This window comes from Oncorhynchus mykiss, chromosome 20 (assembly GCF_013265735.2).
Source record: "Oncorhynchus mykiss isolate Arlee chromosome 20, USDA_OmykA_1.1, whole genome shotgun sequence".
Taxonomy (NCBI): Eukaryota; Metazoa; Chordata; class Actinopteri; order Salmoniformes; family Salmonidae; genus Oncorhynchus; species Oncorhynchus mykiss.
This window is the reverse complement of record NC_048584.1, coordinates 14612357-14683927: the sequence shown is the minus strand read 5'-3', so window position 1 is coordinate 14683927 and position 71571 is coordinate 14612357. Positions and strand designations below refer to the sequence as shown.

Here is a 71571-nt window from a genome sequence, read left to right as displayed (position 1 = left end):
CTCACAGCTGTAATCGCTGCCGAAGGTGATTCTAACACAGATTCTAACATCATCTGTATCTATTATTTGTTATTTGAAAACCATGAGATGAGCAGCAACAGTACAGAACCATCCCTAGACCAACACATTATTAAGTGATAATGCCCAAGAAGCCGGTGTTTGGAGGATATATTGGCCTGGGTGTTGTTCACTTTTATACAACGGGTTACCAACAAATTCAAATAGTGGTTGATATAATTGTATACAAAATGTTATTTTGATGAGTTTCTTCATACTATTTCATCCTTCCACAACATAGATTTTCGATACAAATCTAGGGTTGCTACCCAAGCCGGCTTGCCGTTTGTTCTATCGGTTTGGTTGCTAGAGCATGATCCAGTTGTTCAGTCTTTTTGTTCTGTATCTATGGACACGACCCCGATGTTCGTTCTAAATGTTCCATTGCCATACTGGCTGGCAACGTTGTTATCCCTTGCTTTCTAGCTAGCCAACTACGGCTAACTTAAAGTCACATCAAAAAGTGTAGCCAGAATAACAGCAAAGTCGCTGCATTTGCATTTGTTTAAGCTGTTTTCTCATGACATTTATTGGATACATCCAGAACAATTAGCTAATGAGGCGCGATTCTCGCTAGACGTTCAATTCAAGGGCCAGATAAGAAATTAAAATGGGAAGTACACTCGAAAATCGAAATGTGTTTGCTTTTTTCAAGCCCCCCCCCCAAAAAACTGAAAATACATAATTTTGTAAAATATGAAACATAATTTGGGGAAAGAAATCACAGATTTTATAGGGCCCCCCTTGGAGTTGTTTATTAATCATTATTTTACCAGGTACTGTACAGTGCCTTCAGGAAAGTATTCAGACCCCTTGACTTTTTACAAATTATGAAGCAAAAACAGTTTTCTATAAATATTTGCACATTTATTACAAATAAAAAAGTATTCAGAGCCTTTGCTATGAGACTCAAAATTGAGCTCAGGTACATCTGGTTTCCAGTGATCATCCTTGAGATGTTTCTACAACTTGATTGGAGTCCACCTGTGGTAAATTCAATTCACTGGACATGATTTGGAAAGGCACACACCTGTCTATATAAGGTCCCACAGTTGACAGTGCATGTCACAGCAACAACCAAACCATGAGGTTGAAGGAATTGTCTGTAGATCTTCGAGACAGGATTGTGTCGAGGAACAGATCTGGGGAAGGGTACCAAAACATTTCTGCAGCATTGAAGGTCCCTAAGAACACAATGGCCTCCATCTTTCTTAAACGGAAGAAGTTTGGATCCACCAAGACTCTTCCTAAGAGTTAAGATAAAGATAAACTGTGCAATCGGGGGAGAAGGGCCTTGGTCAGGGAGGTGACCAAGAACCAGATAGACTGAGAGATCTCCAGAGTTGTTCTGTGGAGATGGGAGAACCTTCCAGATAGACAACCATCTCTGCAGCACTCAACCAATCAGGCCTTTATGGTAGAGTGGACAGACAGCCACTCCTCAGTAAAAGACACATGACAGCCACTTGGAGTTTGCCAAAAGGGACCTAAAGGACTCTCAGACCACGAGAAACCAGATTCTCTGGTCTGATGTAACCAAGATTGAACACTATGGCCTGAATGCCAAGCAGCACGTCAGGAGGAAACCATCATCCCTACGGTGAAGCATGGTGGTGGCAGCATCACGCATTGGGGATGTTTGTCAGCGGCAGAGACTGGGAGACTAGTCAGGATCGAGGTAAAGACGAGCGGAGCAAAGTACAGAGAGATCCTTGATGAAAACCTGCTCCAGAGCCCTCAGGAACTCAGACTGGGGCAAAGGTTCACCTTCCAACAGGACAACGGCCCCAAGCACACAGCCAAGGCAATGCAGGAGTTGCTTCGGGCCAAGTCTCTGAATATCCTTGAGTTGCCCAGCCAGAGCCCGGACTTGAACCTGATCGAACATCTCTGGAGAGACCTGAAAATAGCTGTGCAGCAACGCTTCCCATCTAACCTGACCGAGCTTGAGAGGATCTGCATAGAAGAATGGAAGAAACTCCCCAAATACAGGTGTGCCAAGCTTGTAGCATCATACTCAATAATTCTGTAATCTCTGCCAAAGGTGTTTCAACAAAGTACTGAGTAAACTTACATGAATGTGATATTTCTTTATTTTACATTTTTTGCTTTGTCATTATGGGGAATTTTGTGTAGATTGAAGAGGGGGGAAAAACAATTAAATTAATTTTATAATAAGGCTGTAAAGTATCAAAATGTGGAAAAGGTCAAGGTTTCTGTATACTTTCCAAATGCACTGGATATTTCTCTTGTACTCTTAGAACCCCGTGAAGAGTTGCAGGGGAGAGGAGAAAAGAAGAATGTGCCTATTTGAAGAATGTGTAATCTTTCAGATTTCACTATGCCAGAGGTTGGCCCATGTAGCTAGCCTTCCCTCTGGGAGAGTTATTTGTTCAGCTACCAGTTGCTCGTAAAAAATAAGGTTGATAAAACAATTCTCATTATTTGATGTTAATCAAGTGCAGGTTTCAATTCGAGAGTTTTTTTATTTTTTTATTCTATGAATTGCAGCTCATTTCATTTGGCTTGGTTTCACTTGTCATTGATGTTGAGTGTTCACTGAAATGCAGGTCTAGAGCCAGAAACGTTTTCCTTTTTTAAGAACTACGTATACAAGCACACACGTTCAAGCGCACATGCACAGCTAACATAAACAAGCACACATTGAGGTCTTATTTTACAACCCATGAGTTTGCTTAGGCTTTATCCAGACATCTATAAAATCTTTGGAAACCACCCGATGAAGGAAGGCTAATAAGCTATGGTGTGTGTTGTTGAGTTGATTTGAACACCCCACCGGGCACACAATGGTTGAATCAAGGTTGTTTCCACATCATTTGCATGAAATTACATTCAACCAACGTGGAATAGACGTCGAATTGACATCTTTGCCCAGTGGGACCTTTCAGACTGAATTGAGAATGCTCACATTTACACTAACAGAACAAGATAAGTTTGATGTCCAAATAAAATGTTGCCCTAATGGAACAATAACACCCTGCCTCGTTCCCGAGAAAACACTTTCAATTCACATGTTGTTGATTTTATGTTAGGGCCTTTGCAATGATGGCATGCTGACACAATGTAAGGCAGCCATGTTTTATTTGATCTTGAGTTGCATGACATACAGTACCTCAGTAATAGGTCGATTGTCTGATGTGCCAGAAAAGTCCTATTTCCTCCTTCTGGCAATGGCAGTTTGGTTCTAAGAAAACCATAGCCGTCTGCTCTCTCTGAAGTGGAGTGTGAACTAATGTGATCCTGGGTCTATTGTCCAATCTGTTGGACTACTCGATAAACCCATAGCACCTACTGTCTCTCTCTTTTTCTCTGTCTATATACTCTGTCTCTCTCTCTCTCTCTCTCTCTCTCTCTCTCTCTCTCTCTCTCTCTCTCTCTCACACACACACACACACACACACACACACACACACACACACACACACACACACACACACACACACACACACACACACACACAACACATAAATATACAGTAATTGTACACTACACAGACAGGGTCAGAGTTCAGACAGGGAACACATGTCAGTGATGCATTTAGACATATTAATGTCAGACCAAATGATGACAAATGTGGTGCCTCTCAGATTGCTCATGGTATCAAGTCAAGGCCTGGTTTCATGTACGCACAGTTACAGTAATAGCCTGTAATAGTGCTCAGGTGACTTTCAGGACGTTCAGGACCAGTTAACAAGTCACATGGAGTCATCAACACCATGTCAGATGTGCCTGCATGATGTATTCACTCCCAACCCTAAACGGCCTGGTTTCTGTGTCTTCGCCTGCTTCTAATATCTTAGCCTTTACAGCCTCAAATGGGCCTGTTGCCACAGAGACAAACATAAAGCAGCTCAACACAGCAAGTCTTAGAAAAACATTGTCTTTATCAACACCGAAGGCTGGAATTTTTCATTTAATTTTAGAAGCTGAGAGAATAGGCAGGAATGCCTTTCTTTTGAAGCGTACCATTTTCTCTGCCTCTCTCGTTCTCCTTCTCTCTTTCTCCCTCTCTCTCTGACCAGTTCATCTGTGCTTAGATTTAGATTCAGAGGGGGAATTTCAGATGTAGTAACTGCTAGACAAAGGTTTAACTATGCTTCACTGTTATTTGTGCAATTGGATACACAGAAATATACTGTTAGACATACAGTACCAGTCAAAAGTTAGGACACACCTATTAATTCAAGGGTTTGTCTTGATTTGTTACTGTTTTCTACATTGTTTGATAATAGGGAATATATTTAAAAAACTATGAAATAACACATATGGAATCATGTAGTAACCAAAAAAGTGTTCAACATATCTAAATATATTTAATATATAGATTCTTCAAAGTAGCCACCCTTTGCCTTGATAACAGCTTTGCACACTCTTGGTATTCTCTCAACCAGCTTCATGACGAATGTTCTTCCAACAGTCTTGAAGGAGTTCCCACATATGCTGAGCACTTGTTGGCTGCTTTTCCTTCACTCTGCAGTCCAACTCATCCCAAACCATCTAAATTGGGTTGAGGTCAGGTGATTGTGGAGGCCAGGTCATCTGATGCAGCACTCCATCACTCTCCTTCTTGGTCAAATAGCCCTTACACAGCTTGGAAGTGTGCTGGGTCATTGTCCTGTTGAAAAACAAATGATAGTCCCACTAAGCACGAACCAGATGGGATGGTGTATCGCTGCAGAATGCTGTGGTAGCCATGCTGGTTAAGTGTGCCTTGAACTCAAAATAAATCACAGACAGTGTCACCAGCAAAGCTCCCCCACACCATCACATCTCCTCCTCCTTGCTTCACAGTGGGAACCACACATAAGGAGATAATCCGTTCACCTACTCTGCGTCTCACAAAGACACAGCGGTTGGAACCAAAAATCTCAAATTTGGGCTCAAACGCATTAAGAAGGAAAGAAATTCCACGAATGATGGCACACCTGTTATTTGAAATGCATTCCAGGAGACTACCTCATGAAGCTGGTTGAGAGAATGCCAAGAGTGTGTAAAGCTGTCATCGAGAGGCAAAGGGTGGCTACTTTGAAGAATCTCAAACATAAAATATATTTAGATCTGTTGACCACTTGTTTTGTTACTACATGAGTCCATATGTGTTATTTCATAGTTTTGATGTCTTCACTAATTGTACAATGTAGAAAATAGTACAAATAAATACAAACCCTTGAATGAGTGGGTGTCCAAACTTTTGACCGGTACTGTATGTAATGACATCTTTCAAGAAAGTAATTCCGGCTTGATTTCCAATCTACAAAGCCATGCCAGATGATCACACAAAATACACCCAGGACATCAGATAGCAATGTGAAAGAAATACCCTTTTACCACAGGCTTCCTTAAAGCAGGGGCTGCCAAGTCGCAAATGAACGTTGATTTAGTAACAACAGAAGCCTTTTGTTTAGCTTTTTTTTCCTACATTGAGCACTTGGGTTTCCAGCGTGTTATTTTTCCATGCATAAAAATTTCATGATGAAATAAAGCAGTGCATGATCCGTTCTGGGGACGGAGATTTGTTCGGCTTGGCCCGTATCATCTATTAACTTGATCGCATGGTGCAATTAGGACACACACTAATCTCAGTGATAAAACTAGGTTACTCAATTAATCCATTCTTTTTTTGGGGTGGGGGGGGGGGTGCAGGTGGGTTCCCCTGCTGTTCCTCGAAATAACTAAAAACGTCAAAAGCACAAGAATATAAATATCACATATCAACATTAAATCAACCGACAGAAAAAGAAAATCAACCATGTGGAAACAGTCCAGAGATACTTCATCATAACTCAAGCAGTTTGAATTACAAACACTGACATTGCGAACTCGAACCCCGTCGTCTGGGTTTATCCCCCTGGTAGTGATAATCTAACATATCTGTTGAGGGTTGAAGCTCCATTTATCCTGTTGAGGACTGTATTTTACTGACCCAATGAATCTGGATCTGAATATCCGGAGGCTGCAGAGTTCAACCGCCAGATCCCCCCCCAACCTCCCCTTCATTCCCCTCTCCCTTCTCCCCAACATGGCTGTGTGTGTGTGTGTGTGCTTTTATTGGCTCCCGGATTCAAAAGGCCTCATTGAAGTGCAGGCAGGTAGAAGGAGAATGTGTTGAATGTGTCTAGACGCTGGAGGTGAACGCTGGTGAGAGATGTGCCGTGGAGACACACAGTGTGTGTCATGGGTCAGCCTACTGATGTATTTCAGTCTGTGTAATCGCTTCCACTACTACCGAGCTCTGAGGCTGGGCTTTGAATTAAAGCAGGAACAGATTGTCTCTACGGTACCAGGTACAGTACAGTTTCTAATAACATCAATTATCGAGTAATAATTGCAACGTGCTTGAAAACAAAATGCAGTACTACATATTGTAGGTGTCCACATGTTTGTTTTTTTGTATGCCTGAAACTTTTTTACATTTGTTATACTGAGTTACTTAACTTCGACATACTTCTAGTAAACACCTTCCTCTCTTTTCAGATCTGCTGCTCTCTTTAGTAACCCCCAACCACTTGTATGAGAGTCTTTTGGTGCCAACAAAACATGGTATGGATGAATAGACAAAATGACCACAAGTACATACTGTAAGTTTATTCAACGGATTCGTAACAAAATCTCCTATTTTCTTTTGTCCGTGCCTGGACTAAAGGAACGACCCACAGTGAATGATGTCACACCAGAAGTATACAGTGTGACATGGGTGGGAGGAGGCCACGCAATGAAGGCTTATTGTCTCACATGGGACTTCCTCCAACCATATTTGTTCTAGGTTCCCTTTTTTTTTTTACGTTCTCAACAACGTTTTAAATCCAGGCAATGCTTCCCCTGCTGAGTCGCAGAGCCAATGGGATTACTGCCGTCCATTACAATCTATAGCCCCACCCCTAATACCCAACCACCCGCCCCAATGCTGTCAAAGCACTATGCGCTTTTGTGAGGTGCTTTTCACACCAAGAGGGTTAGATTTGATGGTTGATCTGAAAAACACATTCTTTAGTTACAGCGAGGCCCCCGCATTGGAAGAAGTAAACATATGTTGATGCTTAAATCATATACAGTAGAAGTCCAGTTAAATGTTGTTAAATGGAAGCCACCATTTCACAAACTTTTTTGGTTTCCTGCTCGTGACATGAAAGACATTGAAGTTAATTGAAATTACACATTGCAATTGAGTCCCCTACCTCCCAAAGGCAATTTCATGAAGTGGAATTGAATATCTGAGTGAACAGTGTTTGGCTCTGTCTTTCTGACTGACTTCACTCAACATAGACCAAAAGAGAGACAGGGAACTTAAAACAAAGTGGTTTGTGAGGTGTGGGATTTTTCTGTTGAATGCCGCAATCAACCTTGCTCATTATGTGTTCAAGATATTCGATGTCAAAGGTTCATATTGGGGCTAGATGATCATTCCTGGCAATGTAGCGAGAGCATGCTCTGCGGAGGCTGTAATTGGAGAAATAAGTCAGACGAAACCTGAAATTAGCCCCAGTACAGTAAATGTTGGCCGGTTGACAAGAGTTTTGTTGTGTGTACATATGTGAGTTTTTGGTTGAGTCACTGAGACTGAGAGTTAATTGGTTCCCTTAGAAGTAAAGCCACCAGTTGGTTCCAATGGATGGCTACCTTGCCATAACAAATGCAAAACGTAAGCTTTTCAGTCCATCTTTCACCAAATGATGCTACTGTACCTTGACACTCAACTCACTCAAGTGTGCACCCAAATGTGAGTGTTCCCAACACACAGTCAGACCTTCATCACACATTCAAGGAACATGTTCCAAAGAGTCACTAAGTAAGACATATCTGCTTGGGACACAGTTAAAAACTACATGACCAATGACCAATGGACTCAATACTCAAATCACATGAACAATGTGGTATTAACAATAATAGACTTGCAGCAGTAGCCGAATCTACAGAATGCTACAGAATGCTCAGTGTGTGGAGAGTTGGGGCAGTGGGAGAGAGGGAGAGAGACTGTCTCCATCCTGAAGGGTAACTAACGTTGAGTGACAGAGAGGCAGAGATCAAAGCTGCCCTGGTGCAGGGGGCCCAGCACTCACAGCTGTCAGAGGGGAAATCATGTCAGTAACAGGCACACAGAGCAGAGCAGGGCTGCAGCTGGCTGGCTGGCCAACTAGCTCTCACAGTCTCACGTCAGAATTAGACGTTCATCCATGTTTCTCAAACATCACATTTTGAAGTTGCTCCAAACGTCAAATTTCAAAGCGTTTAAGGTCAAGTTTAGGCATTAACTCTGAATTTTTAAAGTGTGGGTTAAGTTTAGGCATCAACCCCCGAAATCGTAAGGTTAAGCATTAACTCCGAAAGGTTAAGGTAAAGATTAAGGTTTGGGGTAGGATGAAAACAAAAATCTCAAAAACAACTTTCTATCACTGGATTCGAATGTGCAACCTTTGGCACCAGAGGCAGATGCTTACCTACTTGAAGGTAACAGCACTTACTCTTAACTCTAGTAGCCGGTTTCCATGTCATTTCCAGACGTCCTCAGACATGGATAGACGTTGAATACTGACTTGTATCAAAGGTGACCTGGCTGGCTGGGCTGGGCTGGCTGGCTGGGCTGGGTTGGGTTGGCTGGGCTGGCTGGGCTGGGCTGGCTGGCTGGCTGGGCTGGGCTGGGCTGGCTGGCTGGGCTGGGTTGGCTGGGCTGGGCTGGCTGGCTGGGCTGGGCTGGGCTGGGCTGGCTGGGCTGGCTGGCTGGCTGGCTGGCTGGGCTGGGTTGGCTGGGCTGGGCTGGCTGGCTGGCTGGCTGGCTGGCTGGCTGGCTGGCTGGCTGGCTGGCTGGCTGGGCTGGGCTGGCTGGGCTGGCTGGCTGGGCTGGGCTGGCTGGCTGGTTAGTTGGTGTGGGTGTTCTCTCTCATTCTTTCCCTCGGATTCGTTCCATATTATGTTTACTGTGTCTCTCTTCAACTTTCTTTTTCTTTCCATTTATTGCTCTCTTTTGTCTTTATTTCTTTCATTCCCTCTCTCTCCCTCTCTGAAGAACAGGATATCTACACTAAGCTAACATTTCTCATCTCCCCTGTAGGTCACCAGACCTCAGCTAAATGTTACTTTCTCCAGAGCTTTGGAGGTGCATCTCTGAACAATTTGGCAAATACCATAATAATCGTTCAAAGTGAAGCACTATGAGAATACGGGTAGCAAATCCGGGCCCCTAACAGAGTTCAGTATCCTCTTAAATCCAGGCTAAAATCAAGCATTCCCGTTTGGATCCACGAAAATAATCCATTTATAGACATGAAAAGGACCATAATAGCAGACTTACTGTGTGAGGCCAAAGAAAACAATATCCTTGGCCAGAAAAGTACGTCTGAAATACACCAAGATAATTCCATTCTCTCTCATGAAAAAAAAGGGGGTGGAGGGGAGAGGAGGGAGGCACAATTTTTAATCTGGCTGGTAAATTACACACTATATCCAAATCGCGTGTGTCTGAGCACTGACCTACTGTATCATGAAAAAGGGGCTTAAGGGCAAATCGCATCATAATTGCGCAGGGCCAAAATCACGGCATTATGGAGTGATTTATATACAGTCGAACGAAAGGGTGCGGACGGGAGGCGAGAGAGCGGTGCCAGTCGTCAGTCCGTTTGGTGCAGTAACGTGGATTGTAACGGTCTCACCAACTGAATGATGATGGGAAAATGGCCTTCATGTTTGGGAGCCCTTGAAGTGATTGATAACCATGCGGATGGAATACAGCGCTCTGTAACCAATCGTGCTTTCGTCGACTCGTCGCAGGCATAAACAAGAGGGACCAGGCAGCTGTTTCTTAGCCAAACTCAACGTGTCTTCCAAACAGAAGCTTCCAAATGTGAATAATGGTTGTAACTCAATATCATGGTCCATTTTTCAAAAGTGCCCAAACACATCAGGCTTGCTTGTTTTCAGATAGGCATCTCACATGAGGAATCACTAACAAGTCAATTAAAACAGGCTTTAAGTAATCAAAGCAATGAGTTCATGTTCAGGAAAGTGATCATCCCTTGATAATAACTTGGCGTATCGTCATCAGAAAAAGAGAATGACACATCTCAAGTGATTGTGTGTACAGTATGACGTTGCAATGATACGAGTTCATGGGGTCAATTGTTTTAGCGTTCGTGTTTTGTTTTACTAGTTGTGTTTTGGCAAATATACTGCAGTGCAGACTGTATGTCAAGGCATAAAGATAACTTGGGGACTAGAAAAATGAGATTTAGAAATAAAAACCACCTAATGAGTGGATGTAATCTTGATTCAAAGAGTATGGTTTCTTTCTCTGCCTTTGTGCTTAGGGATTTCCCCCCATCTACAGTCAATTATTCCTGAGAAGAATGAAGGCAAAGATAACTTTGAGGCAAAGATAACTTTGCTAACATTCCTAAGTGGACAGAGAACAAGTCTAATTTTGTATCTTGGAGAAAAATATATATATATTTATTTTTTTGCAGAAATAACACAGGGCTGCTCGCACTGCTGAGAGTTGTTACTCAACCCAAATGTCTGAACTCCAATGATAAATGACTCACTTTTCATGCTGAGCTCTAACAGGTCATGGAACTGGGTCAGGCCTCTATTCAGAACTAAGATTTCTGAGAGGACTGGCTGGATGAGACAAGGCCTGCAGAAATACACCCTGATGTGATGATTCTGTCAGCTAACAGCCCAGGTGGAGAGTGGGGAGGATAAACTACGCCAACCCCACTCGGATGTCACATCTACCCGTAAATCCAGAAATTTGCTGGGATTTGGGCCATAAATTTGTCATAACATTTCCTTTCCAGGAGACATTCCATCTTCTGTTGGCGTTGATGGCTATGTACACTGTTATGCAAATGCAGGAGATGTTCCCGGATATCTCTCTGGAAGAGGGAGGCTGTCTGTCTTCCTGTCTGTTTTTCGCAGAAGGAGGACATTGATGTAAACTCTTCTCTCTCTGTGTCTCAATGAGGGAGGTATGGCAGAGGACCCAGTCTGGTGAGGGGCTGTGTGATCACACATGAACATCTTGGCAGGGATCAGATGGGTAATGGAGGGGTTTTCATGGCCCTCGGACATCCATGACCAAATCAGTCAGAGTGGTCATTTAGTCCAAGCCAGCAGTAAGAAAACAAGTCAAGGGGAGATTGGTGTCTGGCCAAAAGCAACATGGTGGACTCGCTGTCTTTTACTCCTTGATGAGCGCCCCAGGCAGATATTCTGAGAATGAGAGCATATTCTTCTCTCCCCCTATTTCATCTCTCTACCAGAGGTGATTCATGCATGCATGATGTCATATAGGATGGCATTTCTTAAATGGTCTTATGTGTGAGGGTCATTGGCCTTGTTGTGCTGATTTAAAAATGCTCTGCCTCTGTTGATAGGCTATGTCTGAAATGATGACCAGCTAAGGAATACAAGAGCTTAGAGTGAGACAACAATAATCAATTGATATTGGGACTCTGACTCATATAAAATAATTATGGGTGGCTCTCTGGTAATGGGAAGGGTCTACCATGATTTCCTCACATCATGACGGCTGAGGCTGATAGGATCTTGCTTCGGCTATGTACTGATAAGCTTAAGACAATCATGGCTTTAGTAAGGGCTTCAGGAGCAGGGGCCTTTAGTGCTGTTGCAGGACATGTAAAGCGTGGTGTGAAAGGCCCCAGTGATTCCCGTCGGGCCAGTAGAAGGTATTTTAATGGCTCACTGACCCCAGTAGCCAAGCTGTCACCACCTCTCTCACAGGGTCCGCATTGTCTTGCTGTTAACTAGACATCAAGACCTCAGGAACCCAGGAGGCTCCAGCAGGCCCCTCTGACCAAGGGGCCATGAAAGAATGACATGGAAGAAAAACAAGAGCACCTCTAAAAATGTCTTAAAATCACATGGTTGGCTGGAGAGACCAGGAACAGAGACATATTTTGACATATCAGCCAACCACCGAAACATCAATTCTTCATGCAACTCTGGACTACAAAGGGAGTGTACCCTAGTCATTATGTGATTGTCATGCTTAGGGTTATCTAAAAGGGAAGGAAATGGACCGTTTACACGGTCAAAGTTAGGTTTAGACTAGAGTGTAACAAATGCTTTATATTTGCCCCATGATGTATGGAAACCTTTTCAATGAAAGAAAAAGAGATGCCCCCAAAAAAATCGACATGCAAAAAACCCAACAATTTAATCAGAATTGCTGTTGTCATACTTGCAATGTTCTGGACTCTAAAGCACTTTAAACTCCAGGCATAGGCGGAGTTGGCCTTTAATGCAGGGCTGACAGACACGTTCCTTACTGTCTAGCCATGTGTTTAAAGGTCCAATGCATCCGTTTTTACCTCAATCGCAAATCATTTCTGGGTAACAATGAATAACCTTTCTGTGATTGTTTTCAATTCAAATGATGACAAAAATAGCTTCTTTAGCAAACAGCAATTTCTCAAGCAAGAAGCTTGAAGGTAAAAACTAAATCCCACCAAAACAGGCTGAAATTGCAGGTGATTTTAAAATAGCTCTTATACTAAAAGGGCATTATCATAATTTTCACAATTTCACATTATTATCCCAACCTCATAGTGTGGGACTATATATAAAACACATGAAAACACGTTTTTTGACTGTACCGGGACTTTAACCATGCAGATTACCTTTATATCTAATAAGCTATGTTAGAGTTTGCACATCCTCTTCCAATCATAATGTGAGGAGATCAAAATAATAAAAAACTGTATACCAAATCTACTCATTTTAAAATGTTGATTAGTTCTCTTTGACATTATCATTCACCTGATGATAAGACAAGACATGTGAAAAACTCTTTTTTTTTTGCTAACGTTTTGCTAACGTTTGGTTTGCCTTGGTACCTGAGAAAGAAAAGGTTGAAGACCCCTGACATATACTATGCTATTATATTCGGTTCTGTTATGTAGACTATTATCATTATGGGATCTTGCAGACATTGATGTAGCTTTGGTCTAACTTTATGAAACGAGCACCATTTGTCTGAGTAGCCTGTTCTCTACGCGTAAAGTAGATTCTGATTCTACAATGGGGAAGATTTGTGGGCTTGACTCTCGTTGGCTGAGCGCTCCAAAGCGTCACCGTCTGTCACTGCTAAAGCCGTAGGCTTTCCCCTGGTCTCTCTAGTAGTATTAAACAAGTGTGGAGCTATAATCTGTGAAGTGTGCCTGTCATACGATTTACCTTTTTTAAACCCTTAACGCCAATCTACATGTGAGTAAAAGGATAACACCAATCAAGCGCATCCTGGAATTGCACTGCAGATCAAACTGTGGACGGCTTTTCTCACATTTTGTCACATTCAAATACTAAAGAAAGACCTAACTTGATGGAATAACGCGTTTTGAATAGAAAATATGGCAAAGATATTATTACATCTGGTGCATTTGTTATTATTTTTAAATTCCAGTATCGGGGAAGTTTCATCCGTGGAGCCATCCGACATGACGCAGCACGACAGCAATATCGAACAGGCTACGGATGACTCTTCCGCGCGCGAAACCGCATCGCGGGACATGGTCTCAATCAATATGTTCAAACTCTATGAAAAGTACAGTAAGGAGCCTCACCGTTATCGAGACGGAAATACCGTGAGAAGTTTTAAAGCTATTCCAAGTGAGTGTTCTCCTACATGTTCATATTTTACTGCATGATACCAGAATATCACACTTAATATGAACGTGGTGGGCTGCTGACAGCTGTAGGCAGGGTACTTTGAACGCAGCAGCTAGAGTAGCCTTGGAACCATACAAAGTGACATAAACATAATTTTGCAATAGCAAAAAGTTTATAATAATTAAGTTGGGCTATTGTATGTGTTTTATATAAGCACCAACCATGCCCTGTCACCGTTTTGGTATAGGCTCACTGTGATCAGAGAGTGTGGGCTACTGTTACTATTCATGAGATGTTAGACAAGAGCCTATTATGACACTCACTCAGACACTATTAAAGGCACACAGAAAACTATATTCCGTGCTCTCCTAAGCATTTCCATATGGCTGAGACCTATTCAGGGGCAATTTTTATTTTTCAAACATTAGTGGGAGTCAAGGGATGACATTAAGAATATTGTTTATGGTAGTCAAAATAGTGTGTATCGCAATCAGTGTAATCATGGCATAATGATTGCACTGTAGCCTATTGTATGTGATGATATTTCACACACAGATAATAATTTGTGGCTTTTATGACATTGTGGTTGCAGAAAAGCTGTGGAAAGTAGGCTACATGTTGAAAAAGAATGTGTAGAATTAAAAATGCTGTCGACACACATGATCATGTCTTTCTTTTCTTTGCAGGAGTCTCCGCGAACAGCGTGTGGTTCCATTTCAACCTGTCGACCATCCAGGAGTCGGAGGTCATCCTGTCCGCCACATTCCACTTCCTGGACCAGCGTCCCCGCCACCGGCCCTGGATCTGCCGGCGCTCCCGAAACGCTTCCTGTCGCCTCCAGCAGCTTCCCCCGTCCCAGCTCCTCTTCCGAGGAACGTCCCCGAACTCTGCCTTTGCCTCCCCGCTGGGCAACGTCACCCTGCCCCCTCCCAGGAGAGGGTCCTGGCAGACAAGAGAAGTCTCCGGTGTAGTCAAAGAGGCCCACGTCCTGGGAGAGCTCCTCATCTCTGCAGAGTTTGACTTTGGGGTGAGGCCCCAGAGGAACCAGGAGCGCCTCTCTCCAGCCAGCCTACCATACGTCCTGGTGTATGCCAACGACATGTCCATATCTGAGCCCAACAGCGTGGCCATGACCTTGCAGAGGTACGGGCCTTTCCCTTCAGGCGAGGAGCCCACCCGGTCCCCCAATGCATCTCCTCCAGCCTCCAGGCTGAAAAGAGAAGCAGTGTCCCCCCTGGACCAAATACAGAACAATGACCTGCCTGAAGTCCAGTTTCACACCCTGAAGAACCATGAACTATGGGAGAGCACTTATTTTGCTCCCAAGATTAAGCCCTCAATGAAACATGGGCGAAAGCAAGGCCAGGACAGCAGTGACGGCTTGAATAAGCCCCAGGTGCTGAGCTTTGATGAGAGGACCATGAAAAAGGCACGCAGGAGACAGTGGAGTGAGCCCAGGGTCTGCGCCCGACGCTACCTGAGAGTGGACTTTGCAGACATCGGCTGGAGCGAGTGGGTGTTAGCCCCGAAAGCCTATGATGCCTACTACTGTGCAGGCACCTGCAGATTTCCTATTCCAAAGGTAAATTTGTGTAGTGTTTTACTTCAGTGTTTCGTGTAGTATTTATTTCGTCAATAAAATGTTCCATTGTCTTGAAAATATGCTTGAAAGTTATTTAATTCATCCGATGATACTGCATACAGGGTATGCTGTATTAAATACATGCCTGACAAATGTGATGTCATCCTCATATTTCCTTGTGAAAGAGAATCCCTCTCAACTCCAGCTTCTTTCCCTCTCTGGCTCCCAGGTTCTCCGGCCCTCGAACCACGCCACCATCCAGAGCATTGTGAGGGCGGTGGGAATCGTTCCCGGCATTCCGGAGCCCTGCTGTGTTCCGGACAGGATGAGCTCTCTGAGTGTTCTCTTCCTGGACCCCAGCCGGAACATGGTGCTGAAGGTTTACCCCAACATGTCTGTGGAGACCTGTGGCTGCCGGTAGAACCACCCGGGAAAGAGCCTCAATGCATAAATGCATAAAAAAGATGACAATGAATCAGACAGAGTGGAGCAGGAGAGACATTCAGTCAATAGAGTACAAAAAGAAATACATATTTGGATGAGACTACAATGGATGAACTCACCATGGAGGGAGATATGGATTATAGATAAGGGTTTTACGGGTGGTGGGATGCAGAGAACGCTATGTCTGACCCTCCGATGAGTGTGATTCACACAGGATTTCCTCTGTCATTCAGCAGCTCGACTGTAGGTGAATTGGGGACTGTTTGACTAACTGTCAGTTCCAAGCCTTCAGCCATCCAGAGCTGGCTCTTGATCTATACCCAGACTCCAGAGTAACTCAAATACTGGACCCTATTGCCATATACTGCACTTAGACTATTGGACTCAAGTCTTCCTACGGCACCAGACTCAAAAGCTCAACCTCTGTAAATAATCTTGTAACTAATACAACTAAATGGGACTTTTTTTGTAAATAATTGATGGAATCCTAAACTATGCTTTGCCTGTCGTTTATGTAGTGTTCACTAGGTGTTTGAAATAATCTGCTAAAATAAATGGTTAATGCATGAGAGATTGTACTATTTTAATAAATAATTCTATATTGTTTTCTGACTGTATGCATACTGTGGTCATCTTATAGGGTACTCACTGTGGAATATCAAATGTAATCGTTGCATTAGTTTGAATTCGGGATCCGCTGTCATCATTTTCAAAGAAAAGGGAGATACGCAGCACATTGCTGCCACCTGCTGTTTTGAAATATAAATAGTTACAAAATTGCCATTTTTTAAGATGTGGACCTGAGATTTATTGTTTTGATGTTACTGATGAAACAATACACCACTAGTGCACAATTATTACATCCGACATTTTCAACATCATACTGTATGTACAGTTGATTCATGTAAAACTACCACAAAGGTGTTGAGAATAATTGTGCTATGTAACTTCTATTTCCCCATTACAGTTTTTCTCAATCGCTTTGGCTCATTTTCTGAAACCGTCTGAACATTCTCTAAACTGTAAGTGCAATTGTCACAACTGTTTTATGGGACATCACAACTCTATTGCATGTCTGCAAAAATGTAGTAACTCACCCAAAACATTTAATTCATGCTTCAAAACCTAATTACTGTGTCAGTGAATTGGCCAATGCCACCAAAGTGAGAAAAAAATGTTGTCATCGTGTGAGCCGTACTGGTCAAAATGTTTAGATGTTTTTTCACCATGACAGTCAACTCTGGAAATGTTTGTTATTCACACATTTCAGTTTTGTTCTACTTTTTTGTAGACACTGACTGCTTAATATCATATACAATAATGTCAGTTTTGTCTAGCTGAATGCTATTGTGTATCACACTGAGCTTTTTAGATACCGACTTCAACAGTAGATAAAAGTTTACGGGGAAAATTCAATACTGTACATTTGTATGTATACAGTACTTTTTTTTTGTAGCAATGAGTTACATGTCAACAGAAAATTCACATTTGCATGTCCGTCTGTAAAAAAACAATCAATTGTACCTCCTCACAGTACGTAACACTACAAGTTCCCACCTTCTTGGTGGACATCCTGTCACTCTTGTTGGCCTGGCAGGTCATTTTCCAATTTAGCAGACGTCACAAACATTCCATGTCATAGATATTTATGGAATATACATGTATGTCTGACAGATTTTGATAATTCTAATAGATCATTTGGCATGTGATGGCTCACACGATGAAAGAATGCTTAGAAGTTGTGAAGAGTATGACAGTTTCACTGAGAATCAACTCGTCAGTTTTGGTCAGCCATGTACATGTAGTTATTGTGCAAATTGTAGACAATTGTACTTACTCTTTTGCACACGTGCCAAAACACGTGCAATTTGCTTAAATGAAAAGGAAATTCAAATCTGGTGTGAACAAGAAAGTAATTGTTCAGAGATTTGTTTTGAAAAAAATAATTCTCGTTCGAGAATTGAGCCAAAGCGATTGAGAGAAACTGTAATTGAATTGTGAATATGTCCGTTTTTTATCGTTTCTGCTTAAATTGCCAAAATATTGCCTAGACTGACTGTAAACTTAAATGGAAATAAACTGAATAGAACATAAAGTATAGTTTGTATAATGAAAAACATGGAAGATTGTGTGGCGTTGTAATCATTTTAGGATTATGTTGGCCTGAGTCCTCTTTGTGTATCATCATCCTATGATGATACATAAAGAGCATCCTACATACTTACAGTTTTAGTCAATAGGCTAATATTAGAATTAAAGGCTGCTCCAGGAATGTTTAGGAGATAGGAATGTGTTACGCATTTCAGACAGGTTAAGAAAGTCCCTTCATTTCCAATGCATTGGAAAATGTATGTCAGAGGATATTTCAATGGTCTTCACTCTGTTTTTAGGGAGAGGTGGGAGGAGTGCCCCTGACTCAGGCCAACGTCCTCAGACACATTTGCCTCTGATGTACCCCCCACGATGACACTGGATCCTAGCCACTGTATGACACACTGGTGATGAAGAAGGCGTTCTACCCAACATAGAATGATGCAGCTTGATTCATTCAGTGCTACCAATTTAACCTGTAACTAAAATTGAAAAGTACATTTGTTACTGTTTTCTCTGTTGAACAAGTATGATATCTATATTGTATCTGAAAGATAAACAAGTCTTACTATGTACAGGGTTGGGTAGGTTGCTTTCTAAATGTAATCTGTTACAATTACTAGTTACTGGTCCAAAATTGTAATCGGTAATATAACTTTGGGATTACCCAACCTCAGTAACATAATCAGATTACTTTTAGATTACTTTCCCCTTAAGATACATTAAAATACGACAAAAAGGATCCATCAAATTAATTTGGTGTATCATTATAGTGGTTTCTGACTTGTGCCCAGACACGCTCAGATGGAGCAAACTTAAACTTGCACCTTTTTTTCATTGCTGAAATGAATGTCATTGAGAAAACAGAAAGGTGTCATCAATTATTTTTATTGCAAACATCCTTTCTAAATTCAGTAGTAATCCAAGAAGCAATAATCTAGTTTTTCAAAAGTATCTGTAATCTGATTACAATATTTTAGCTGGTCATTTAATTCATTACAGTTGCAGTTTTTTTAATATTCAGATTACATGTGCGTCAGTTACTCCCCAACCCTGATAAGTATTTCACTGCCTTTTCGAACATATACATTTTGATTTCCGTTGGCCTGAGCTTTGACCTGCATGTGGGAAGCAAGAGGGAAGAATTTAGTAAAGTGTTTGTCAGTAGCCCCACAATTTCCAGCGTCTCTCTCATTATCGCAGTGTGTCTGCAAATGTTTACAGAATCTTCATTAACTTCAAGCCCTCTAACGATAACAAAGCCTAAAACAAGACATCAATGGTCGAGATAAGAATGGCCGTGCTACTATTTTCGGTTGACATGAGGCTACTGTTTACTCTAGAGCATGGGAGTGGACCCCCAGGACTATAGCCCTAGCGTAGAAGAATCTCAATTTCAACAGATTGTCACCCAAAGTCAGTTTTAAATACATAGTGGGAACTGGGAAGGTAAAGCGTGTCGATTGGGAAGGATCTGATCTGAAGATGCAGTGCTCAAGGCGTTTCCTCTTCCAGATGTGTCTGAGTTTGCTGGTGTCCACGGGCTCCTGTCGGTGCAAACCACTGAACGATGTCCTCCAAAGTGAAGATCGCGGGGGCTTCTCTGAGACTTCCGAGCAGGACCTGGTCGAAGAGGAGGACAGGTTACACAGCTTTCTGGGAACCATGAAGGAAGAGTTTCTGAGGAAACTCAATTTATCCGATGTCCCACGGGAGCACAGCAAGATATACCCGCCGCCGTTCATGATTGAACTGTACAACAAGTATGCCTCCGACACGTCCTCGATGCCTCGTTCTGATGTCATTCGCAGCTTCACCGTTCAAGGTATGTACATAGGCAAGTCAAACATCAATGTGGGGGATTTTATCAATGATCACAACATTTTCATACATAGACACTGTATTATGCATGCTTATTAAGCCTGTGTGCCTCTAAGGCTGTTGATACAAATAAGGGATATCAAATATGAAACTATGTATGCCTTTTGCCCAATGTTGCAGATGTCAGTCACTCTGAAAAAAATGGCACCAAGTCAAAACACAGACTTCTGTTCAATGTAACTGTCCCAAATCACGAAGAGGTCAACATGGCAGAACTCAGGCTGTTCACCCTGCTGGATAATAGGACAACCTCAACCTCTACCAATGGGATCGGGGCTTCCATAAAGGTCTATGAAGTGGAGTATAAAGGAAACAAGGCCATTGCCCACCTTGTGGATGGGAAAGAGGTCATTGGGACCCATCACTCTTGGGAAACTTTCGATGTGACCACTGCCATCCAGAGTTGGGTCAAGTCGGACCGCGGGGCCAGTGAGTTTGAAGTGGTGGTCGACAGGTGGGACTGTGGGCCTTTCAAAGGCGGAGGTTTGGACGTGGGCGTGGGCGTGGGCGTGAGGGATAACACGGCAGCTGCTTTGATCGTCTTCTCCAACGACCTGGGGAGCAGGAAGAGAGAGGCCAAGAAGGAGCTGAGGGAGATGATAGTTCATGAGGAAGAGACACTCTTCTCAGGGAGCGACTGGCAAGGGACCGACTACAATGAGATCCCCGTGGACCTACACCCCAGGCGGAAGAGGCAGGCGGACACCAACTACTGCCGACGGACCTCCATGCGAGTCAACTTCAAAGACATCGGCTGGGACCAGTGGATCGTAGCGCCCCCTGAGTATGACGCCTTTGAGTGTAGAGGGGTGTGTTACTACCCCCTGACTGACGACATGACCCCTTCCAAACACGCCCTCATCCAGACCCTGGTCAATCTCAAGAACCCCAAAAAAGCCAACATGGCGTGTTGCGTTCCCACAAAACTCGACCCCATCACGGTCATGTACCAGGAGAATGGTGTCATCACTATACGACACCCGTACGAGGAGATGAAGGTGGCAAAGTGTGGATGTAGGTAGTGAGAGGTAACATCCATGGTGGTCCCCTTTAAGCCATACTGTAAATCTGTACAGTTCTGTTGTGAGATGCATTTGAGTTATTTTATTGAGTATATGTTCAGCGAATGCACAGTCTGTCTAGAATAGCAATAAAGCCTATGGTACAATATTTATAAATTATTTATGAGCGTTATCATTATTGTTATTAGGGTTTTAGAAAATAATATAGATCATAAATTGGATCTACAGATGTAGGATCTTAGTTAGGTGCGCATGCAAAGCAATACACAACTCTAGATTTCTTACATACTCATATTATTATTATAATTTACTTTGTTCTGTTCTCTCAGATGCTTAAATGACTTAAGCTATTAACATGAATCCAACGTCCCAATGTGCAGACTGCCACAACAGACTGGCCACCATTAGCATAAAATAACTCACCAACAATAACTCTTGAAACGTTCAAGCTGGAGACACCAAACCAACTTTCACATTTCCAGACTATTCTAATTTCAGATTCTCTAAAACTTTAATCAACTAGAACGATAAACGTTTGCATAAATTAGCATAAAATAACTCACCAACAGTAACTCTTGAACAGTACAATTTAGAGACACTAAACCAACTGTCATATGTTCAGGCTATTGTAACTTCACATTCTTTCAAATCGTAATCAACTATAACTATATAAATGTGCATACGTTTGCATAAAATAACCCACTGACAGTAACTCTTGAACCATTTCATCTAGAGGCACCAAACCAACGTCCAGATGTTTGGGCTATCCTAATTTCAGATACTTAAAAACTTGTATCAATCAGAGACTCTGGGTTCGCACCCAGGCTCTATCATAACCGGCCGCGACCGGGAGGTCCGTGGGGCGACGCACAATTGGCCTAGCGTCGTCCGGGTTAGGGAGGGCTTGGCCAGTAGGGATATCCTTGTCTCATCGCGCACCAGCGACTCCTGTGGCGGGCCGGGCACAGTGCACGCTAACCAAGGTTGCCAGGGGCACGGTGTTTCCTCCGACACATTGGTGCGGCTGGCTTCCGGGTTGGATGCGCGCTGTGTTAAGAAGCAGTGCGGCTTGGTTGGGTTCTGTATCGGATGTCCCATGACTTTCAACCTTCGTCTCTCTCGAGCCCGTACGGGAGTTGTAGCGATGAGACAAGATAGTAGCTACTAAAAAAAAACTATTGTATACCACAAAATTGGGGAGAAAAAGGGGTAAAATTCAACAACAAAAAAAACACACACAAAAAAAAAACTTATATCAATTATAACTATATATATGTGCATTCATTTGCATAACTCTTCAGCCATTCAAGCTAGAGACACTAAACCTACTTTCACATGATCAGGCTATCCTAACTTCAAATTCTTTAACACATGTATCAACTATGACTGAATAAATGTGCATAAAATAACTCCCCAACAGTACGTCTTAATCTGTTCAAGCTAGAAATACTGAAGCAACATTTAGATGTTCAGGCTATCCTAACTTGCAATTCTTGAAAACTTTCATAACGATAAAAATGTGCACACATTTGCATAAAATAACTCACCAAAAGTAACTCCACAACTGTTCAAGCTATAGGCACCAAACAAACATTCACATGTTCAGGCTATCCTAACTTCAATTATTTCTTTATTTTTTAACTAGAACTATGGACATTTGCATACATTTACATAAAATAACCTACCAACAATAACTCTTGAACTGTTCAAGCTAGAGACACCAAGCCAACTTTCACATGTTCATGCTATCGTATCAATCAAATCAATCCTTCACCAGCTAGCATTTTCTTCACTTTCTTTCTCTTTTGTTGCTGAGGATTTTCCTGCACAGCAGGAAATGCAAACTTGTGGTGTATTGGAGTTTTTAAAAGGATTTTAAAGTTTGTAATTTCCTCTTTGACATTTCAGCCTTGATTTGCCCTAACAAAAAATGTAGCAACCCCTACAAAAATGTCCATTAATTATAATCCACATAATAATTCACATTTGTTGCAGGATTATTTTCCTGCTGTAGCAACCTGGCTCAGATTAAGATCCTACGTCTGTATTAAGTCTGTGTGCATCTATAGTTTGATATCTATAACAAAATTATCATCATATCTAAAGAGTTTGTACATAGTGTTGTTTATTTATCAGTTGACTATCTTGCTCTACAAGTTTTAATGGTATAAGAGTTTTAAGTATTTTTATAGCAGGGAATTTCTGATTGTGACTTCTAAATTATTGCTTTGAATTAAATATGGATTGTTCTCATTAGTTTCATATTAGAGTCAGAGATTGTGGATTATAGGTAAAGGTTGCACTATTACATAACAGTGCATTTCTGTGCTGCAGTTGTACTATATGAATATTCAATGTGCATTTATAAAGCTCAACTTTTGTGGAAGCTCTTCATTGAATAATGTGTAAAGAGCGCACTCTACAGGTGAACAATAAACAGTTGTCTCAACACATTCATAAAACTTCAAACGGAGTATCTTTTTGTACCTGTGTATTCATTTGAATGTATAATTGTTCTATAAAGTAAGGAATTGGTTTGAATTGTATTATTTATTTCTTATATATCTTACTCCTTCATTTATTTTTGGTTATTTTGAATATCTTTGTAATTATTTAAACGCAAATACTGCACACTCGTATTCAGTACATGTTGATCCCAACATATCAAAACCAGACCATATTTCAGTTGTGAACAGGTCACACATTAGTCAATACCATAGTGGTAGATAAAGGACTCCAGTGCCCAAAAGTCAATTTTAGCACAGCAGCACCATTGAGGACTTCCACCATTTTGAAGTAGTCAACTGAGTGGGATTTCCTATGGGTTTAGGAAGGATCCCATAATTCCATCCAGGTCACCAGGAAGGATCAGCCAATGAATTCTACTCGTGAGCAAACATTCCATAACTGCAGGTGGCAGTAAAGCGCCAACTTTGGCTTTATAGTTGTTCAAACAACACACTCCAGGTGGCATTATGCACCCTTCGTAGAAAAATAATCTTACAAACGCCATTATGGGAAAGACACAATGATGCGATGTCTATCTATGGTCAATGCACATCACTGTATTCTAATCAGCTTCTAATGAAGCTAATGTTTGTCAGGAGGGGATGAAAAAGTCTGGATGTAGACACTTACATCACCACTTGACAATAAAAACAAATAAAGCCCAGTCTTAATATACCACCTTTCCATTAAAACACTACGTGACGTCTGATTTTAGCCTAATTAACCGAGACCACAATTGCCTAAATGAGTTCCTCCCCCTGATGACCTCCCCTCTATCCATATTAGTGCCAAACATGCCCTCTTAAATGACGCAGTGAGCAATGCACCGGGAGTGGAGTCTTTAAAATGAGATTCCAGGTCCTGATTGGTCACAAAGAATCACCAGACGGGCTTATGTAAGACTGGGTATTAGAAGTTAAACTGAGATTAACGTACATACTGTGCTGCAGCATTAGATTATATGTGGTTGCGTAATTATGGGTTGTGAAAATTCCCAGTGTTGTAAGGCTTGTATTAGCCTGCCTTTAAATTTCCATTTTGAACTCACTCAACCTTAAATTATATTCCAACCTAAATGAACACAGTGGAAATGTCATTAAATCCATTAAGTCCATGTTCATGTTTATAGTCACTTCTGCTAAATCTTTGGTTTTCATCCTAAATCCCGTGTTCAAGGCAGTGTATCACATTTACACACGTGAACACAAACTGTGTAATCATCTCATCCACTCGCCCCAGACATGACCTCATAAAGACTGAACCTTATCTCCACCTGGCCAAACCACACTGCCTTATAACTGACTGTGAGTTTCACATGGGGCTTTCATACTAATCAGGTAGTATTTGACCTCTACAATCTTCTCTAATCTATTTTCTCTATCTCATCCTCTTTTTTTTAAAGAAAATGTGTATGACATAGTAGAGCATATAATAGAAACTCTAATAAAGAATATGGGATGCGAAGGTTTTTTTATTTGATTTGATGCCTAAAACGAAATACATCCCGACAGAAGCCTCGTTCTTTACAGTAATACAACAAATTAAATACAGTAAAACTAGAAAAGGTACTGGCATACCCAAATACCTACTTCATAATACCTTCGATGTAACATCTCCAATTTGAGAAAAAAATGTTTGTCTGTGTTTGTCTGGCGGACGCACCGCAGATAATACGATTAAAGGTTTATTGAGAACAGAAGCCTCTTATGTCGTTGTTGTTGTCCGAAACCTGCCGGTGAAAACCATTCTCTCCTGACAAAGGACGGTCCCTCTGAATGAATGGACCAAAAAGCAGGATAACGCAGATCAAATATAACATTCTCCACCATAATGGCAGTAAGTCGGTTCTCACAAGCGTTGCTGGTGCTTTTTTGCCATGTTCTCTACTCCAGCGCTTCCTTCCAGCCAGCTCTGGTGCTGGATATGGCAAAAATTCTCCTCGACAACTACTGCTTCCCTGAGAATCTAGTCGGGATGCAGGAGGCCATTCAGCAAGCCATCAACAGTGGAGAAATCCTCAAAATATCTGACCGCAAGACCTTAGCATCTGTGCTGACGGCTGGCGTGCAGGGTGCACTCAATGACCCTCGGCTGACTGTGTCCTTCGAGCCAAACTTTGTCCCGGTGATGCCGCCTGCTCTCCCATCTCTTCCCACGGAGCAGCTCATCCGGCTGGTCAGAAACTCTGTGAAGCTGGAGTTCCTTGAGAACAATGTCGGCTACCTGAGGATCGACCGGATTATAGGGGAGGAGACCGCAGCCAAGCTTGGCCCGCTGCTCCGGGAGAACATCTGGACCAAGGTCACCCACGCCTCCTCGTTAATCTTTGATCTGCGCTACAGCACAGCTGGGGAGCTGGACGGAGTCCCTTTCATCATCTCCTACTTCTCCGACCCAGAACCTCTCATTCACATTGACACTGTGTTTGATCGGCCCTCCAACACCACTAAGGAGCTATGGACTATGTCATCTATCATGGGAGAGAGGTATGGAAAGAGAAAAGACCTCATCATATTAACCAGTAAGCGTACTATGGGTGCGGCTGAGGCAATCGCCTACACTCTGAAGCATTTGAACAGGGCTATAATTGTTGGAGAGAGGTCAGCCGGGGGGTCAGTGAAAGTGCAGAAGATAAGAATAGGAGATTCTGGTTTCTACATCACAGTTCCTGTGGCCAGGTCAGTGAACCCAATAACAGGCCAAAGCTGGGAAGTGAGTGGAGTATCTCCCTCTGTAAATATCAATGCCAAGGAGGCTGTTGCCAATGCCAAAAATCTACTGGCTGTCAGGAGTGCCATTCCAAACGCTGTCCAGAGCGTCTCTGACATCATCAGGCAGTACTACTCATTCACAGACAGAGTACCGGCTCTCCTTCAACATCTGGAATCCACCAATTTTTTTTCTGTCATTTCAGAGGAGGACCTGGCGAATAAAATCAACTACGAACTGCAGTCTGTGTCAGAGGACCCTCGTCTGGTGATCAAACTGACCCAAGATCACCCGGTTATCATTGAGGAAGACTTTGAACCTGAGAACATACCAAACGATCCAGCATTTCTTACAAACCTGGTGGATACAGTCTTCAAAGTACGCATCTTAACTGGAAACACTGGTTATCTCCGCTTTGACAAGTTTGGAGACGTGTCAGTGATGGCCAAATTAGGAGAGCAGATTGCCCAAAAAATCTGGGAGCCCCTCAAAGACACAGAGAACCTCATCATCGATCTGCGATACAACACAGGTGGGTCCTCAGCTTCCATGGGCATCCTGCTCTCCTTCCTCCAAGACCCGTCACAACAGTTCCACTTCTTCACCCTATACGACAGGATCCAGAACACCACCACTGAGTTTAAAACGCTTTCCGGCCTCCCAGGCCCACCCTATGGGTCTAAACGGGGAGTGTACATCCTGACTAGTTACTATACTGCTGGTGCTGGCGAGGAATTTGCTTATCTGATGCAGTCTCTGCACCGTGGCACCGTCATCGGGGAAATCACATCCGGGACCCTGATGCACTCCAAGTCCTTCCAGGTGGAAGACACCGACATTGTCATCACCGTCCCCTTCATAAACATCATAGACAACAACGGGGAGTGCTGGCTAGGTGGAGGCGTGGTCCCTGACGCCATAGTGCTTGCTGAGGAGGCCGTTGACCACACCCATGAGATCATAGAGTTTCACAGGGAGGTTCGCTCACTGGTGGAGGGGACGGGGGAGCTCCTGGAAGTACACTACGCCATCCCTGAGGTTGCCAACAAGGTCAGCAGTGTGCTGCTCATCAAATGGGCCGAGGGTTCATATCGATCGGTGGTGGACTATGAGTCTCTGGCATCCCAACTGACAGCTGACCTCCAGGAGACATCAGGTGACCACCGGCTGCACATATTCTACTGCGACATCGAACCCGAGTCTCTGCATGACATGCCAAAAATCCCAACAGCTGAGGAGGTGGGTTACATCATTGACGCGCTGTTCAAGATTGAGGTGATGCCCGGGAACGTGGGCTACTTCAGGTTCGACATGATGGCAGACATAGAAGTGATGAGAGCCATCGGCCCTGAGCTGATTAAACTGGTGTGGAGCAAGCTGGTGAACACGGACACAATGATCATCGACATGAGATACAACACAGGTGGTTACTCCACAGCCATCCCACTCCTCTGCACCTACTTCTTCGATGCTGAGCCCCTGAGGCACCTCTACACCGTATTTGATCGCTCCACAACCACCATGACCGAGGTCATGACCCTGCCTCAGATCCAGGGTCAGAGGTACGGCTCCACCAAGGATATCTACATCCTCACTAGTCACATGACGGGGTCGGCTGCCGAGGCGTTCACGCGGACCATGAAGGACCTTAACAGGGCGACGGTGATCGGGGAGCCGACCATCGGAGGGTCCCTGTCCAGTGCCACCTACCAGATCGGGAACAGTATCCTGTATGCCTCCATACCTAACCAGGTGGTCTTGAGTGCTGTTACCGGGAAAGTGTGGAGTGTTTCCGGGGTCGAGCCACACATTGTTGCTCAGGCAAATGATGCTCTGAGTGTTGCACAGAGAATAATTGCAGCCAGGCTTTTAAAGCGAGATCAAGGGAAATAATGGTCATGTTATTGTTTCACTTTCACTTTCCTGTTTACTTTGTTTGTCCTGTATTTGTGAATGATGTTTTTTGTTGTGTGTGATTTCTAACAGAAATGTTATTTATTATAATTGTTTTTCAGAAATCTGACATATCTGTGGTATACCATAACCACCCCGAAGTTTGTAAAAATATATATATTTTCCAAATAAGTTTGAAAGTCTTTAAATAGTAGATTGCACATTAGTAATCCTTAAGGCACCTTATGAAAGCTTTCTTTTTGGACATGATTATAAATGATTTAATAAACAGATCCTTGACTGTTGCAGGTCTGGGATGAAAGTAGTTGCCTTCGATGAATTTGACCAAAATCCCTGTGTGTCATTTTGTATGAGAAATGTACAAATAAATCCTATTGTTCATATTTCATGAATATCTAAATGTCTTCTCTTGTTTTTATCTCCCCCGAGCTACATTTGTTGTTGGCCTAAATATGTGTGAGGAGAAAGGGTTAATATTTAATTTCATTATACTATCATCATGTATTTAATCCGATTAATGCAAATACTTTCTATATGAATCTGTTAATGCATTTCTTATTTGTCCTTTTTGTCATTTGTCAAGTCATGTAATTTGTCATGTTGCGAGTAAAACATCATATTGCCATAATGTAGAAGAGTCTTCAGACAGTCAGTAGAGGGAGCATTACCCATACAAACATGTAGTGAACTACTGTGCTCAGTTCTCCTACTGTGTAGCATCAATGATATCAAATATCAACTGATTGTGAATAGTGTCATGACCAAATAGAGGCCATATAGCTTCAGAAGAGGAACATCCATTATCTATTATATACTGGTGTAGTAGGTTGAATCTAACTATATGGCAAATGTTATTGCTTGCGGGTAAATTTTATTCAATTTTTAATCAACACTTAAACTGTTGAATAAACCTGTGAGTTATTTTTACCCGAGACGGAACTATTTCGAGTTCAATGTGATATTTACAGACCATAATGCTTAGGGTCAGCCAACGGCACATTAAGAGAGAGGAGGGGGTGGATGGCTTGACTATTTCAAATTCTATGTTCTTAATAATAAGTATAATGCTGATTGATCATGTGCAGCACGAGTGAGAGATTATAAGCCTAAGTATGGTATAAGGACCTTTTGTCAAAATATACAGTTCAAGGTAACATTACACTTCACATCAACTAGCTGACCAACAGAAGGCCTGATTTTAAGGTAGAAACAAAGTAGTAATTAATTCAGAAAACAATGATCTATTTAATTAACGCTGATCTACAATCAGTGAGCCTTATTCATCAAATGAAAAATATGCACAAATGTATAACACATTCAGTGATGTGAATATTTCCACCAAGCATAATCTCAACTGACATTTGTGTCTAGTTAAACCTTACCTCACACGCATAGCAACAAGTATACATTGAACATCTATATCTTGGGCAATATGTTGCACCTACATTGTTGGCCTGTTATTGTCTTACCAAAGCACTCAAGATAAGAAGATTAAAGGTTTATTGTGAGGAAAATCCTCTTATGTGTGTGTTAACAGAAACCTTTCAGGAAAAAAGGTCTAATTTGACCAAGGACCACTTTGCAGACGGACGTTCCACCGCAGAGTGGCCACTACTGTGGTTTACTGCTATCTAGAAACCCACCAAGATGGCAACGTCTCTCCTCTTGTTGGCATCGGTGCTGGTCCTCAGCAATGTGGCTGTCCACAGCGCTTTCGCACCCGACCTGATTGTCAGCATGGCTAAAATTCTCCTGGACAACTACTGCTCCCCGGAGAAACTGACTGGCATGCAGGAGGCCATTGACGCTGCAAGCAGCAACACAGAGATCCTCAGCATTCCCGACCCTGACACTCTTGCCTCCGTCCTGACCGGTGGGGTCCAGAGCACCATCAGTGACACCCGGCTGGTCATCTCCCATGAGCCCAACTACGTCCCAGCGGTGGCCCCTGCCTTGCCACCCCTGCCCCCAGACCAGCTCATCGGTGTGCTCCAGAGCTCCATTAAGCTGGAGGTCCTGGAGGGCAACATCGGCTACCTGAGGATCGACCACATCATCGGGGAGGAGTTGGCCGACAAGATTGGCACCCTCCTCCTGGAGCTGGTCTGGAACAAGATCCTGCCCACGTCCGCTCTGATCTTTGACCTTCGCTACACAGGCAGCGGGGAGCTGTCGGGCATCCCATACATTGTGTCTTATTTCACTGATGCCGAACCTCTGATTCACATTGACAGTGTGTACGACCGTCCCACCAACACCACCACCGAGATGTGGTCTATGCCCACACTGCTGGGCGAGAGGTACGGAACAAAGAAGCCTCTCATCATCCTGACCAGTGCAAACACCAAGGGAATTGCAGAGGACGTCGCCTATTGTCTGAAGAACCTCAAGAGGGCCACCATCGTCGGGGAAAAAACCGCTGGCGGGTCCTTGAAAATCGAAAAGATCAAGGTTGGGGACACCGACTTCTATGTCACAGTGCCCTCGGCTAAGTCCGTCAACCCCATCACAGGGAAGTCCTGGGAGGTCGCCGGCGTGATGCCCGATGTTGAGATCGATGCTGAAGATGCCCTGGCCGCTGCCATTAAGATCATTAACCTCCGTGCCGAGGTCCCTGCCATTCTTGAGGCTACTGGCGCTCTGGTGGCCGACAACTACGCCTTTGAGAATGTCGGAGCGGACGTTGCGGAGAAGCTGGCGGCAACGAGCGGTGACTACAACTTGATATCTTCAAAGGTGGAGCTGGAGACAAAACTCTCCGCTGACCTCATGACACTGTCCGGAGACAAATGCCTGAAGACCACCCACAACATCCCAGCCCTGCCACCAATGGTAAGAAATTAATGTTGAATTGTAGCCTATGTAATACATTTAGCTATTGAGAATACTTTTATGTCAATCAAGATAACTTTTTTTAAATGAATATTTGCCTGAAACAATTGTCTGTTGAATTCAGTAGACCTTCAATAGAATAACATTGCATATCAATTATGGGGAATATTTTTGAGACATTTATGTTGATTTCAGAATCCATCTCCAGAGATGTTTATTGAGCTGATCAAGGTCTCATTCCACACGGATCTGTTTGAGAACAACATTGGTTACCTGCGCTTTGACATGTTTGGTGACTTCGAAGAGGTTCAGGCCATTGCCCAGATCATCGTGGAGCATGTGTGGAACAAAGTTGTTAACACTGATGCTCTGATTGTTGATCTCAGGTAGGACATCTCTTCATAGTGAAAATCAAAGCACAAATTATGAGCATAGCAACTACCGGAAACATATTTATGTTCACTAAAAATGAACAGAGTTAGAGAGTGGCTTACCATTTAGTTGGGGTAAATTGGGACAGTTGGACCATATGGAAAGGTTTTATTTCCTAAATGTTTAATTTTTCATATTGAATGAGTTAGAAAATGTGTTTTTGCAGGAACAATGTGGGCGGACCCACCACTGCCATTGCAGGCTTCTGCTCCTACTTCTTTGATGCAGACAAGCAGGTCTTGCTGGACAAACTGTACGACAGACCCTCTGGCACCACTACGGAGCTGTGGTCTCTGTCTGAGCTCACTGGTAATGAACTTCCCAGTTTCATGATGTGTAGGCTACTGTATATTGAGTTTATCAATTTGGATAAAGCAGAATATAATTGCGGGCTGTCAGCAGAATAGAGCACGTCAGGGATAAAAAAAAATGACTCGTCTTCTTTCTCAGGTGCAAGGTACGGCACCAAGAAGAGCCTGATCATCCTGACCAGCGGGGCCACGGCCGGCGCCGCCGAGGAGTTTGTCTACATCATGAAGAAGCATGGCAGGGCCATGATTGTGGGCGAGACCACCAACGGCGCCTCCCACCCCCCTGAGACCTTCCGTGTGGGCGAGAGTGAAGTGTTCCTGAGCATCCCCACCACCCATTCAGATACAACGCAGGGCCCCGCTTGGGAGGGGGCTGGGGTTGCCCCTCACATCCCTGTGCCAGCCGACGCAGCCTTGGACACTGCCAAGGGCATCCTCAACAAGCACTTTGCCGGCGCAAAGAAGTGAACTCCCTGACCGGGGAAGTTGGCAGCCAAAGGAGTTTAAGATCTTATGTTCTCAGAGGAACGAAGTATTTAGGGTACAGTTCAATGCACTTCATTGACCAAGTCTAGGGAGCCAGCCTCTGCACCTAAGCCTTCTTATCGTAGCCTGTTGTAGTGTTCTCATTTTGCAAGAATATGTGAGAGATTATGAACAAGATTGTGGTGGTTTTTACTTATAGTTTTTACTTACAAAAACTACTGTGATTGTAGACGGATTTAAGAAATGCTATACTGAAATGTGACTCTTAAAGAAGTGGTTCATAAACTATGAATGTGTTTGTGTTACTGATCCACTAGCTCTTGGCCTTGGGGCTAAGATTTGTCAAAGCAGCTTCTATTTTTGACTGTCCAAAATAACGTGAGTTGTAAATTGCGCAAGAACATGAAAGCTGAAACTAGTTTAAAAAGGTGCATTGAATCAAATGCTGAAACATATTTGCTTTTCCTCTGATATTCTTATATATTTTCGAGTACCATTTTTTAGGACCTTTACAAACAAATTGTTCTGTCTGTTGGGGGTGCATTCTCTCATTTGATGCAGGGTCTTTTTGCTGTGTATGGGAAGAAGTGTTGTGTCCATACATAGTGACTTTCCATGTGAGGCAATTTGGGTTGCATGAATTCCAATGGTGGGACACAATAAAGTCATTGAGAACACAAGAATAAGTATATATGTTGTGGATCAGAGGTTAGGAGTGGATCAATAAAGCCAAGCAGCTTATTATATTATACAACACCAAACACGTTTTTGCCCAACAATGGAATAACTACAAATCCAACCAGATTTTCTCAATTCAACACACTAACACCTCAAATGGAATCAATCCCACCCATTGTTACACAGACCATTGAGATAAACTATATATAAGCCCTGCAGCAAAAAAACAAACATGTCAGCACAACTATTCATTCAGATTAGAATTGTATACCTTCCCAGAGCAAGTTTCTCGGTTCAAGTAACACTTAACCATTATGGTTTCTTCCTCCAGTTTCAACTTGGCCTGTTATCACAAACATAGTGTATTAGTATTATGTTAGAGGAGGTACGGTCAATACAATACAACACAATACAATACAATACAATACAATACAATACAATACAATACAATACAATACAATACAATACAATTCAATGTACTCCCTTTGTCTCGTTCCAGAAGATAGCAGCGCAGCTCATTTCTAACAGGAACGTCAGAGGCACACAGATACTGGTCACTGGGAGTGGATATCCAGTGAGTGGGTCAGCTTTTGGCAGACACAAAGACCTGTATTTTCAAAACACAAGGAGTTAAACAGGATCCAGTAAGTAAGGGAATAACTATACATAAACACGCGGAAAGCGAGGGGCAGGGGGTATTAGGATTTACTCCTGATGAGGCTGATCACAGGCCACAAACAGTAGCTTTAGTTAAGCTGGATGTGTGTGTGTGTGTGTGTGTGTGTGTGTGTGTGTGTGTGTGTGTGTGTGTGTGTGTGTGTGTGTGTGTGTGTGTGTGTGCGTGCGTGCGTGTGCGTGCTTGCGTGCATGCGTGTGTGCGTGTGTGTATGTGCGTGCATGTGTGTTGTGTGCGGGAGAATTGGGAGATATTATGGAGAAAAACATGTCATAGGTCCAGTTTTCCTGCAGTCACCACTTTCATTTGATAACGCTTGTTTTGCTTGTCTCTGGAGGCGTAGCTTTGATTTACAGCTGACTCATGTGGTACCTGTATCAGCTTGCTGGCTATGGCTTAAATACTGTGGACACACAGCTCCTACCTGCTTGGCTCTTCAATATTTACACTGAAAACCTCCAGTAGGCAACGGAGAGAAGATACGAATGTGCAAATCAACATGTTATGTGTTCATTACAGTCCCAGCAATTGCATGTCATTCTAACTGTGTAATTACATGCCAATTCTATAGGCACTTCATTCCAAAGTGCTAATTAACTGGTAGGGCAAGTAAACAAGGGTTACGACTTAGTGAAGACTCATGCTTAAAAATAATGGATGGCTGCTTGTGTTTGAAAACAGTATAATTAGCCTAACTTACAGTGAGTAAGATTTTATCCTGAACAAATAAATTAACTTTGTTTGTCTAGGGAAGCATACATCCATTGTGCATATAACATTGTGGGCATATATGCTGTAATAAAAGCATGAAAAGCAGCAAAGTGGTCAAATTAGAAAGCAGTGGCGGCCGCTGATTGGCAAAACACCGGGGGAGTGAGGTGGTTGGAGTTGTCAACAGAGCAGCATGGCAGAAATACGTTTTCAAACTCTAGCTACTTTAGACCCCTGTCCTTTGACTGCCTTTGGATGTAGTTGTGTGGTTTATCAGGTCCCAGGCTCCCATGACTGTTATGATTATTTATTTAGAAGTTAATTACAATCTGCTTTTTGCTTTAGAGCCATCTGTACCTGATAAAGCAGAGCTAGTCTCACGGGCGGAAGTAAGCCGTCTGGCACAAATAGTCTGGCGCAGTGGCGGTTCTAGCTTGTATGCCCCTTGCCACCCACAGCGGCATCTTGCCCATGTCGCCTATACCTAAATCCGCTACTGGTCTGGCGCGAAGAGCCGAAGAAACAATCCAAGCAATGTTCGCATGGCCTATGTGCCCACGGAGGCGGGGCTATTGCTGGCAGTCACTGAGGGGCAGAGTAGTAGGTAACTGAACAGCTTGGTTTAAACTATATATTTTGGAAACAGGAAAATGTACACTTTGATGAGAATTTTAAACATAATCCATTATTTAATGTATATATATTTTTATGGGGTGTTTCCCCTAACGCCCTAATGGGTGGGATGCCGCTGGTAGAGAGCCCTCAATTAAAATACTGACCTTTGCCACAGCCCTTCCATGCATTAGGCTATGGGTAGAATAGCCTTGAAAGGATGGTCATGCGAGACTACAGGTGAGGTAGATTCAGTGGCAAGTGGGATGTGGGATGCATGCCAGCAAAGCCACTATACAACACAGCCCTAAACACATTATTTGCACTACAATGGTGACAAACGGTGCCCACAAATGGCCTACATAAATCTGTCCCAACAGTCCATTCAGTCTCATTTACTGCCTTTTAAAAAAACATAGCTGATATGGCTGACTTGCTTAAACAAATGTGGTTTCTACTGACAATTGAGATGTACAAACAATGGCATAAAGGGGACGACAAGGGGATAGGAGGCAATCCGTAATAGCTAGGACAGACGTAGACAATAAAACTATTTGTTTAGCTCTTTTGAAATGTACAGCAACAGAATTGAGAACATGGGCAGTTCTTACAGTGTTCTCCCTGTACACCAAGACAGAACCGTAGGATAAATAAAAGGGGCATATAAACAGACAAGGAAAGTTCTTACAATATTCGATGATTACATTTCTCTAAAACAGGTTATTGGCTAAATGTGCACCACCAAGTCAGAACAGTAAGCGAAATTAAGAGGGGTAAATAGACCAAAAAGTTAGGGTGAGGCACATTGGCTACTAACATCTTACTACACAACATACACTTAGTATGACTTTCTTAGCTACAGTATACCCTGGCATACCCTGGCTACAGTATCTCCCTGGCATATTACATCCCAGTTGTCTTGAACTCACTGAAGTCAAGTTTCGCAGTTCCGAGCATGGCCAATGTTGAATGTTAATAATTTAAATTTGGAAAAGAGCCCCTTAATCCCAGATGTAGGACCACACAGCCACTGTGACTGATTCCTTCCAAACCACTCATTGTTGATTTTGCGATTTCCAACTTGTGGTGTAATGTTTATGTCCAATGGCCGATGAGCACCGATACATTGTTATCTCTAATTTCTCTTCATTATTTCTCTTCATATGACAAGGATAAAAAATAATTTGCCATAAATATTTAGCAACAGTTGTCGTTTTGCTAGTCCAGTTTAGGTCAGGTGTGTATTGCCTGATCTTTCGCTTATGTCGGTTGGCTCACGCTAGGATGACATGTCTAATTAGGAAATAGCACTGAGATTTGTTTATCAAATAAATACCAAGTAGGCATACGTAATGATTTCGTAAATTATGATTACGTTTGTATTGCCGAGTTGAGTTACTGGGCTACAATAACTTTCAGGACAGATGGGATTTTTCTATAACTACATCAGTGAATGCTCAGCTCATCACTTCGTTGTCCATGCCTGTTTTCATGCCTGTTTTCCAAAGTTTAGCTTCTTGAGAGGGAGGCGCAAGGTGGATTTTTTTTTTCTCTCATGGCAGAAATATGAAACCTGGTTCATTTCAGCCAAGTTTGTCCCAAGCTCCCTGTTCTTAACATTGCTTTGCATTGCCCGTTTCCATTTTGCTTTTTTAAACTAAAACTCGTTTTGACAATTTGACAGGAAACGTGCATTTTGTGAATTATCTATTCTAACGCAGTGAAACATCTGTATTTGTTTATGAAATAAGCCTAGTACGCTATCATTTAAAAAAAAGACGAATATGAAAGGATTATATGTTTATATCGGATAGTAAAATCACTCTGAACAAATTATTTTATATTTTTTCCCAAGGAGAACAAAGTGCCGTAAGCTTTATGGTATTTCTCGCCCTCATCGCCCATCCAATATTTGCCAGGAGGGAGGCAGTAATTTCTGGAAACTGAGTGCAACAACAATCTCGACAGCTTTGAACGTGTGTTGTTTTGTTATGGGCATCTCTGCCTAGAGAAGTAATTAAAACACTTTTGGGGATGTGAGACGGCATTGACTTTTTCCGATTGAGCTTTTGGAGGAATTTACCTTTTCGTGGGGAACAATGGCGAGGTTTTTGATGAAAATGTCTCTCGCCCTACTTTTCCTTGGATTTTTTATGTTCACTTTAGCATCCGTCAATGCTGAACCAGAACAAGTAGATAAAGAAGAGGAGGAAAGTACATGTCAAGGGGCTTTCGACTTGTATTTTGTGCTTGACAAGTAAGTTACTATCAAAATGCCACATTTATTATTATTATACTGCATAGGCTAAATAAACCAAAGATACCGTTATATTGAGATGCCAAGCTTCTCTGGTTACACACATATGTCCATAGCATAGCCTACACTGTTCAATTCAAATCAAAAGTTAAAATACAAAAGTTTTAGTGTTTTTACAACGTTGCAGACTGTTAATGCACTTACAAATAATGAGTAATGTAAATCAGCTATTCCAGCGCTTACAGCTGTTTCTGTAAAGTCTGACCTCTCTCTTTTTTTGCACAATGCAGGGATAATGAATCTTTTTATAGGCTGCTCACAAATTAACTTGATAAATTCATTTTTCACCTCATTAAAGTCATTACTCAACAGGCAGTAGTGTGCGTGGTGATGCAGTCGGAGGCGGACTCTATGCATCGAACACACCGACATCGTAATTGCATTTTGGTACACCAGAATTACATTCATTTCCAATGAAACGCTGCGTTTGCCTTTGCAGCATTGCGTTTGCAGAGGCATTGGCAGTGCGTTCGGTGTGCGTAGACGGCTTGACAGAAATGGTAGCACAGCGTGAATGTTGAACTTTTGTTGCATACATATCCAGATGATGTTGCGTACTATTTTGCGCAAAAGTGCTGTCGGTGTGTTCGAAGCGTTAGCTGAATAAGCAGTACAAGTGATCATATACTTCTCTGTATCTTTTTTTTATTCCTTCTGTCCTAATGGGGGAAGCATGATCTGTGCATGCCCGCGGGTACCTTTACAAGGTCCACTACTTACTTTTTCACATTATAGAATGGGAAGTAAGACACAGTCTGTACTGCCCTTACATGACTACCTACAACTCACATTCAGGAGTATAGTTTTCATAGAGTGGCCAATTCATGCATTTCCTCCTATCCACCCACATAGGAAAAATCTTTGTGGTTCCAACATCTTAAGCTCGACCAGCAGCAGGCCTCTCTCACTGTCTCAGGAGAGAAAAGTAGACTATACAGACCTTTCTGTCCTGCTATAGCCTAAGCCTAGCGCCTTTATGTAGTAGGTCAGATCAGATTGAAGCATATCTTTTTTTAGATAGAATGTCATTTATCAACACAACTCATAGTAGATGTATGATTAAACCTTGATATATTGTGGCCCTGGTTGAGGATGTTGGTGCCACTGTTTGAGGTTCCTGACTTCAAACAACCGAACCTCTCATTAGGGACATCCCCTCATCCCTCAGGCCTGAGCTGTTTATTAGATGCACAGACCTACGATTAAGGTTAACAGGATGTATGGAGGTTAACAGGATATAGCCCTTTGTACAGTGGCTTGGCTACTGAGTCATGCTTAGGGTCTGGAGTTTTTCCTCAGCTGGAAGAACTCTGTGCCTTATTTACTGTATATTCTACGGGACCAAGAGTTTTTTTCTCCAGGCCGGGTCAGGGGTAAAAACTCCTGCCTCTTGTCATGCTGCATCGGGCTACAACTAGTCTACAGCAACTTGGTCTCGAGTTTCTTTGAATATCAGTCCATAAATGGCTAGTTTATGGAAAAAATCTCCCCCAGCCAACTGGTCACTGAATAAAGGGAAATGGACCATGTGGATATCATGTATCATTACTGTCGGGGTCCAAATGGATGGTGGATCAAAGAGAACCAACTTCAAGCCGTCCTATGTTGTGGCGTACCATAGGCCGACAGAGGTATGAGTTTGTGCTGAATCAGACTGGTAGGCCCTATCCTGCAGTTTTGTAAGGAACACAACACAAAGGGATTGTTTTGGGCATGTTTCTATCACCACAGACCGGTACTGATGCCAAATGTTCTGCACAATAAAGATCCTCAAAACACACTCCCTACCCACCACTGTAGCTAATTCTCGTCAGATGGTATGGGGAAACACCCTAGTTTTACCTTTGGTCTGCTAAAATAACTTCCTTGTCCTCACTTAGGCTACTTGTCACTGGCACACCCGCATTTACCACTTGTAGGCCGCGTAAACACTGGCCCACGGGACATTCACCGTTTATAGGAAACAGGATTATGATGCGAGAAGCTCTGATGCTCTAGCAGATTTCCACAGATATCAGGGTGGTTCCATAAGATTTTGATCACTTTCAGCCCTTTTGATTTGAACAAAACCTTCCATGCATGTTTACCCACGGTAGAAGTGGTCAGAAAGCATTTTTTTTTTACCTGAATATCAAAACATTCAGGAGATAGAGGTTCTCAAAGTTTGACCTGTTTTGCATACCCCACCCTACCATTAGATATCTATATGATATCATTTGAAAGCTTTACAAAGAGAGATGTCAAAGTATTTTATAATTTATTGAACAAAAATGTATTTAAAATACAAATGTAATTTTATTTTATTTTTTTACCTATAAAGCCAATTATCTAAAAACACATAAACTGTTCATATACATTATGTTGTAGCTTAGACCCTATTTTGCATCATCAGAGTTGTTTGTGTTGTGCCCACCATCGGTTGAGACTCGGCGTGCTCTTGAATACAGGAGTGGGTGTCAGTCATGTTTTGTTTGATAAATGTACTAAAATGTGTGTAGAATTGACAAAGATGGTTGAATGTTCACACATCAGAGAATGTTTTTATTTTGCGTTTTTTTAAATTAGGTTTCCCATTAGCCGACGCCAATGGCGACAGCTAGTCTTAAATGTGCATTTGAGTGGAAAATCTGCTGTTTTAAATTATACTGTCAATCTTCCATAGGGAACCAATTGAAATCATAGAAATATAGATACTAGATTAGACATTCCCATTCAAGTTGACATTCGACAGTGTGTAGACCGGCGGCCATCTTTTTCGTTGTAATTGGAAGTTACATTTGAAATTGAAATGGTGTACCAGCTAAATTGAAGTGACCTGAAGGGATAGGTCCATTCTATTAATTATCTTTCTATGATTGAAATGACACCCACCCTGTATTCAAGAGTCATGCTGTGTCTCAACCAATGGAAGGCACAACACAAACACCTCAGATTATGTAAATTAGGGTCTAAACTAGAACATATGCGAAAATAAGACAAGTTTACACATTTTTACATAATTGCTGTTGAAGATTAAAAGATTGCATCATTGCTCATTTATATAAAAAACAATCTTAAGATATTATAAAATTGTTTGTAAGCTTTCAAATGATATCAAACTCAACTGTTTATCTTTTCCACTGATGAAGACATGGAGGTCTAATGGTAGGGGTTGGGTATTCAAAATGGGTCAACATTGAGCACCTCTATCTCCAGAATGTTTTGGCATTCAGTTCCAAAAAGTCACTTTCTGGCCGCTTCTACCATGGGCAAACATGTACGGAAGGTTCCGTTCAAAAGGGGTGCGGTCAGAAAGTGATTGAATTCATATGGAACGACTCATCATTGTTTTCTGATCAAGCGATAGGGACAAATGGAAACAGTTGTGTTTGGCACTCGTGCTTTCCCAATGGTCGCTGCATATAGCAGCCATTTTATCCTCCTTTTCAAGTCTTCGTCATTCTTGTTCTTCTCCCAGACCGACATTGAAGTTGGATATTAAGTCATGATCATTTAAAAGTCCAAGCCAACCGGACTACAGCTGAAGTCTATAAATAATTGAAATACAGTATGTCAAAACCTTCTCATTGTGGAATGCGCTTTTTGATCTATTCAGGACCATGGTGCCTCTTTGGCCTCCATAAAGCGCTAGAAGTAGCTTTTGGCACGTGTGTTTTGCAGGAGTAAGTGCCCTGTTAAATGTTATCATACCGCCTAGAATTCCAAGTGTGTTGAGGGACCCGAGTGAGACAGACATTTTAAAGGTATTGCAGTCATTGAATGGCAGTAATTTATTTAGACGAGAAAATATTGCACCCAGAGAACATTTTGAAAAGAAGAAAGAGAGGAGAGAGAGAGAGAGAGAGAGACAAAATATCCAAGAAAAATAGAGAGTAGGAGAGAGAAAATAAAGATTGCAGATGGGGGCCTAGTACACAGCAAGTAGGCCTCAAGCTAAAAGTAGGTTAGTGGGTTCTCCGTACAAATCCCTATGCATAGTCAGTTAATTGGTCGCAGACTGGGGTGGTTCTTACCATGCAGGCCCATCTGGAATGTGACACTAGCTTCATGGTGTTGAATTTTCCTCTCAACACGCGTGAGAGCAGAGCCCATCGCCTTTACTGAGCGCCTGGCCTGATGGAGCTTTTTCCCCTAGACCCCTGGCCCAGACCGACTGAACCCTCTCTCTCTGTCTGTTTGTCTAACTCACTCTCTCTCTCTCCCTCTCCCTGACTCACTTCATTTGGCTGGTTCTAGCAGTGTGTTTTCACACAGTCAGCATAAAGAAAGGCTTGATTAAAAATTAAATGTATTTACTCCGGGTCGTCCGGGCTGTTTAAAATAATGAATACTTTCTCTGACATCTAGCACAGTCCTGACATGGTCTGTTTAATGATCCATGTTGCCTCCCCGAGTGCCATGAGGTGTTTGGATACAGTACAGCTAAAGCAATCAAATCAAATGCTCTAGAAAAGTAGAGACATAGTTGTTGTTGTGGTCCTGAGAACATAGCCTGTCAAACTGGGTGTAAACTACACGGTTTTGGCCCCAATTTAGCTGTCCCAGACAAGTTTTTGAGATTGGAGACAAAATCCCAATGTCGTTGCCTACTTGGGGCGCGCGGGCGTCCCCGAGTAGCCCTCAGAGACGCAATCTCACGGCTACCGATCCCATTTTTGAGCAGTTCCAGAAGTCCAAATATTTTCAAACATGTTGGATGGGCACAAAATCTGCAATGCTCTTGTAGTGTGAGATATGCAACGACAAGATTTTTAGAACGGTGATCAGCAGATAGCCTAGTGTTTAGAGCGTTGGACTAGTAACCAAAAAGTTGCAAGATCAAATCCCTAAGCTGTCGTTCTGCCTCTTAACAAGGCAGTTAACCCACTGTTCCTAGGCTGTCATTGAAAATAAGAATTTGTTCTTAACTGATTTGCCTAGTTAATAAATAAAGGTAAAATATAAATATTTTTTTAAATAGCCAATCAGAGCTCTCCAGAGAAGGAGCCAGTGAGATGACGCATTGTATTGCATCACCCAGAATGTGTACTCTCGAGCAGGAGCCATGACCATCATTAGTATGCATTTGTACTTGCCCAAGTGTCAAATCATTACATCTCTGACAAGGTCTTTACACAAAATGTCATTCAATTCCAAATGTATTGGCTAGATATTTCAACTCTGTATGGCAAGTGTGAATGTTTGACTGAAAATGTTTACGAAGCTGCTTTGAGCCACAGCTCGTTCCAGCTATCACATCACATCCTTGTTTTAGCGAGACAGCGTGGTATCAAGAATCGTCACGACCCCCCGGCGGTGCCACATCATTTATTGTGCACACCACCGCCAAGACAACAAAAAAAATGACAGGAAAGATGGTCGTCTAATGTGAAGGGCTCGCGTAGCATCAGTCATCCTGTTGTTCCCCAGGGCAGTTCTAACAGACTTGGTTAGAGCACTGACCTCCCTCGAATTTGAGGATCTATTTTGGCCTTTTGTCACTTGCTTGGGCTGACAGACAAGGCACTGGACTGTACATCTTCGAAGGATATTTTCAGCCTCCCCTAGCAGATGACATGAATAAAAAGCCAACACGTTGCTTTAATTATCCCTTGTCCTAATGTTACCCCGATCTCTCTCTCTCTCTCTCTCTCTCTCTCTCTCTCTCTCTCTCTCTCTCTTCTCTCTCTCTCTCATATATATAAGTATAGTCAGAGGATCTATCAATTGTATAACACACTAGGAAAAGGAAACATATACTCAGTCATTTTATGATATAATCGCCAACTCCTGTTGTCAAGGCCTTAATCATTTTAGTCAACAAAGCTGTTGAAGCTTGGGTTAACAACTTCCAAAACATTTTACATGAACAAAACCCAAACCTTTGAGCTGTAATGGTTTGACTCAGTCTATTAAAATTACATCAAAGAAGAGGTACCACAAACATTTTCAACGAGGATCTTACAAGAAAATAGCCCACTTCCTTTCCTAATGCTGTTTATACAGGTGAGGAAACTGCAAGCTCGGCCACAATCCCACGACTGCCTGGTACCTCAGAGAACAGTCTTGTCCAACACAAATAATATCCATCGTAATGCACAAAATATCCGAGGCGGGAGTTCTTAGCTTAACCCGTCTTAGAAAAACACTGAAACACTATCCCTATATGACTGTACAGTACATGAAAGAAGCCATTTTGAGTTGCAGCATTTTCCCCTTGTAATGAAACAAACTGCATCCCTGACAGACTGTCTCTTCCATCAAGTCAGGCCAATCCAACTGTGTGTTGCCACGTCAGATGAACACTGTTTATCCAACACATTTGTTGAACATCCAATGAGACGTTAGCTGGACTCCCCCACAAGTTTTATTTGGGTAAGGCTTGTTTAGTTTGAAAAGTCTTGCCCTCACAGGGTGCATTGATTCAGACGGATGCAATGCCTTGATGTGCTGGACAAACAGGAAGTTTGTTGGAGGGAAAAACAAGAACAAGGGAGGGAGATAGCTTATAAAAGAATATACACAACTCTCTGTCTGCTAAGTATATCATGTATGCTTATCCTACACAAAAAAAAAAAGTACACCAGGAAACCAGTACGGAGACTAAACTGTGAAACAAATTAATGTTATGTCTGGCCCCAGATTAGAACTATGTGACATCATTGTGCGGCTTTGTCAGTAGCTTTGTCCTATTTCAAGCTATTGCTTCAGCCATCCGCTAACAGGGGTGTGGTTTGGTTCAGTTCAACCAATTAGCTTATTTCCCATGTTTTATATCCTTCAGTAACAAGTCACTGCCACAACCCCCAACCAGGTCTCTTCCTTCCATTCACACATGGGTCTGAGAGGAAATGAAGCTCTTCACTGTGGTCCCTCAGGGAGGCTCAGAGCTGTTTCCTTAGCCCCATGGGAGTTGAGCTGGGCAGTTTGCTAAATTAGTCATGACTGGTCCTCAGATGTGTCCTAACCTACTTTCCTCCTTTTCCCGAACGCATGGAGTTAGTTTGTGTCAATGGAGATTTTCCGTGACACATTGTTAGGCCAGTCCGCTTAATAATGATGATCTATGCTAGGATTGTGTGTGTTCACTTTATATTTTGCATACCATTTCTTTGCTAGGAGGTGTTGGATAAACATATAGGAAATGTGTGAAGTGTGGTTTTAAACAACAGTAATTCATATGATTTAAGTATTCATCTGTTTATCTTCCTTTCTAAGATCTGGCAGTGTCAAAAACCACTGGATAGAAATCTACTCCTTTGTGGAGCATCTAGCTGAAAAGTTTATCAGGTAAGAGAACGTCAGAAAAATATTTTCAACCTCATGTATTGAAATAAATATTTTTTTTGTAATGGATTGAGATATAGCCTATATTGAGCCAACGTGAATCCTACTTACTTTTGAAGTATAGGAACATCTCATGAAGAAGATATCAAATCAAATCAAATTTATTTATATAGCCCTTCGTACATCAGCTGATATCTCAAAGTGCTGTACAGAAACCCAGCCTAAAACCCCAAACAGCAAGCAATGCAGGTGTAGAAGCACGGTGGCTAGGAAAAACAGAACATGGCCAAGATGTTCAAATGTTCATAAATGACCAGCATGGTCAAATAATAATAATCACAGGCAGAACAGTTGAAACTGGATTAGCAGCACGGCCAGGTGGACTGGGGACAGCAAGGAGTCATCATGCCAGGTAGTCCTGAGGCATGGTCCTAGGGCTCAGGTCTTCCGAGAGAGAGAAAGAAAGAGAAAAAGAGAGAATTAGAGAGAGCATACTTAAATTCACATAGGACACTGGATAAGACAGGAGAAGTACTCCAGATATAACAAACTGACCATAGCCCCCTGACACATAAACTACTGCAGCATAAATACTGGAGGCTGAGACAGGAGGGGTCAGGAGACACTGTGGCCCCTTCCGATGACACCCCCAGACAGGGTCAAACAGGAAGGATATAACCCCACCTTCCCAAAGCACAGCCCCCACACCACTAGAGGGATATCTTCAACCACCAACTTACCATCCTGAGACAAGGCCGAGTATAGCCCACCAAGACCTCCGCCCGCGGCACAACTCAAGGGGGGGCGCCAACCCAGACAGGAAGATCACATCAGTGACTCAACCCACTCAAGTGACGCACCCCTCCTAGGGACGGCATGAAAGAGCACCAGTAAGCCAGTGACTCAGCCCCTGTAATAGGGTTAGAGGCAGAGATTCCCAGTGGAAAGAGGGGAACCAGCCAGGCAGAGACAGCAAGGGCGGTTCGTTGCTCTAGAGCCTTTCCGTTCACCTTCAAACTCCTGGGCCAGACTACACTCAATCATATGACCCACTGAAGAGATGAGTCTTCAGTAAAGACTTAAAGGTTGAGACCGAGTTTGCGTCTCTCACATGGGTAGGCAGACCATTCCATAAAAATGGTGCTCTATAGGAGAAAGCCCTGCCTCCAGCTGTTTGCTTAGAAATTCTAGGGACAATTAGGAGGCCTGTGTCTTGTGACCGTAGCGTACGTGTAGGTATGTACGGCAGGACCAAATCAGAGAGATAGGTAGGAGCAAGCCCATGTAATGCTTTGTAGGTTAGCAGTAAAACCTTGAAATCAGCCCTTGCCTTGACAGGAAGCCAGTGTAGGGAGGCTAGCACTGGAGTAATATGATAAATTTTGGGGGTTCTAGTCAGGATTCTAGCAGCCGTATTTAGCACTAACTGAAGTTTATTTAGTGCTTTATCCGGGTAGCCGGAAAGTAGAGCATTGCAGTAGTCTAACCTAGAAGTAACAAAAGCATGGATAAATTTTTCTGCATCATTTTTGGACAGAAAGTTTCTGATTTTTGCAATGTTACATAGATGGAAAAAAGCTGTCCTTGAAACAGTCTTGTTATGTTTGTCAAAAGAGAGATCAGGGTCCAGAGTAACGCCGAGGTCCTTCACAGTTTTATTTGAGACGACTGTACAACCATTAAGATTAATTGTCAGATTCAACAGAAGATCTCTTTGTTTCTCTGGACCTAGAACAAGCATCTCTGTTTTGTCCGAGTTTAAAAGTAGAAAGTTTGCAGCCATCCACTTCCTTATGTCTGAAACACAGGCTTCTAGCGAGGGCAACTTTGGGGCTTCACCATGTTTCATTGAAATGCACAGCTGTGTCATCCGCATAGCAGTGAAGGTTAACATTATGTTTTCAAATGACATCCCCAAGAGGTAAAATATATAGTGAAAACAATAGTGGTCCTAAAACGGTACCTTGAGGAACACCGAAATGTACAGTTGATTTGTCAGAGGACAAACCATTCACAGAGACAAACTGATATCTTTCCGACAGATAAGATCTAAACCAGGCTAGAACTTGTCCATGTAGACCAATTTGAGTTTCCAATCTCTCCAAAAGAATGTGGTGATCGATGGTATCAAAAGCAGCACTAAGGTCTAGGAGCACGAGGACAGATGCAAAGCCTCAGTCTGATGCCATTAAAAGGTCATTTACCACCTTCACAAGTGCAGTCTCAGTGCTATGATGGGGTCTAAAACCAGACTGACTTTATTTTTGTGCCACCAGATGTTTGCATATACTGGTAAAGTTACCAAGATTATTAGTAGGGCTGCACGATATGGGCAAAAAAAAGACAAATTGCGATTTTTCAACCAAAAATTGTGATTTGACTTGCAATATAGATCAAAACACTTGGGTGAACTGTTGGAATCATAGAAATAGAATGATTGTGTTGTTTGGCATGACAACAAATGAAAAAGCCAGCTAGGAGTTATGACAGGGTAGGAACCGACGTGTTGGTCTGTGTTTCTCAGAGGATCCTAATCACATTTAAGTAGTCTTTGCACAAACATGCTGATCTACACCAGTGGTCCCCCCCATAAAAAAAGGAACTCAGTCCGGCTTTCAACTTACTCCTGAAATTTGTAATCGTAGAATGCACAAGGTGCAATTTCTAAATTGGGTAAAGCGTCAGCAGTTTTCTTCTTGTCTTCAGTCATTGAAGACCTTAGAGAGCTATTTATAACTTGTCAGAAATGTCCAGATCAACTAGCCCATGTCAGCTAACATTTATTTTGCCCATTGACTTTGTTGTAATGTTTGTCGCTCAAGTATCACATGAACACACATAAGACATGGCAAAAAGTGTAGAATTGCAGGAAGTTAGCTTGAAAATGGCAACAACAAAAGTATCCATCCCTATGCATAATGAATAGAATTGCAGGAAGTTAGCTTGAAAATGGCAACAACAACAAAAGTATCCATCCCTATGCATAATGAATAGAATTGCAGGAAGTTAGCTTGAAAATGGCAACAACAACAAAAGTATCCATCCCTATGCATAATGAATAGAATTGCAGGAAGTTAGCTTGAAAATGGCAACAACAACAAAAGTATCCATCCCTATGCATAATGAATAGAATTGCAGGAAGTAAGCTTTAAACCTGCAGCAATTTCTCTCCGCCAACAAGAGGGGTGTGAACAGTTTGTGTCATGAACAGTGTGAAAGAGGGTTGCGGATAAATATTGTTATGCATAAATTATTTTCTTGGATTTTATTCTAGTTGCACTGGTGCTCCCAAAATGAAACTCCAGATCGCACAGCAAAATATTTTGTTGCATATGCTGCTTACCATCCCACCGCTGTGATGGCATGTGTCATGAACATAATGGCAGGTCGAGAGGTTCAAGCTGGGAGAGTAATATGGACATCTAATGTAGATAGTTTGCTACCTCAGTTTGGTTGGTAGATAGTTTGCTACCTCAGTTTGGTTGGCATGGTTTTGCATCATTACCAGAGTCTCAAAAACAACAGCTGAAACCATGGAGTTGAGTTTGAACGTGCTGTAGTATTGCAAGCAACATGCTCACTTCAATGTATGTATTTGTCTGAAAAACGGTGTCCTGAATCCTTGTTAGCGTGGCACGTACACAAACAATAGGACAGAACTCACCACACGAGAGAATTCTGACTTACTCTTAGATGCATGGACATCAGAGGAGGCTGGTGGGAGGAGCTATAGGTGGACGGGCTCATAGTAATGGCCGGGAATGGAATCGATTGAAGGGAGTCAAACTTGGTTTCCTAATGTTTGATGTGTTTGATACCATTCCATGTCCTTTATTATTACTATCATGTGCCCGTCCTCGTATAGCTCTTCCCACCAGCCTCCTCTGATGGACTTTTTGACGTCAAAACACATGCTTGCATATCACAATAAATCAGTGAAATAAATGGTTTGGAGTGTGTGGTCCCTTTAGTTTGTTGTTTGTTTATTGGTTGAGGTCAAACATAGTATGGCCTCTTTGAGGCTCGACAAAAGGAAAATGGTGCCAAAAGCGTACAGTATATCTAACCCTTGTGTTTGTGTGTTGTTTTTACAGCCCCATGTTGAGAATGTCCTTTATTGTGTTCTCATCCAGAGGAACCACTCTCATGAGACTGACAGAAAACAGGTACACTAACATTTTGGGGTTGCATCCCAAATGGTACATTATTCCCTTTATAGGGAACAACAGTGCCATTTGGGACTCACCCATTGTCATGTATGAGGACTTTTGAAATGGAAGAAAGTTATGAAGCCCTCTAAACTTTGATCTGTTTTACTCAGCAATGACATGTTAAAGACCAGCCAAGGACATTTTCAGTGACACGTGATTTGTGATTTGCGGTCTGTGTTGTTTGTTCAGGGTGGAGATAAGAAAGGGATTGAATGTGTTGAAGAGAGAGATACCTGGTGGAGACACCTTCATGCACCTGGGCTTGGAAAGGGTACTTATCTCCTTCTGACTGGGTTCTTACTTTACCACACGTTATTTACCTGTTAAACATATAGTTTTGAAGAAAAAAAAACAGAAGAATAAGAATAATATTGTCTTCTCTTTTCAGGCAAATGAGCAGATACACCATGAAAACTTTGGTAAGCGTCCAATGACGCCTGTCACTAGATCTAGACCTACATTTTTTTTAAATCGCTCCCATTTTTTTCTGTACTTGGCCATGTTGAGGTCATACCATTGATTGACCTCTCCGTTACAGGAACAGCAAGTGTTATCATTGCCTTGACGGATGGGGAGCTGAATGAACACCAGCTCGTCACTGCACAACAGGAGGTATTCAAATAGGATTATAGGGTTCACCTTCCTGTTGCTGTAAAGGACAGACAAATGTAAAAACCTGCTCTCTGGGGTTGATTCTTGTTTGTTTTGTTTAACAAACAGGCGGAGAGAAGCCGATCTCTAGGAGCTATGGTGTACTGTGTTGGAGTGAAAGACTTCAACGAGACACAGGTAACGATTTAGTTTGCAGTGAAACAGACGCATGTCCTCTTCCCCTGTGAAAACACATTTTTGTTATTAAAACAAAAAAGTACATAATTACATGCAGTATACTACTCACTCAATATTCTTTCACTACAACGATCACAATATGTGCTATTTATTTTTAGTAACCCGTTTGCAGACTATGTCTCCTGTAATTGTATCTACCTACACACCTTGAACCTGAGCTTGCTTGTGAGGTTGGTAGGGCTACTTATACCCCAGGCTGCGCATTAATGATAGAGAAATTAGGCGATTTGACTAGCATGCAAACGATTAACATATCAGCTAAGAAGAATGTTTCAGAGTAAGATGCAGGGTTAAACTGGATTCGAAACCTGATTGGCCCTATGAATCATTCTACCACCCAGATTGACATTCACAAAATGCCTGGACATAATATACTGTACTATACCTGTGTATGCTATACCTGTCAAGGCACATTAGTTTAGGCATCTGTCCAATGTCGTTTGTACATTAGGATTGTACCTGATTGTGCTTAGTGCGCCTATCATTGTACTGTTATTCTCCCCCTAACTTGGTCATGCATGTAGGGAAAGATGGAGCAATACACTCTTTAAAAAAGGTCCCAAATGGTTTCTTCAGCTTTCCCCATAGGATAACCTTTTTGGTTCTAGGTAGAGCCCTTTTGGGTTCCATGTAGAACTCCCTGTGGAAACGGTTGTATATGGAACTCAAAAGGGTTCTACCTGGAATCAAAAAGGGTTCTTCAAAGGGTTCTCTAATGGGGACAGCCGAAGAATCCGTTTAGATTCTAGATAGCACCTTTCTTCTAAGACTATAGAGAAACAATATCATTCTCAAATCAAGTGTTCCCTGAACTCTTCACTGAAGAGAATGGGTCATGATGTAAATAATATGTGTCTGTCTCTGGTTCCTGAGATGTGAACTAGGAGGAAGCACTGGGCCTTTGTAAATAAACCTGCTCTCTCCTTCCCCTGTAGCTGGCCACCATAGCAGACACCATCGAGCATGTGTTTCCTGTGATGGGCGGCTTCGTAGCCCTGCGAGGAGTGATCGACTCGGTAAATAAACCCCGGACAGAAAGGAGAGACAGTCCTGTTTCACAAGACATACCTTCAAAGAAAGATCAGATAAAGATGGAAAGACAAAATAGACAAAGATGTTGTAATCTACAGCTACCGAATGTCTCACATTTGATTTACCTGTCTGTTTTGACAAAGAGTCTTGACAAGCTATGAGTTCATTTGAGCTAATATTAACCTACTCAACTCAATTCATCCCCTTATTCTCCTTCTCCAGATCATCAAGAAGTCCTGTATTGAGATTTTAGCTGCAGAGCCTTCCAGTGTTTGTGCAGGAGGTGAGGTCCCTATAGGAACAAAGCAGATCAATGCCAGTCAATGCTAGTTCCCTGTCATTGCTTAAGTGCTGTGTTCATTTCATTAAGGGGCCAAGCTGGTGCCAGTGCCCTTCCCTCTGACTGGGGCTCAGCCGGCACGTATTCATTAGTACAGAGTAGTAAAACGTAGCAAACATTATGCAATGGAAAACTTAAACAAGCATTTCTTATTGGACATATTCAGGGAGTTCCTCCCTGTTTCACTCCGTTTTTTATCAATTTGTTGCCAAATGAATTATTATGTTTAAGGTTTAGTTTATTGTCAATCATAGTGTACAACATTGGCAGTCAAGAGCTGAATTATAGCGTTCAGTCCATATGTAAATATAACTAAATAAACAAATGAAGAAATCGTTTATTAGAAACCGTTTATTGTCATCATGAGGGAGTATCATTGTCACAGCCAGGGAGAAGCCTCAGGAGCCTTGGTCAGTCAAGACAGGTCCTTTCAGAATAATGAAGTACTGGTTTAGAGCCGTTGAACAGGGCACCCTGCAGCAAGGCCTCTGTTGGTAGCTAGCCAGCTACTCCTTGACCACCACCAACATGCAGCACCCACCTGAGTAATGCCCCCGGCAGCCTCTAGAGTTTAGGGAGCCAGAAAACCCACTATACGTCGGCAACAGATCAGAGTAGCCCTGTAGTCCTCCCAACAAGCCTCTATCATCTCCACACAGACCTCTGCTTTCAACTTACGTTGGGCTTGCTTGCCCCAGGGGTCAAAACAAAACAGCTAGCCAGATAGCTAACTAGCTAGCGAGCCAAGCCAACCAGCTGACTTGCATAGGAGTCTGATCACTCTAATGACACCAACAGACAGGAATACCCATTGGTGCTAATGGAGTGTATCGTATTGGGGATCTTGTTATGAGAGCGTCTCTAAATGGAATTTATCCTGGCCTGCCAAATGGAAGTCAGTTTGATAAATGGCTTTTTTCCCAATCGAGAAAGACAAGTCCCATATGACCTGCAGTCTGTTTCCTAAGTATGTTTTCTGTATTATTTAACCAGTGTTGCCAAGCCAATGTACCTAATCTTGTATGCTATCCAACATAATTGTGTAATGTCTGATAGCCTATGATGTATGTATGTATGTATGTACTGTATGTATGTATGTATCTGTACTATTTTTACTCAACTAAAGCTGTTGTCTTTTATTTCCAGAGAGTTTCCAGGTGGTGGTGAGAGGGAATGGTTTCCTTCACGCCAGAAATATAGAGCAGGTGTTATGCAGCTTTAAAGTCAACGACACCCTCACAATTAGTGAGTACCTGGTTTCATTTACGCAATAATGCCTGAGGGAGTGTGGTATATGGCCAATATACCATGGCTAAGGGCTGTTCTTACCCACGACGCAACGCGGAGTGCCTGGATTACAGCCCTTAGCCATGGTATATTGGCCATATACCACAAACCCCCAAGGTGCCTTATTGCTATTATATTATATACCTATTATTATATTACTGGTTAGCAACGTAATTAGAGCAGTAAAAATAAATGTTTTGTCATGCCCATGGTATATGGTCTGATATACCACGGCTGTCAGCCAATCAGCATTCAGGGCTCGAACGACCCAGTTTATAATTACCTTTAAAATGCTGTAGGCTTACCAGGTGTTTTTATACTAATGTGTATAATGTGTATTTTCAGCTGTAACATGCATGGAGTACTATAGGTGATTGAAGAAACTTAAGTTATTTAAGGAAACCGCTGACAAAAGTGTTGGGCTCTCTCCCCAGATGAGAAGCCTGTGGATATTGAAGACACGTTCCTGCTGTGTACAGCTCCGGTTATAGACGAAGTTGGGCAGTGAGTAGATATTTTTTAACATCCGTTTTCAAATGGTCCGAGCTATCCCTGTAGGATGAGAGTGTGTTGCCTCTTAACCGCATGTCTAGCCGATCACTCTCCAGCCCTCGCAAACAGAGGGAGAGACCCAGAAGAAGCCTGCCGTGCATTAGGGTGTCTTCACGATCCCTGTCAGGGCCACAGTCCACTCCTCCTCTATTCTCTCTATATGACGATGAGCACTCGTTTAGATCCTCATTGGTTAGAGCCCTGTGTATTCATAATGAGGACGGGGTTAAGGTTGCCCCTTAATCCTAACCACAGACACACCCATCATCCATCGGCTGGCTTCGTTTCTCAATCAACAAACCACTTTAGAGCCTCTTTTTTTCATCACCACATTCCCCTAATTTCTCCCCTCCCTGCTTACTTCTCTCCTGTCCTCTCCTCTACCTTCTCCCTCCAGCCTTCTACATTCTCCTCTCCCCTCACCCTTCTACAGTGACTCCTCTGTCTCTCTCTCTCTCTCTCTCTAACTCCCTTCCCTCTCTGCCATATTTTTTTCCCTCATTTTTTTCTCATCTTTTGTCATCTTTTCTTCATCTGTAGAGTAATCTGGCATTTAGCACCCCTCACACACACATGCTCACATCTCTACAAAATGTGAACATGGCCCAAGTCCAACTGTCCATATTTGTCCTCTGATCGTTGCTTCTTTAAGGGATAAGAAGGTGTTTTGCTGGCACTGAGGTATGCATGCACATGAACTTAAACCACGTACCCGACTCCAGACTGTCAAACCTGAAGAAGCTTTATCAGTCAAAAATGGCCTACTTCGCATACCCACTTGGATCAGTCTACGTGCTTTGCGCCCCTAGGAAAAAAAATTGTGGAATTCAAAATGTGTTTTTTTTGGAATCATTGAGGTTTGGTATGTTTTCCTGGCTAGAATTGTTTTGCGCCCAGAAGCGGAAGGTACTGGCAGTAGTTTTTGGAGATGGGAAGAAAAAGAGATGTGATATGGGCATCAATTGTTTTTGATCGGGCAAGGTAAAACTTGTCTTGGCTGACAAAGGGTTTAACCAACTTTGATGCCTGTGCCGATGCCCTACTTAGTCTCAGACATGTAATAACATGTCTGAGCAATAATAGCCTGTTTGTTTGTTGGGCGCAAAGCTCTTTTTGTGTGGCACCTTGGCACTGGACAACGGTGCCATTTTGACATTCAGCTGTCTTGTCCAAGCAAGTCCTAGCTAGCATAATTTGCTTCCATTTGGCAGTTCCTGCATTGAAACCCTGTGCGTCTTTGTGTTTCAGGGTTGTTTATCTGCAAGTGAGCATGAATGAAGGCCTGTCGTTCATCACTAGCTCTGTGCACATCACCACCACAGAGTGTGTAAGTATGCTCTTCCAATCACATTACAACTACTACTCAAAAACTCACGAGAAATGGTCTTATGTTGGGAAACAATTATCCTATTTCCAAAATTTGTTTTCTTCTTTTTTTCTGTTCTATCTCAATCTTTTTCAGTTTTTTATTTCTGCCTCATTTTCCCCTCTTAATCTTGTTATGGGGCATTTCTTTTCTCAGCATTTTTTTTCAGAGGGCTCCTGTTTTGCTTGAGTAAGATTCCTTCTCCTCCTCTTTTCTTCCTCTGCTCTATCTGGTGCTCTGTCTGGAGCCAAACCACAAGGGGCTTCAGCAATGATCCACCCAAAAGACCCCCCACGTCAGAGGGACTTAAACCAGCACTCCGCTCACCCACAAAATAAAGAAAAAACACCACCACATCCCATCCACAGTCTACAGGCTCTAATAGGAACCATATTGTCCCCTATTTAGATCTTGAGACCCCTCCTCAACCTCTCTCATCTCTCGTCAGGGTCCTAACCCTGTCTTAACGATGACTCTTATCTCCCCCTGGCAGTTTGATGGTACCATCCTTCTCATCACCCTTCTGGCTCTGTTCCTGTTGATGGCAATGCTGTTCATGTGGTGGTTCTGGCCCCTCTGCTGCACAGTGGTAACCGTCAAAAATTGGTTCAATATGATGGCAATTATGGGCCACATGTTATATTATACTGTATAGAGTGAACCCTTTAGCAGAGTAGCTGCCATTTGAATGATTTAATGACCCTTTAAAAGTAACCTGGCTCAATGTAATGCAAATGGTTGTTCTTGTTTGTGTAAGAGTGTTGACAGAATGTAATAGATATAGATATGAGTTTAAAAGTGTGTAACAATTTCTTTGTCAGTTTCGCAGATGATAAATGACAAATGCCAGGGAATGATAATTAACACCTGATGCAACCACTTAGTCACGGTCATCAATTAATATGAATGTGACTTTCCACCCTGAACTTCCTGTCTAGGTGATCAAAGAGCCTCCTCCAGCACCCCCCTCAGAGCCAGTAAGTCAGCCCTTGAAGGCGCATTTAGTTTTTTCACAACCAAACCTCTATTTTTTTTTTTTATGTTAAATTGCAGGCATGTTATAGAAGGGTCCAGACACTTTTTTTGCGATTCCATTTGGTTTTTTTTGACAGACTTGGGCCAACCAGCAAGTCACTTCCTCATCTCGTTGTACAATACAGGGACTCAATGCTCCAGAAACACCCAAATACGTCAATTTTAGAAACAGAAAAGCTCTCAATATAGTGATGCGGGACTTTAGATGTTGAATGTTGTCATTCCGAACTTGATTCAGAAGGTCATATTCAATTTTGTTGCGACTTTAGCGATTTTACCGTCCATTCTAGCAGCAGGCCACACGGAGAATGGAACAGCTGGATAGGGGAAACAGCTTGAGTCTTGCAAAAAAAAAAAAAATACAAATAAAAAACAATTGTTTGAAATAGTCTAAACGGTTACAGGCGCCGTCATTGCTCCCTGCGGGAGTATTATACAGACAAGGCAACTTAGACTATGGAGGGTTTTACGCACGTCCAAACTTTTCACAGGAACTGGACAAAGACCCGATATGAAGAGAAATGGGGAACGTCCGCTCCCCATTATACTTCCGATTGTAATGTGTTCTAACCATCATGGAACCATCTCACAGATCACATTTCAACTCCCCCAGAAATAGCAGACGGAATTGCAATTGCATTCCAGCCAATGTACATTCTCAACACAAACTCACGGACGGCGGAATCTTTCCAATAATAATTTTTTTTTTTGTCAAATTAAACGAGAGAAAAAGAAGAAAAAAAATATTTAGGATCTGGTCAGAGGCATGATATCATACATCGCCTCTCTCGTGCCATGAGCATACAGTGAGCATAAATGTGTAGGCCTAAGGACTCTTGGGGCAGGAGGCATGGATGCTTGTCTTATCCACTGAAGATAGTTTATTAAATAGTATACAATAACCATACGATAGGCCTAGTTACAGCAAACATGTAGCCAGTCTAGTTTTTAAAAAATTGGCTTTAACATAGAAATATTTTTCTACACACATTGTATTCGCCTCTCGAAAATGCACTGCATGTTCGAGCCATGGACAATTGAACATGCAATCTCCATAGACAAGCGTTGGCAGTAGAATGGCCTTACAGAAAGAGCTCAGTGACGTTTCAACGTGGCAACGTCATAGGAGGCCACCTTTCTGACAACTCAGTTCGTCATATAGTCAACTGTAAGTGCTTTTATTGTGAAGTGGAAACGTCTAGGAGCAACAGCGTCTCAGCCGCAAAGTGGTGGGCCATGCAAGCTCGCAGGACGGGACCACCGAGCCCTGAAGCACTTAGTGCGTTGAAGTCGCCTGTCCTCGGTTGCAACAACCACTACCGAGGTTCAAACTGCCTCTGGAAGCAAAGTCAGCACAATAACTGTTTGTCGGGAGCTTCATGAAATGGGTTTCCATGGCTGAGTAGCCACACACTAGCCTAAGATCACCATGTGCAATACCAAGCGTCGACTTGAGTGGTGTAAAGCTCGCCGCCATTGGACTCTGGAACCGTGGAAACGCCTTCTCTTCACCATCTTGCAGTCCGATGGACTAATCCGGGGTTGGCGCATGCCCGGAAAATTCTACCTGTCCCAATGCATAGTGCCAACTATAAAGTTTTGGGGAGGGGAAATAATTGTCTTTTGTTGTTTTTCATGGTTCGGGCCAGGCCCATTAGTTCCAGTGAAGTGGAAATCTTAACGCTACAGCATACAATGACATTCGAGACAATTCTGTGCTTCCAACTTTGTGGCAGTAGTTTGGGGAAGACCCTTCCCTGTTTCAAGATGACAATGCCCCCATGCACAAAGCGAGTTCCACACAAGAAATGGTTTGTCGAGATCGATGTGGACAAACTTGACTGGAATGCACAGAGCCCTGACCTCAATTCCATCAAACACTTTGGGATGAATTCTAAAGTTGACTGCGAGCCAGGTCAAATAGCCAAACACCAGTGCCGGACCTCACTAATGCTCATGAGGCTGAATAGAAGCAAGTCACCGCAGCAATGTTCCAATATCTAGTGGAACGCCTTCCCAGAACAGTGGAGGCTGTTACAGCAGAAAAGTGGAGGAACAACTCCATATTAATGTCATTGATTTTGGAATGAGAGTTCAACGAGCAGGTGTTCACATACTTTTGGTCATGTAGTGTAAGATTAGCCAAACATCACCGTTAATATGGCCTGCTAGTCACTTTGCCAAGTGAAAGGTAAACAAACTAACAGGCAAATATCTTAGGCTACAAGCGGATTCAGCACCAAGGACAGTGACGGGAATTCCCACAATGTTTTACATTTGAGTCATTTAGCAGACAAGCTTACAGTAAGTAGTAAGTACATACATCTTCATACAGTGCCTTGCAAAAGTATTCATCCCCCTTGGCGTTTTTCCTATTTTGTTGCATTACAACCTGTAATTTAAATTGATTTTTATTTGGATTTCATGTAATGGACATACACAACATTGTCCAAATAGGTGAAGTTAAATGAAAAAAATGACTTGTTTAAAACAAATAAAAAATGAAAAAGTGGTGCATGCATATGTATTCACCCTCTTTGCTATGAAGCCCCTAAATAAGATCTGGTGCACCAATTACCTTCAGAAGTCACCTAATTAGTTAAATAAAGTCCACCTGTGTGCAATCTAAGTGTCACATGATCTGTCACATGATCTCAGTATATATACACCTGTTCTGAAAGGCCCTAGAGTCTGCAACACCACTAAGCAAGGGACACCACCAAGCAAGCGGCACCGTGAAGTCCAAGGAGCTCTCCAAACAGGTCAGGGACAAAGTTGTGGAGAAGTACAGATCAGAGTTGGGTCATAAAAAAATATTAGAAACTTTGAACATCCCACGGAGCACCATTAAATCCATTATTACAAAATGGAAAGAATATGGCACCACAACAAACCTGCCAAGAGAGGGCCGCCCACCGAAACTCAGGGACCAGGCAAGGAGGGCATTAATCAGAGAGGCAACAAAGAGAACAAAGATAACCCTGAAGGAGCTGCAAAGCTCCACAGCGGAGATTGGAGTATCTGTCCATAGGACCACTTTAAGCCGTACACTCCATAGAGCCGGGCTTTATGGAAGAGTGTCCAGAAAAAAAGCCATGGCTTAATTGTTCTCCAAAAGGCATGTGGGAGAGACTGCCCAAACATATGGAAGAAGGTACTCTGGTCAGATGAGATTAGAAATGAGCTTTTTTGCCATCAAGATAAACGCTATGTCTGGCGCAAAACCAACACCTCTTAACACCCCAAAAACATCATCCCATCATGCTGTGGGGATATTTTTCGTCGGCAGGGACTGGGAAACTGGTCAGAATTGAAGGAATGATGGATGGCCCTAAATACAGGGAAATTCTTGAGGGGAACCTGTTTCAGTCTTCCAGAGATTTGAGGCGGAGGTTCACCTTCCAGCAGAACAATGATCTTAAGCATACTGCTAAAGCAACAATCGAGATGTTTATGGGGAAACATTTAAATGTCTTGGAATAGCCTAGTGAAAGCACAGACCTCAATCCAATTGAGAATCTGTGGTATGACTTAAAGATTGCTGTACACCAGCAGAATCCATTCAACTTGATGGAGCTGGAGCAGTTTTGCCTTGAAGAATGGGCAAAAATCCCAGTGGCTAGATGTGCCAAGCTTATAGAAACATACCCCAAGAGACTTGCAGCTGTAATTGCTGCAAAAGGTATTGACTTTGGGGGGGTGAATAGTTATGCACGCTCAAGTTTTCCGTTTTTTTGTCTTATTTCTTGTTTGTTTCACAATAAAAACATATTTTGCATCTTCAAAGTGGTAGGCATGTTGTGTAAATCAAATGATACAAACTCCCCCCCCAAAAAAACATTTTAATTCCAGGATGTAAGGCAACAAAATAGGAAAAATGCCAAGGGGGTGAATACTGGTCCCCCGTAGGAATCAAACCCACAACCCTGGCGTTTCAAGTGCCACGCTCTACCAATTAACGGTTTGGTCCAACAAATGTTAGTGGAAGATGCTATTTTTTTAACTCAATTATAAAGGAAAAATAATAAGCAGTTGCTATAACTTGTTCCTAAACATTCTTCCCACAGTCACGGGCTCCTTTCAGTCAATGGGCATCGCAGATAGGCCTAATAGGGCCAAACTTTTCAGAGAAGCTGGAGAAAAATAATGTTCAATATAAAGAATAAAGGGAATGTCTGTTGACTGTTTTGCTGCTTGTAATATTTTAATAAAACATAGGTTAAAGGCCACTGATTAGGCTACTGTGAGCCTCCGTTGGCAAAATCGATGCCATAACCAATTGTGTTATTTCTAAGTCCAGCTTTTGGTGAATCTTAAATATTACCACTCAGGGACCAAATGCTTAAAATTGGTACGTAAAATTGGTACGTAAGCAAACGTTTTTAAAAGACACGCCTAAAATATTTCCACCCATCCCACCTCAGCGCAAGCGAGCTGATGGAAGACAGGTAAATGACCAACCCTCACGCCAGGGTTGAAAAATAGCCGAACCCTGGCTTTTACAAGTCAAAGTTAAGATCGTGATTTTGACAGTAGCTCCGACTTAACGCCAGCAGAAAATAGATCCCTAGGCATATTAAACACTTGCTTGGAAGTTCATTATTTGCTCCCATCTTTTCTTGTCTGCCAGGAATCAGATGATGAAGATGGCATGCCCAAGAAGAAGTGGCCAACCGTGGATGCATCCTACTATGGAGGAAGAGGAGTCGGAGGAATCAAAAGAATGGAGGTGAGGTGGATCCAATCACTTTACAGTTACACCCAAATAAATGTCCATCTTTATCTTCCATATTTCCTCACAAACACATGACAGTTGGAACTTTATTCTAGACTCTTCCTCACCGCCTGTGTGTAGTATGTACTGTAGGCCCACTTCCACAGGTACAGTAGGTCATACCCTACCTTTGTTCCACTCCTACAGGTACGCTGGGGGGGGAAGGGTTCAACCGAGGAGGGGGCTAAGCTGGAGAAGCCCAAGAACGCTGTGGTGAAAATGCCAGAGCAGGAGTTTGAGCCGTACGAGCCCAAGCCCAAGAAGGCCCACAACAGGAAGCCAGCCACAGACAGGAAGTGGTACACCCCCATACAGGTAAAAACACTCTCTTCTTCTCCTTCCTTTCTACCTTTCTTTCTCAGACTAGTTTATACACTCTCTTCCTCTCTACCTATACATGTATAATAGGGTACTGTGTGTAGTATGAAATTACATATTGGCCATGCACACTTTACACAGCTAACATTTTTGACAGTATTCACTATAGCCATGTCTCCCTCCCTTTGTTTGCAGGGTAAACTGGATGCCATTTGGGCCCTGTTTCGCCGCGGTTACGACCAGGTTTCTCTCATGCGGCCTCAGCCAGGAGATCATGTGAGTACTAAAGCCTTAAAACACCATGGGAGCCCAGCCTTAGCCCTATCCCTCATCATACAGCCCTACACTCCCCCCCCCCCCCCCCCCCCCCAAAAAAAAAATGCCCCTGCAGTGCCAAGATCCATGATAAGGCAGAGCCCAAAACCTGCTTCAAATCAGCCGCTGCCATAAAAAGAAAATAAATCAGAGCTGTGGACGTGCCCCAGAGAGATCCACTTTATGTTTTAAAAACCTCGACGTTAACTACTTTCTGATCGGGCACATGTTTGAACTGCAATTACTGACCCTTTATATCAAAACGGAGATTGGAGTTTGGCTCGGGGTTGGTTGAAGGTGGTTTTTGCTCTAGATATGCACTTGGAGGGGCTGGGCTATATGAGACTCTTTATCCCATAGCCCTCCTCTCCTTTCTTTCCTTCTAGATCTGCAGCTAGCCTGCTGAGGTGGCACCTCTCCAGGTGCTCGTTAAAATCATGCGTTATTTGCAGAAAACAACCCTTTTTTTAACGGGAATTCCACATGTAAAGAGTGTTCTCTCAGCCAAATGTATGAACTGAGAAGAAGTGAGGTGCTGCCAGATAAGCTCTCAACAACAACACAGAGAATAAGCTTTCGACCGCAAAGGGAAACAATGATGCCTATGCTAATGATTGGCTTCCTTCAAATTTCAAAGATTTCTCCCGGCCAAATAGATGTCGATACTTTGTTCAAAAGGTTTGATCCAGGAAAACGTTTGACGATCACCACGAGCAAAAGGTTAAACATGATGCATTGCTTATTCCAGAGGAAGTGTTTCCGTGTAATGGCGTCGCCTACTCAAGTAATTTGCGGTCTGTTACACGAAGGAGCAGAAAAATTCCCAGGCAGGCCTACTGGTACTGGTGTAATCTTGTTTTCTTTTTAGGGGGAATGGAAACAAATACAAGGCAGGCAAGCTCTTTCCTGTGTAAAGTGTGACCTGAGGAGAACCATTAAACTGTCTTACTGACATTTCAGCATGTCTGTCCCCTAGGCCATGCTAACTGCTAACACAGCTCGTATCACTCCCACTCACACTCCCTCTCTCTCTTTCTCTCTCTCTCTCTCACACACAGACACATATACACACACAGGCCATATTGGCGTTCACAGCATATACACAGGCCTTGTGTGTTCCATTGGACCCATTTGGCCAAGGTCCGATCTGGATTCCTGACAGACATATTTCAGTCTGTTGCTGTGTTGCATTTTATTACCATGCAGATTGCTATGACGACGGCTGTATCCTGAATGGCACTATTGAGAGAAGCCTTGGCTAAAAGCCTTTACAGTTCAATCCCTAGTTTCCTTTGATTTCATCAGTCCACAATGGAGCTGCTATGTCCCCTAGTCAATGCATCCTCTCTGAATACAACTCATGTAGCTATGTAACTCCACGGCACTGAAAAACAGAAAGGCACCATCTGTTCATCTTTTATTTCTCATTCTCTTTGACCCTTCCGTCAGTATTCTCCCTCTCTCCACACCCCTCCTCTCGCTCCATCTTCCTCTCCCACTCCACTATGTGATTCTCTGTGCTGGTTTTGGACACAGACCCTCCCTGTTTGCTTAGTTTAGGTTGAGTGCGGTATAGTGTGCAGGGTATTAGCATGCTTAGTCTGCTTTAGTCATCTCCCTCTCGCTCCGTGTATCCCTAGTCCTAGGGACCTCAGCTATTTGCCTCCAACTACTCTCCAACTTCTCCGCGAGCTCCTACGTAAAACATCACGTGCTCGAGCAGATCGACTCCTGAGGTGAAACTAGAGGCTTTGATTTAATGTCTCCCCTGATGGAGAGTTTGCACTGCGAAGGGCATGAGGTAATAGCCAGCGGAGACAACCGCGAGAGTCGTCTCGACCAGCGGGGACACGAACCCTGCTGAAGCAGCCCTGGCTAGTCTGTTTTATGACATCTGGGTTTAATGGCAGACATTGGAAAAGGGAGGTTCGAAGGACATTCTTTGTCTTGCCTTTGTGTTGTAAGTTTGTGGTTCAATGTCGCAAACCACACTGGTTCGATGTGAAGTACTTGCAGAAAGGTAGCTGAAATGAACCTCTCAAAGGGTCTGCAGAGAATGAAAGGATATGTGATTTTATGTTCAATATCCCTCTCTTGTTCTCATCCTGTTATTGACTGGAAGGAATGTCAGAGACTTAGAGTGGATTTGAGGAGACAGTGTTTGGTTACCAGAGGATTTCTGTTTTTTTTTCTCCTTGACGCATAATTTACAAGTCAGAATGAATGGAATGTGTCCTCGGTTGTTTTTGATTTTTTTGCCGATACGGCCACTCAGTGTGTGTGTGTGTGTTTGCATAATGTTAAATGCCTCTACAGTCCTACAGTATGCCCTAGTAAGTCCATGCCTGCCTATCTGCGTGGGGGATGGAAAAAGGCTTACTGGGTTGTCTTTCCAGTAAGGGCATGAATCTGAGTTAGGCCATAAACCACGAGAGTTCACAGTATGAGGCCACTGTGGTGGATGGTGGGGGTTCAAACTATGTAGCTGCTGTGGACGAGAATATAGAGCAAAAAGTTTATCAACAAAATTAACTTATTTGCCTCAAGAACTCCCCCCATCCTCTGTCTCTCTCCCCCTACCAATCCTCTGCCCCCCCCCTACCAATCCTCTGCCCCCCCCCCTACCAATCATCTGTCTCTCTCCCCCCTACCAATCCTCTGTCTCTCCCCCCTACCAATCCTCTGTCTCTCTCCCCCGCTACCAATCCTCTGTCTCTCCCCCCCTACCAATCCTCTGTCTCTCCCCCCCTACCAATCATCTGTCTCTCTCCCCCCTACCAATCCTCTGTCTCTCTCCCCCCCTACCAATCCTCTGTCTCTCTCCCCCCTACCAATCCTCTGTCTCTCCCCCCCTACCAATCCTCTGTCTCTCCCCCCTACCAATCCTCTGTCTCCCCCCCTACCAATCCTCTGTCTCTCCCCCCCCCTACCAATCCTCTGTCTCTCCCCCCTACCAATCCTCTGTCTCTCTCCCCCCTACCGATCCTCTGTCTCTCCCCCCCTACCAATCCTCTGTCTCTCTCCCCCCTACCAATCCTCTGTCTCTCTCCCCCCCTACCTATCCTCTGTTTCTCCCTCCCTACCAATCTTCTGTCTCTCTCCCCCCCTACCAATCCTCTGTCTCTCTCCCCCCCTACCAATCCTCTGTCTCTCCCCCCCACCAATCCTCTGTCTCTCTCCCCCCTACCAATCCTCTGTCTCTCTCCCCCCCTACCAATCCTCTGTCTCTCTCCCCCCTACCAATCCTCTGTCTCTCTCCCCCCTACCAATCCTCTGTCTCTCTCCCCCCCTACCAATCCTCTGTCTCTCTCCCTCCCTACCAATCTTCTGTCTCTCTCCCCCCTACCAATCCTCTGTCTCTCTCCCCCCCTACAATCCTCTGTCTCTCCCCCCCTACCAATCCTCTGTCTCTCTCCCCACTACCAATCCTCTGTCTCTCTCCCCCCTACCAATCCTCTGTCTCTCTCCCTCCCTACCAATCTTCTGTCTCTCTCCCCCCCTACCAATCCTCTGTCTCTCTCCCCCCTACCAATCCTCTGTCTCTCCCCCCTACCAATCCTCTGTCTCTCTCCCCCCTACCAATCCTCTGTCTCTCTCCCTCCCTACCAATCTTCTGTCTCTCTCCCCCCCTACCAATCCTCTGTCTCTCTCCCCCCCTACCAATCCTCTGTCTCTCCCCCCCTACCAATCCTCTGTCTCTCCCCCCCTACCAATCCTCTGTCTCTCTCCCCCCTACCAATCCTCTGTCTCTCTCCCCCCTACCAATCCTCTGTCTCTCTCCCCCCTACCAATCCTCTGTCTCTCTCCCCCCTACCAATCCTCTGTCACTCTCCCCCTACCAATCCTCTGTCTCTCTCCCCCCCTACCAATCCTCTGTCTCTCCACCCCTACCAATCCTCTGTCTCTCCCCCCCTACCAATCCTCTGTCTCTCTCCCCCTACCAATCCTCTGTCTCTCTCCCCCCTACCAATCCTCTGCCCCCCCTACCAATCATCTGCCCCCCCCCCCTACCAATCCTCTGTCTCTCTCCCCCTTTATCTATTTTTCTCTCTCTTATTCTCCATATGGTGCTATAAACAACATGGAGTTTTTGGTAAGCAGCCACACTTTCATTGGCAACAGCAACAGTACATTGGAACAGAACATTGGACTGGGAAGAGGGCGTAGGGGGGTCACAACAAGGGCTGATGGGTAACCATCCAGCCAGCTGGTCCTGGTTGGAACAGACAGAAAGGGTAGTGACCGTCCCATGACCATGGGGTCAGCTGGGCTCAGAGATGTTAGCCTAGATGGGAGTTAGACACCTGTGTGCTGTACGTGGGAGAGGGGCTGGATCATGTCAGGGAGGGGGGTACAATGTCATCTGAGTTATGTCTTTACTGTAGCTTTATGGGGTCCTGTATACCTCCAGTATACACTGATCCCAGTGTAATCTGATGTTACTGTCTCTTTCCCCCCAGGGTCGATGCATCAACTTCACCCGGGTGAAGGACGAGGCAGCGGCAGCAGCCAAGGCAACTCCCCGGGCCCATAGCCCCCCTCCCGCTTCTGACTACCGTCCCCTGATCAGCCCCACTACAGCGCCGCCACCACAGACCAGCCCGCCCCCGCGAGCGCCGCCCGTCACCCAGCTGCCCCCAGGGCCACCCCCATCCCGCACCCCCCCAGGTCCCCCCTGCCCCCCTCCCACACGCCCCCCACCCTGCCCAAACAGCAGACCATGAGAGCAAATTAGGGACCCCACTCCAATAAAGAAATAGTCCACATTGCCAAAGATGCTCCCTCAAACCCGAAAAAGAAGCACAGTATTTATTGGAGTTGGGGTGAAATTAGCAGGAGACATTATGGTTTGTTGCTGGACAGCAAAATATGTAGTCATAGAAAGAAACCTACTGCAATGGATGAAATGATTTGATCAGCTACTGAGTCTTATGATGGTTAGTGGCAAGGCGAAAGTAGAGTGAGACTGTGTGAATTTGTGTAACTTTAGTCATCTCTGAGTCGGTTTACTTAGAACCACAATGATTGGATTTTGCTATCAAACCAATCTAGATGATGTAGAATTTGGAGCTTTTTTGCATGTCTCTTTTGTACATTTTTAGATGTATCTTTAGATGTGTCTCTATTTTGTCAATTGGAAGATGTGAAAGGGCACATTTTTTTTAGGGGGTCAACAAAACATGGCACTGGTTTGATTAAGTTTAATATTTGTTTCTCATGTCCAAATCAGTTTACACAGACTGAGAAAGCCAGTTTTAACCCATGTGGGTTATTCCATAATTCCGTTAAAAAAAACAACATTTTAATTACTTCCATTTGGTAGTGTTGCCGGAAGCCATAAGCGTATAAGCATAAGTTGACACTGGGACACTTTTTATATGGACTGAACACGTAAGATTTCTGCTTATACAGTATACTCTCTCAGGATAGGAGCACATGGTCTGCCAAAAATGAGGCGCACAAACACCTTGATCTTTTTTTGTTTGTTACATCCCCTGAACGAGTTAGTTGAGAATCATACAGTACATAGGCGTAGCGTAAGAGATTTGTTAGCGTAAAAATGTTGCATTTTTAAACACTTTGTTGGTGATTATCTCTAAGGATGAACCCAGGTTTATCTAAGTTGATAATCGGGTATCCGTGCACATTGAATGCAGTTCAGATCTAGCATCATTTTTTATATTGTTAGTTTTTTTTTAAATCACTTTTGAACCATGGACCTCTCAAAACAAAACAGCTAAAGTCAGGTCATTGGCTCTCATCCATTTTTTTACAGTCTCAAAACTGTACTTTACTTTTATACATTGTATTTTCTACCTTTATCTTTTTTGATCGAATCACAATCACATTGCAACTGCAGGGCAGTTCACCGCGTCTCTAATTTATTAACCCCAAAGACCTAGAGGAGCGTACTTGAATACGACAAAGGTGTCCACTGACAAAGGTGGACACTGTGCATGTAAACAAACAACTATTCACGCAACTTCATATGGCAGTGTTTCTCAACCCCATTGGTCTATAATCCGGGCACTAGGTCATGGAGTATTCCCTTCCTCAGTGCAACTGTCCTGTATCAAAAGGCACGTGACATTTCAGTGATTTGTCAATGAACCAACACTGATTTAAATCAAGCCCTCAAAAAGGAGGAAGTCCATAGCATGCCGGTCCTTGGTACAGACAAAGGTTGAGGAATACTATTGTATGCTTATCACACACGGTACCTTTCAGAATTGTTCTACTTAGATCTTTCTACTCTCTTTGTATAATGTACTTCATTCGATTATGACCTATAATACCATTGTGTTACTATATTCCTTTGTTATTTTGTAGCACTGCTGAAAGCTGTTCAGGATGATGATGATGATGATGATGATGATTAAGAGAGGTGCATGCATTTTGTTTGTTTTTATCGGTACGACACAAATAAAGCTCTATGGCACCCAAGTGTAATTATATAGTTCTACTTTTTGACAATGATGAACATCCGCCATTTTGTATGACTGGATTTATGGTTCTTTATTGGAACATCATCCCACTCAAGCAATGGCATAGTAAGAGGAGCGAGCAACAACGTTAAGTAGACCTCAGTAGTATGTCGTCCCTGGTGCGTTTTTGTCTCTATGCTTCAGAATGATCATCAGGGCCATTGTGGGGTCGTGTTCTCCTGAGAAAAAGCTCTGAGACGCTAAAATAAGGGGTGTCGAACTCATTTTGCCCCGGGGGGGCGCATTCGGCCTTCAACGAGGTCCGGAGGGCCGCACTGAAAATGTGTTCTATTTCCTCGCTGTCAAAATTTGCAGAGAAATAGTCCTTTAGAATTAGAATTTCCTACGCTCCCTGTCTGTATAGCTTTCATTTCAGTGAATATTAGCACGCTGGTCCATTATAATTTTTGATACTATTTCGATTTTGTTTTTGTGATTTTAAAGTATAAAATGGCCCACTGGCCATATTTCTGACACCCCTGCGCTAAATGTTAACCATTCTTTTACATGTTAACCATTGTTTTTCATGTATTAATGGGAGTACTGAAACAAGTATGGAAAGACGTCTTAAGATTCTTTTTTTTTTTTTACATTTTCTTTTTTTGTTTGTTACAGTATTAATAAAGGTTGACTTTCAAGCTTTTATATGAAACTAATGGGTTGTTTTTGTGTGTGAGTGACCTATCTGAGGTGAGTGGGGTCACCGGTGAGCTCCTCGGTGGTCTTCAGCAGCCTGTCTATGATGGGGTGGAAGGGAGAGCTATCCACCTGGGCTAGTGTCTGGAGGGTGGCTGTGGCTGCCCTCCTCACCTCCCGGACAGGGGAGCTCAGACAGGCCAGCAGGGACAGCACAACTATAGAGGGAAAACCATATTTAGAACTTTGTTACTAATACACCATCAATACTCCAGCCACTTGTTTTAACAATGTCTTCTACTGAGGGGATTGTGAGCACATACATTTTATTACCATAGAATTAGTCATTAGAATATTACATTTAATAGGATCTCTATGTTTGTTACACTGTCACAAAAACTCGTAATGCACCACGATGCTGTATGTAGACACAGATGTTATCTCACCCCAGACAAATAAAACACCTAGGGTAATATTCAGACTGTGCCAAACTCTACGTAAATACAATTCAATTCAGCAAGGCTTCATATTATGTGAATTATGAGGGGCTCTGTGTTGTAAAAGGAGCACTCACTGACCCCTTTTTCACACGTTCGAGATTCTTTGCTGCTCCACCCAGTACATTTGGATAGGAGACAACAAAAACACATGCACAAGTGCACACACACACACACTTTCAGCAGCTTCAGTATGATCCACTTTGCCACGATATGGAGTTGTGGTCACAGCCTGGTCTCATGGACTAGACGTAACATAGTAAATGTAAATCCGGGATAGGGCTGTGGCGGTCACAAAATTTTGTCAGCCGGTGATTGTCAAGCAAATAACTGTCGGTCTCACGGTAATTGACCTTAAATAACATAAACACATTTAGTATCTCCTGGCTTTCACACATAACCTACAAACCACTGATGCAGACTTTGAGATAGGTCTAAAGAAGCATGATATGAAGAAAATGTAGTCTATTTCAGAAGAACAGAATAGCATACTCTGAGTTGTCCTTCTGTTAGGTCCTGATCTGGCTATGCCAAATGGATGTGGGCTACACTAGTTAATTTAGCAGACAAGATTTGCTTATAAGTCCGTGGCATTATTTTGTATTATTTCATCGTATGTAGAATACAACTGAACATAGCTGAATAAAATAGAAAGGATATTTTCTCCAAACAATTTGAGGGAGTGCGCACATGCAGCTATTCTGTGTTGAGCGATTAACAAATAAATAGCTACTCCTATATGCTAAATTTAGTTGTTCTACAAACATTGGGCTATATGTTTTGATTTTTAATACATTCTAAGGCTATATGATGCGTCTCTAGTGATGATTTGAAAAAGGTTTCTTGAAAAGCATGAACTCTGCTTTTTTTTGCGCAAGCTGTACACACTTTACTAGTCTCTCATTCACAATTTGACAAGCTCTTGATAATGCCTCAAATTTCACAACGGCATCCCCTTTGTGTGGCCGTAATGCACCCAAAAAAGATCCATGCCTTTTGCAGCTAGTGGCCGTTGAGCCCTTGGCCCAGGGTGCTGTGTTGTGCCCTTCTCCCTGAGTGCTGCACTCTGAAGCACCTCCACTCATTTTTCTCACAGGCCACAAGTGAAGACAGACACATCGGGGACACAACTGAGCGCGTCCTTATCCAATTCCACGGTGCATATTGAAGATATTGGAAGAACTGTCCACATTTACTTTTTGTCAGCCAACAAGATGAGTAGGCCTAATGAACAGCAAAAGCACTAGCCTATACAGTGCATTGCGAAAGTATTCGGCCCCCTTGAACTTTGCGACCTTTTGCCACATTTCAGGCTTCAAACATAAAGATATAAAACTGTATTTTTTTGTGAAGAATCAACAACAAGTGGGACACATTCATGAAGTGGAACGATATTGGATATTTCAAACTTTTTTAACAAATCAAAAACTGAAAAATTGGGCGTGCAAAATTATTCAGCCCCTTCACTTTCAGTGCAGCAAACTCTCTCCAGAAGTTCAGTGAGGATCTCTGAATGATCCAATGTAGACCTAAATGACTAATGATGATAAATACAATCCACCTGTGTGTAATCAAGTCTCCGTATAAATGCACCTGCACTGTGATAGTCTCAGAGGTCCGTTAAAAGCGCAGAGAGCATCATGAAGAACAAGGAACACACCAGGCAGGTCCGAGATACTGTTGTGAAGAAGTTTAAAGCCGGATTTGGATACAAAAAGATTTCCCAAGCTTTAAACATCCCAAGGAGCACTGTGCAAGCGATAATATTGAAATGGAAGGAGTATCAGACCACTGCAAATCTACCAAGACCTGGCCGTCCCTCTAAACTTTCAGCTCATACAAGGAGAAGACTGATCAGAGATGCAGCCAAGAGGCCCATGATCACTCTGGATGAACTGCAGAGATCTACAGCTGAGGTGGGAGACTCTGTCCATAGGACAACAATCAGTCGTATATTGCACAAATCTGGCCTTTATGGAAGAGTGGCAAGAAGAAAGCCATTTCTTAAAGATATCCATAAAAAGTGTCGTTTAAAGTTTGCCACAAGCCACCTGGGAGACACACCAAACATGTGGAAGAAGGTGCTCTGGTCAGATGAAACCAAAATTGAACGTTTTGGCAACAATGCAAGACGTTATGTTTGGCGTAAAAGCAACACAGCTCATCACCCTGAACACACCATCCCCACTGTCAAACATGGTGGTGGCAGCATCATGGTTTGGGCCTGCTTTTCTTCAGCAGGGACAGGGAAGATGGTTAAAATTGATGGGAAGATGGATGGAGCCAAATACAGGACCATTCTGGAAGAAAACCTGATGGAGTCTGCAAAAGACCTGAGACTGGGACGGAGATTTGTCTTCCAACAAGACAATGATCCAAAACATAAAGCAAAATCTACAATGGAATGGTTCAAAAATAAACATATCCAGGTGTTAGAATGGCCAAGTCAAAGTCCAGACCTGAATCCAATCGAGAATCTGTGGAAAGAACTGAAAACTGCTGTTCACAAATGCTCTCCATTCAACCTCACTGAGCTAGAGCTGTTTTGCAAGGAGGAATGGGAAAAAAATTCTGTCTTTCGATGTGCAAAACTGATAGAGACATACCCCTAGCGACTTGCAGCTGTAATCGCAGCAAAAGGTGGCGCTACAAAGTATTAACTTAAGGGGGCTGAATAATTTTGCACGCCCAATTTTTCAGTTTTTGATTTGTTAAAAAAGTTTGAAATATCCAATAAATGTCGTTCCACTTCATGATTGTGTCCCACTTGTTGTTGATTCTTCACAAAAAAATACAGTTTTATATCTTTATGTTTGAAGCCTGAAATGTGGCAAAAGGTCGCAAAGTTCAAGGGGGCCGAATACTTTCGCAATGCACTGTATCAATCTACTATCCCTCATAGTACAAAAATCTACCTATTCGATTCTGCACAACTAAATAAATATTACAAACATAGTCTGGGACAGTTATGGGAAGCAATAGATTGCAAATGAATACTAGCATCAAAAATACAATGTGGCTCAAGCAACAGATCAGAACGTTTAACTTTAAATGTTAATAAACTTTTAAGCTATTTCTTCACATTAACTGCGCAGTAATGTGCACATAGCAGTAGGCAATATGCACGAATGTTCCATTAACAGGACAACACCATTGTCAAAAGTGACCGCAAATGCGATTATGCATGTTATTATAAAGGTGCATTTTTATGGTGAAAATGATCTTCCCCGAATTTGAAACTCACTCGCTGCTTATGTATACCAGTTAAGCTCTAAACCCCTTGTAAAGCATATTAATGTGCTTCATTTTAAGAAGTTATTTGGCTACTTTAGTTGTGATACAAACCTTATCAAACATATAGGCCTATGAGCTAGGCTACATGAGGTGTGCGACTATGATTCGAAAAAGTTGTTTCTTGCCTAATGCTGGGCATCATTTACAAGTAATAATATATAATTCACAAGTGATAGGCTAATATTGTCACCCATCAGACTATTCTTGATTTAATCTTCTTGTCTTTACAAAAACAAAATAATATCTTTGTGAAATTTGTTTTGATTTAGAATGGACCATTATCATGCACCTGTCTCGAAACAGGGGCAGAGGAAAAAATACATGTCATCTATGCACTTAAATAGCGAATGGAGGACGCTTTTCCAGTGGTTCATTTTCATTCCAGCCAGGTATGCTATACTCCTGTTGTA

The 71571-nt window shown here is 42.9% G+C and overlaps 4 protein-coding genes across 4 annotated transcripts; all 4 read left to right on the top strand.

The window, feature by feature from the left end:
* The first annotated feature begins 13120 nt into the window (after positions 1 to 13120).
* Positions 13121 to 17843, top strand: LOC110499035 (growth/differentiation factor 10). The gene is made up of 3 exons (XM_021575865.2): positions 13121 to 13698; positions 14385 to 15280; positions 15510 to 17843. The coding sequence occupies exons 1-3, from the start codon at positions 13440 to 13442 to the stop codon at positions 15699 to 15701; spliced, it is 1347 nt and encodes a 448-aa protein (XP_021431540.1). The 5' UTR covers positions 13121 to 13439; the 3' UTR covers positions 15702 to 17843.
* A 1325-nt stretch (positions 17844 to 19168) lies between these two features.
* On the top strand, positions 19169 to 21576 carry LOC110499036 (growth/differentiation factor 2-like). Its single transcript, XM_021575866.2, has 2 exons — positions 19169 to 19640; positions 19817 to 21576. Exons 1-2 carry the CDS (start codon positions 19301 to 19303, stop codon positions 20716 to 20718), a joined length of 1242 nt encoding a protein of 413 aa, XP_021431541.2. The 5' UTR covers positions 19169 to 19300; the 3' UTR covers positions 20719 to 21576.
* Positions 21577 to 24702: 3126 nt separating this feature from the next.
* Positions 24703 to 32198, top strand: LOC110499034 (retinol-binding protein 3). The gene is made up of 5 exons (XM_021575864.2): positions 24703 to 27714; positions 30367 to 30681; positions 30877 to 31067; positions 31280 to 31422; positions 31564 to 32198. Exons 1-5 carry the CDS (start codon positions 25057 to 25059, stop codon positions 31890 to 31892), a joined length of 3636 nt encoding a protein of 1211 aa, XP_021431539.2. The 5' UTR covers positions 24703 to 25056; the 3' UTR covers positions 31893 to 32198.
* Positions 32199 to 36067: 3869 nt separating this feature from the next.
* On the top strand, positions 36068 to 67382 carry LOC110499033 (anthrax toxin receptor 1). The gene is made up of 18 exons (XM_036955879.1): positions 36068 to 36844; positions 44102 to 44173; positions 48265 to 48336; positions 48571 to 48652; positions 48770 to 48800; positions 48920 to 48993; positions 49102 to 49170; positions 50166 to 50246; positions 50485 to 50545; positions 51749 to 51847; positions 52324 to 52393; positions 53690 to 53768; positions 54301 to 54396; positions 54746 to 54784; positions 59473 to 59571; positions 59764 to 59931; positions 60130 to 60210; positions 64710 to 67382. The coding sequence occupies exons 1-18, from the start codon at positions 36687 to 36689 to the stop codon at positions 64971 to 64973; spliced, it is 1695 nt and encodes a 564-aa protein (XP_036811774.1). The 5' UTR covers positions 36068 to 36686; the 3' UTR covers positions 64974 to 67382.
* The last annotated feature ends 4189 nt before the right edge of the window (positions 67383 to 71571 follow it).

Bases quoted from the DNA above. Each gene is read 5' to 3' on its own strand.
- LOC110499036 (XM_021575866.2), top strand. From the start codon at position 19,301: ATGCAGTGCTCAAGGCGTTTCCTCTTCCAGATGTGTCTGAGTTTGCTG. The intron at 19,641-19,816 runs GTATGTACATAG...CCAATGTTGCAG, and splicing joins TCGCAGCTTCACCGTTCAAG to ATGTCAGTCACTCTGAAAAA.
- LOC110499034 (XM_021575864.2), top strand. From the start codon at position 25,057: ATGGCAGTAAGTCGGTTCTCACAAGCGTTGCTGGTGCTTTTTTGCCAT. The intron at 27,715-30,366 runs GTGTGGAGTGTT...ATCACAGGGAAG, and splicing joins TGAGTGCTGTTACCGGGAAA to TCCTGGGAGGTCGCCGGCGT. The intron at 31,068-31,279 runs GTAGGACATCTC...GTGTTTTTGCAG, and splicing joins GCTCTGATTGTTGATCTCAG to GAACAATGTGGGCGGACCCA.
- LOC110499035 (XM_021575865.2), top strand. From the start codon at position 13,440: ATGGCAAAGATATTATTACATCTGGTGCATTTGTTATTATTTTTAAAT. The intron at 13,699-14,384 runs GTGAGTGTTCTC...TTTTCTTTGCAG, and splicing joins AAGTTTTAAAGCTATTCCAA to GAGTCTCCGCGAACAGCGTG. The intron at 15,281-15,509 runs GTAAATTTGTGT...TCTGGCTCCCAG, and splicing joins GCAGATTTCCTATTCCAAAG to GTTCTCCGGCCCTCGAACCA.
- LOC110499033 (XM_036955879.1), top strand. From the start codon at position 36,687: ATGGCGAGGTTTTTGATGAAAATGTCTCTCGCCCTACTTTTCCTTGGA. The intron at 44,174-48,264 runs GTAAGAGAACGT...TTGTTTTTACAG, and splicing joins CTAGCTGAAAAGTTTATCAG to CCCCATGTTGAGAATGTCCT. The intron at 53,769-54,300 runs GTAAGTATGCTC...TCCCCCTGGCAG, and splicing joins ACATCACCACCACAGAGTGT to TTTGATGGTACCATCCTTCT.